Source organism: Cupressus sempervirens, chromosome 3, assembly GCF_028749045.1.
Source record: "Cupressus sempervirens isolate cs-2001-9-10 chromosome 3, ASM2874904v1, whole genome shotgun sequence".
NCBI lineage: Eukaryota > Viridiplantae > Streptophyta > Pinopsida > Cupressales > Cupressaceae > Cupressus > Cupressus sempervirens.
The window spans coordinates 298,871,608-298,943,696 of NC_143120.1; the positions used below are offsets into that span (position 1 = coordinate 298,871,608).

A 72,089-nucleotide genomic window follows, 5' to 3' on the forward strand; every position below is an offset into this window, starting at 1 on the left:
GATGTGCATGTATTTAACTGGAAATTCCCAATATAATGAGCTATAGTTGCCTATACACCATCTAGATCTTCCATTCCTACACTTTCATCTGGACTGCAAAACGATTATCTAAAAATGTAAAGAAAGTGGAACTTGCAAAGTTAAATTTGATGTCTTTGGGTATCATTTTTCTTACAATAACAGATTGCCATCCACTAATAGAAGCATTTCCAGTAAAAATCTCCCTTAATTGTCTTCAGAATTGCATCCTTATGATGAGTGGCGAATTATGGAATAATTCTGTAATGCTCTAATAAGATAATCAATGATTGTTTTGCTGTGTTTGTACTTGAGGTTTAATTTCTCATACAAACTTAGAATCATACTCTTGGTCACAGATATGCTCCTCCAACCCTGCTATGGTAACAAACCACCATGTCATCCTTCTTAGTTGCCTTTGTTGCTGATTTCTTAGCCTTCGCAAGCTCAAACCTTAGCAGTTCTTTCTACACTTTCACTCTTAAGTCTTTCTTACCTCATCAGTGTGAAGAAATTCTGTAAATTACAAAAAATTCATTCTCACAATCCAGACAAACCAATGTTCAATATTGTTAACTCACAAAAAAATCTGTTTAGTCATTTTCTCCAAAAGATGCAATATTCCCATTCATTAAAACCTAGACGACTAGACAATATTACTAACAATTATGGGCAAACAGCAATTAATCATAGATGCATTTCCATCTTTATGTTCAAATTTAAAACACAAAATTGAGCTAACCAAAACTTTATAAAGTCCCCATAACTCACTTCTTTTGCTCTGGGTGATCATTCACATGCTTCAATTTGCAGTATGAATTGGTGCTTCGCATAGAGAGCTTTAATTGCAGTATGCTCTTTTCAATTCATGTGGATGTTTTTACCTAGTAATGCTCACTAAATTGAGCTAGAGTTGTGCTTACACCATTGGGATCATCTATGCTTGCTGTTCCGTCCAAGTCTCTACAAAAAAATTATATTAAAACAAACAATAAATATATATAAAAAGAAATTTGAAGCTTGCAAATTTAAATTTGATGTCTTTGGCCATGATTTATCTCAAGCTGACCAAATAGTATCCAATCATATCAAAATCTCTTTCAAAAAGCTCCCTGGGTAGATAAATTATAAATAGTATGTTTCATATCATATCAATGTTTTTTGAGCTACATTGACATGTCCAATGTATTGATTATTGCAAAGTTTTTGTAGTGCACAAGTAAGATGATCTGAAACTACTTTTTCATGCTTGTACTTGCTCCAAAAACTAGGAATAACAATCTGAGTCATAAGTACTGGCCAACCTGCCCTGCTGCTAAATCACTGTGTAAATTGCCTTCACTCCTTCCTATGTTTCTTGGTATCTAAACCTTACCAGCCGAAACTGTGGACATATGCATCATAGTAGATACACTTTCACTTTTACATCCTCATCACTCAGAATCCCTAAGCTTAATGCCACATTGATATTTACAACTATAATTTAAGACTTGAGAAGTGAAAAATGTGAAGGTATTGCTTGTCTGAGAACCACCTTTATCTTCTACATCCTTTTATAGCTATGAATATCTGATAATCCTTTTGTTCTCATTTTCTTGTCAACAAATGTGCATGTGTTTAATGCTCAATAAAATGAACTATTGTTGCCCAAATGCCATATAGACCTTCTGACCTTACTATTCCATTTGAGTCTTTGCAAAAATAATAATCTTAAATATGTACACACACACACACACACACACACACACACACACACACACACACACATATATATATAGAGAGAGTGCATTTGAGTCTTTGCAAAATAATAATCTTAAATATGTACACACACACAGAGATAGAGATAGAGAGAGAGTGCATTTGAGTCTTTGCAAAATAATAATCTTAAATATGCACATAAACACACACACATGCACACATTAAATTCAATGTCATCCAGTAATAGCAACGGATCTAATAAAACTCTCACCTGCTAGATAAGTCATAAAAAATATATTCAAGGTCAGTTTGTCTTGGGAACTACATGATCACATTGAGTGAGTGCATTAAATCAAAAAAAAAAATTAATGCTACACTTAGATGGACATTTACCGCTTTTAGCACATGTATCTGAGCTGCAGCTGCTCTATTGTGATCCTGCATAAGATTGTCTTTGTTGTTACTCTAGACCCAAACCTTATTATTATAAATCTCAAAGTGACCAAATAGTATCAAATAATAGCAAAATTCTCTTTAATTTTTTTTTCCTTGATAGATAAATTATAATGAGATGTTTTCCTGATCACATCAAGTGTGTGAATTATTGCACATATTTTGTATGCTCTGATAAGATGGGCATTGCCTATTTTTTTGTGCATGTAGCTGAATTGCAGCTGCTCTCACAAACTAGGAATAACAAACCCTTGGTTATAAATATTGACATGTCAATCAGCTCTGTTACTAAACCACCATGTGATTGTATACAGATTCCCCTTGCAACTAGTTTCAGTGTTTATGCACATGTAGATCTTCACAGTCCAAGAAGGTATGCATCCTCCTAGCAACACTCTCACTCTCAAGCCCTCCTTATCGCAAAAGAATCCCTAAGGTTAAAGCTGCATTACATTCACAATTGTATTTCCAGACTTGACAAGTGTAACAAGCAAAGGTAACTCTCCATACCATTGAAAATACAAGCTTTCTTTGCATGCAAGTTCTTTCCATCGATCCCTATTTTTTGTAACTAATCCAAAGCTTTATGGAAGCTTATTTCTAGTAACCATCATTTCTTTATATGAAAAGTGCATTTATCCTATTTCACAGAATTCTGATATAATTGAGAATTAGTCCGTGCGGGTTTGGATATTGTAGTGTTATGAACAATCTGATCCGGTATGATGAAGAGATTTCCAATATATTTTGGATGAATTCTAATTCCACTAGATCTTCCATCTATATTAGTGTAACCGTATCTGATATGTCTTCTTCCTGCTTATGCCATCTTCCATCTATATTATTATTCCTTAACTAAACAGCTTGCTGCTTGTAGCTAATGTTTGTTATATGCAACTGCTCTTTGATGAATGATTGATCTTAATAGGATCGCTGCTTTATTATCAGATTGTTGTTTTAATTCTGAGCACTGCTGATTTTATACAGATCGTGTTACTCTAATCATTGATTTCTGCTTATTCTTCATGTGCTGCAATTAACTGATTAACTCATGAGTTTTCTGCCTCTTTTCTTAGACATATTAGTCTGTTGAATATTGCATATTGTAGTGGCCTCTGACGACGTAGCAATGCTGAGTTTATACGGATAGTGTTACTCTAATCATTGATTTCGGCTTATTCTCATGTGCTGCAATTAATCGATTATCTCATGAGTTTGCTGCCTCATTTCTTAGTCATATTAGTCTATGGAATATTGCATATTATAGTGGCCTCTCTGATGATGTGCTTTTTCTATGAGATTTCTTCTGTTATAGCAAATTAGTTTCCAGCAACTCATGAAGTCGTACAAGACAGTTTTTTGATGAATGATAGTTATGTAGAAATCCCTCATGTAAGGGACTTGGCATAAACTGGCCAGGTAGTAATCCAATTATAGCAATATTTCCAATACATTTTTCTGAAGTAGATATATTATAAATAACATGTTCCATATCATATCAGGGTGTCTGCAACTGCATCATTATGGAAAATGTATGGATAATTGCGCAAATCTTATAATCGTCAAGTAAGATAATCATTGACTACTTTTTCATGCTTGTGCTTCCTTACACAAACTAGAACAACACCCTCTGTCATACATATCTCTTCAACCCAACCCACTCTACTCCCAAACTATCTTGTGGTCCTGCACAAATTGCCTTTGTTGCTTGTTTTTAAGCTTCTCAAGATTTGAACCTTACCAGTCGGAGAAACTAAGGTATGCATAACTGCAGCAACACTTTCACTCCTGAGTCCTAAGCACACAAAATCCCCAAGCTTAAAAACTGCATAGACCTATCCAACTACAGTTTCAGGCTTCAGAAGTGTAATAAGTAAAGGAATTGCATGTAAGTTAGAATCAATTGCACAAATTGTTTAATGGTCATGTAAGATTATCATTGACTACTTTTTCATGCTCGTACTTCCTCACACAAACTAGGAATAACACCCTCGGTGATACATATATCTTCAACCCAACCTGCTCTGCTCCCAACATATATATAATCATCTCTGTTTTGAGTTGAAATAAAACTACCATACTGATCAAAACAGAATGTTCAACCTCTTTTTCAAACTAATCAAACTTCTTCAACTGTAATTAAAACATCATTTGTCTAACAAGAAATCTCTTAATCTTAGAACCACAATCACCTTCAAAACAAGAGAAGCTGACAACATAGATGCAAGTAAAAAAAACATAATGATTTTGAGTTACAAACTTGACAATAATTTGAAACCCTAACCATGGTTTGCTAAACCCTTTCCTTTATCTTTCTTGACAGGTATATACAAGGAGTTCAACTTACATTACAAAAAATGAACATGCTTTGAAGTACACTCAGGTAACGAAAAGCTCGACAATAGAACAAAGATGTGTTTTTGTTTCACTACAAGATATGTACAAAATGCACTATAACTTGAGACAATAGCTTAACAAAAAGCTTACCCTTAACCAAAAAGACCATGTATTATGCAGAGAAAATCAAACAACAGTCAAATGAAATGAGAGACCCTAACTAGGGTTATACTCTTTTACTATTTACAAACCAAGAAATGAGACCCATAGTAGGGTTAAGAGAGAACAAAAGTTTTTGACTTGAATAAACACACCACTTACAGATTTTAGGAAACACTTATCAAAAAACTAAACAGTGAAAATTACAAAGTTTATACAGATCAATGTTACTCTTATCATTGATTTCTGATTATTGTTCATATATGCTGTAATAAAATGATAATCTCCAGAGTTTTTTGCCTCTTTTCTTAGTCATATGCTTCTATCAAATAATGCATAGTGTGCTCGCCTATCCGATGATGTGATGTTTTTGTCAGATTTCTTCAGCATAGTGTGCTGGCTTCTCTTATGACATGATTTTGCTGTGAGATTTCTTCTGCTATAGCACTTTAGTTTCCAAAAGATCATTAGGTCTTACAAGACACTTTTCTGATGATTGATAGTTATCTAGAAATGACTCATGTCAGGGACATGACACGAACTGGCCAGGTGGTATCCAATTATTTGCAATATTTTCAATAAAAAGTTTCTCAAGTAGACAGAATAAATGATATGTTTCATATCATACAAACGTCTTTGGAGCGGCATCATCATGGCAATTGTATGGTTTTTTGCACAAATTCTTTACTGTCAAGTAAGACAATCATTGTCTTATTTTTCATGCTTGTCCTTGCTTACACAAACTAGGAATAACACCCTCGGCCATACATATATCTTCAAACCAACCCTGCTTTGCTCCTAGACCATCATGTTATCCTGTATAAATTGCCTTTGCTGCTTATTTCTAAGCTTCACAAGATCTAAAATTTACCACTCTGAGAAATCGAAGTTTGCATCACTATAGCAATGCTTTCAATCTTGAGTCCTAGTCACACAAAATCCCCATGGTTAAAGCTACAGTGACGTGTCCAACTGTAATATCAGACTTGAGAAGTGTAATAAGTAAACGCATTGCGTGTGCTTAGAATCAGTTCAGTATGTTTCATTCTTTCTAAGCCTAACAAAATCTTATAATCTTTTTCTTCCCAGTTTTTTTTACAATTGATATGCATGTGTGTACTTGGAAATGCTTGACAAATTGAGCTATAGTTGCTCATATACCATATAGAACTTCCAATCCTACCATTCCATTTGAGTCTCTGCAAAATAATTATCTTAAATATGTAGAGAGAGAGAGAGAGAGAGAGAGAGAGAGAGAGAATCCGCAATGTTAAATTGGATGTCTTTGGATATCAATCATCTCAAAATGACCAAATACCATCCATTACCATCCATTATATTAATGGTTATAATAAAAATCTGCCTTGGTAGGTAAATTTAAAATTCAATCCATTGTCACATCATCATAGAACTGTAGAATCAGCACACATGAGTGCATTACTAGACAAATTTTGCAATGCTGCACTAAGATGGGCATTTACTACTTTTAGCACGTGTACCTGAATTGCAGCTTCCCTATTGTGATCCTGCATAAGATTGTCTGTGTTGTAGGTTTATGAGCTTCTCTAGACCTAGAGCTAGTATCATATATCTCAAATTGACCAAATAGTATCAAATAATGGCAATTTTTTTTTTAAAAAAATTCACTGATAGTCCAAGGGATTTAGCTTGATTGAAGCAATGAGTCCTCATTGTGGAGACCCTGGTTTGAATCCCAAGAGGGACATCTTTGTGGAATTATAAGTTGTGACTCTTGGTCTTCCATTAGTTGTTTTTGTCTCATTGTTAAAAAGTGGATTCTAAGTTGTGACTCTTGGTCTTCCAATTGTTGTTTCTAGTGTGGTTGCTCATAAGCAGCTTGAATAAGATTGTAAGTCTCATGTTGTTGCTTGAATAAGCACAAGATCTGTAAATGATTTCAATACTAAAAAAAAACTCACTAATAGATAAATCTTAATGAAATATGTTCCTTATCACATCAACTTGTTTAGAATTGCATTATTATGGGAAGTGTGAATTATTGCACAAATTTTGTAATGCTCTTATAAGATAGGCATTTGCTACATTTTTGTGCATGTAGCTGAACTACAGCTGCTCCCGCACATGAGGAATAATACAACCTTAATCATAAAATGTTCATCTCGACCAGCTCTACTACTTGTAGGAGAGGGAAAAAAAAATTTATTTGCATGCTAGAGGATCCACAAACCCTAAATGCATACAAATAAAGATCCTACTTAACATTAAAGCTATTTTGCAAAGTGCATAAATATGAAACAAATCAACAAACACTCCCTCGAGATGCTCCAATCAATTTTTTTCCTTCATTTAGATATGTTGCTCCCATATGACAATAAGCACCTATTCATGAAAGCAAAATGATAGCATGATCACAACAATGCTCAAAAAATGTGGTTAGAATTTGATGAGAAAAATGATCACAATTTATAGGAATTCGAATCCAAATATCCAATTTAGAAAATGAATGCACAATTGGGAAGATGTCATAATTGAATAGTTTAAATTGTAAAAATCCCATTGTTTATGACAAGATTTTGAAGTTCACTTTAAAAATAAGTCAACATGAGCTTTGAAACTTGGAAAATGGATTAGTAGTAACCAAGTACTTGAAAAGGGATATTGTAAGAGTCGAAAAGGGAAGGTGGAACAGTTAAAAGTGGAGAGAAAATAGTATGAAAAAGATATAAATAGAGTTAGAAATGAGTGGGATTTAATAATTAAAATTATTAATTCTATCATAATTGAAAAATTAGACAATTAAATAAATACATCTATTTAATTGTGGGAAAAAGGGGAAAAGGATGGTAAATCAATATAATTTATTTATCAAGACATGAGACCTTAGGATAAGGGGGTATATAAATAAATATTTGTCCTAAGACCAAAAATTAAATAATTCATGAAATTGTTTAATCAAAGACAAAATGATAGGACATGATGAAATCAAAGGAGGAAAATTAGGTATGAATTAAATATTTTGTCATTATTTAATTAATAGAAGAATGACACAATATTTGTGAATGATAAATATCAAATGCGCAATATAGAAGATATGTTTAAAAGGGGGCCATAGGCATGAACGAATTTTGATTGTCTATATTTTGACCTCATTTGAGACGAGGTGATTATGAATGTTGGTTTAAAGAAAAGTAAAATTTACTTTACAATTGTTAGTATAAAGCTGAAAATTAGACCAGTTGAGTTAGTTATGATGAGACTTGCTTTCATAAGTGCACTTTTGTCATGGGAGCTTTATTTAATATGGCAAACTGGATGCGTTGCACCATGACACAAAGTCAGGGTGATAATGCAATCCCTTTGCTTTGAAACAAACACAATGCAAATAAGGAATGTTTCCATCCATCCTGAAGCATATGACAAATGTACCCCAAAACTTTGTAAAAAAGACCGCACAAATAGAAGACAAAACAAAAATAAAGGACCACCATCTCAACCACTGTAATCGCTCAGGTAATATCCTTGAGTAGCATAGGAACATGACTAATGATAAATTAGTAAAACATAAGGCTTACTAAACTAAGTAATTCAACAACCATTTTGATCTTCTTGTCAAAATCGATAATTTGTTTGATTGATGTTGATGATGCAATGTCTAGTTTCAGGAATGGAGTACAAAATCTAAAACTAATAGCGTCTAGATTTGAGTATATGACACCTTGACAAATGATAATTGATAAAGGATTGATTGATATTGATGTTTATTGATACAATAGGTGTGATGTGATTGACGTGATTCAATAATTTGTCTGTTGATGCATGATTTCATAAAGCGCAATGTTTGAAAAGTCCTTAGATTGTGTTTGCTCAAACACTTGTCTTGTCACAAAGGACAATTTATTGATGACACAACATATATAATCAAAAATTGATTCATCACAATGAACTGAAAATTATCAAGACACCAAGTAAGACACAACAATCATAACTTGAGCCACCACAAACATCAAGAAGACCCAATGCCATGTCATTACAAAACCAATATGAGGAGGGAATATCAAGAAACTCTTGTTACTACAGGGAGAAGAATAACCGATGACATATAGATGAAAATACATGAATGAATAAAACAACTTGATGTCTAGAACCATAGCATCATGAAGTCGTGCAGAAACAGTAGCAGCAAGAAGTCAGATTACCTTAAGATAAATACAAAGTTTCTGACGAATAAGAAATAGCAACAGAGCAATCATTTCAGGGAGATGATCTCTCTTGCGGCTACTCACAAACATTAACGACTCTAACTATGGTTATACTCTTTTATAAACCAAGCAATGATGAGACCTGTATCAGGGTTAAGAGAGAACAAAAGTTTTTGATTTCAATAAACACACCATATATAGATTTTAGGAAACACAAAGAAATCCTAGATTATCAACAAGCTAAACACTGAAAAGCAAAGACTAACAGAGATTAACAAAACAAGCTACAATGGTAATTGAAAGTTAACACAAGATTTAAAAAAATACCTAAATATTTCCATGATTCCTATTAATTCATTTGAAATCTGTCATACAAAATAACCAAACACCAAGCTACATTCCCTGACCAAAAACTGGCTTAGATTTTCTCAATTTTCTAAACTGAGCAACATTGCTTCCTTGGAGAGAATCAAAACTGTCAATCATGCTCTGGCTCAACTTGAGCATGAAATTTTCAAACTACATCATGAACCAAATTAATACCCTAGCTCAAGGGCTTCCAAGATAATTGAGCATTAAATTAATAAGTTACGAATGCATTCATGGGTGGCAATAATGCAACAAGCACCATTACCAACTGATAAGTGTAAGTATTAACATATATGATGTTTTCTTCTTCGAGATTATGCATTGTTGCTCCTCAAATGATATAATGATAGGCTCTTTGTTCCATGAATGTGTACTGGAGAAAATGTGAACTCTTATAAATAAGGCTTTTTTGAGCAATGGCATCTTCTTATAAAAAACATGCTTGTGTTTGGATGATAGAATTAACTGTTCTCTTGCCTTTCTTATGATTTGATATCCCCACTCTCATTCGATGTCTTTGGTATACACTAATCTTGGAAATGGAAAGACATGTTTCCTTCTACTGTTATGTCTCTTTGCAGAGTGGTGCTTGTTATTTGTGTTATTATTTCCTAACTAAACAGGTTGCTGATTGTAACTAATGTTTGTTACATGTAACTGCTCCTTGACGAATGATTGCTCTTAATAGGATAGCTACATCATTATTAGATCATTCTTTTAATTATGAGCATTTACCATTTTATACAGATCATTGTTACTCTTATCATCAACTTCTGATTATTATTCATAGGTGCTGCAATAACTCTATCTCCAGAGTTCCGCCCTTTTTCTTAGTAATACCAGTCTATCAAATATTGCATAGTGTACTGGGCTCTCTGATGACATGCTTTTGCTGTGAGATTTCTTCTACTATGGTGCATTAATTTCCAGAAAATTGTGAAGTTTTACAATAGTTTTTTGATGAATCATTGTTATCTAGTAATCCCTCATGTCAGGGACATGACACGAACTGGCTAGGTAGTATCCATTTATAGCAATATTTCCAATTATTTTGTTCTCTAGCAGATATCTAAGAATTAATATGTCCAATATCAGATCAATGTCTTTGGAACTGCATCATTATGGCAATTGTATGGGGTCTGGACCATTGCAAAAAAATGTTTAAAGTTCACGTAACACGATCACTAACTAATTTTCAATCTCATACTTCCTTACACAAACTAGGAATAACATCCTTGGTCATGCATTTATCTTCAACCCAACCTGTGCTCTGCTCCAAACCATTATGTGGTTCTGCATAATTTACATTTGCCTTTGCTTTTTTTTTCAAGCTTCTTGAGATCTGAACTTTAACTGTCCGAGCAATCAAGGTATGCATAACCATAGCAACAATTCCACTCTTCAGTTCTAATCACAGAGAATCCCCAAGCTTTAAACAAAACTGACTTGTCCAACTGTAGTTTCAGATTGAGAAGTGTAATAAGGTATTGCTTTTGAGTTAGAACCAATTACATCCTGTTCTGTTCTTTCTTAACCTAACAAAATCCAATAATCTATTTCTTCCCAATTTTTTACTATTGATGTGCATGTATTTACCTGGAAATTCTCAATATAATGAGCTATAGTTGCCTATACACCATCTCGATCTTCCATTCATACACTTTCATCCGGATTGCAAAACAATTATCTAAAAATGTAAAGAAAGTGAAACCTGCAAAGTTAAATTTGATGTCTTTGGGTATCATTTTTCTTACAATAACAGATTTCCATCCACTAATAGAAGTATTTCTAGTAAGAATCTCCCTTAACTGTCTTCAGAATTACATCATTATGATGAGCGGTGAATTATGGAATAGTTCTGTAATGCTCTAATAAGATGATCAGTGATAGCTTTGCTGTGTTTGTACTTGAGGTGTAATTGCTGATACAAACTTAGAATAATACTCTTGGTCACAGATATGTTCCTCCAACCCTGCTATGGTAACAAGCCACCATGTCATCCTGCTTAGTTGCCTTTGTTGCTGAATTTTAAGTCCTTACAAGCTCAAGCCTTAGCAGTCCTCTGTACACTTTCACTCTTAAGTCTTTCTTATCTCATCAGGCATATTGAAGGCCAAAAGACAATTCTATTTCAGTGTGAAGAAATTCTGTAAATTACAAAATATTCATTCTCACAAACTAGACAAACCAATGTTCAATATTGTTAACTCACAAAAATATCTCTTTAGTCATTTTCTCCAGAGGATGTGATATTCCCATTCATAAAAACCTAGACGACTAGACAATAATACTAAAAATTATGGGCAAATAGAAATTAATCATAAATGCATTCCCATCCTAATGTTCAGATTTGAAACACAAATTTAGTTAATCAAAATTTTATAGAGTCACCACAACTCACCTCTTTTTCTTTGGGTGATCATTGCCATGCATTTGCAGTATGAATTGGTGCTTCACATAGAGAGCTTTAATTGCATATGCTCTTTTCAATTCATGTGGATATGTTTACCTGGTAATGCTCACTATAATTGAGCTAGAGTTGTGCTTACACCATTGGGAATCGGGATCATCTATGCTTTTTGTTCGATCCAAGTCCCAACGAAAAAATTATATTAGAGCAAAACAATAAATATATATAAAAATAAATTTGAAGCTTGCAAATTTAAATTTGATGTCTTTGGTCATTATTTATCTCGAGCTGAACAAATAGTATCCAATCATATCAATATTTCCTTCAAAAAACTCCCTGGGTAGATGAATTATAAATAGTATGTTTCGTATCATATCTAATTTTTTTGAATTACATCAGCATGTCCAATGTATTGATTATTGCAAAGTTTTTGTAGTGCACAAGTAAGATGATCTGTGACTACTTTTTCATGCTTGTACATGCTTGAAAAACTAGGAATAACAGTCTCACTCATAAGTACAGGCCAACCTACCCTGCTGCTAAACAACCATGTAAATTGCCTTTACTTCTTTCTAAGTTTCTTGGTATCTAAACCTTACCAGTCAAAACTGTGGACTTGTGCATCATAGTAGATATGCTTTCACTTTTACATCCTCATCACTCAAAATCCCTAAGCTTAATGCCGCATTGACATTTACAACTAAAATTTAAGACTTGAGAAGTGTAAAATGTAAAGGTATTGCTTGTCTGAGAACCACCTGCATCTTCTACATCCTTTTATAGCTATGAATATTTGATAATCCTTTTGCTCTCATTTCCTTTTCAACTAATGTGCACATGTTTAATGCTCAATAAAATGAAATGTAGTTACCCAAAAACCATATAGAACTTCTGACCTTACTATTCCATTTGATTCTTTGCAAATTGATTATCTTAAATATGTATAATTATCTTTGGATGTCATTTATGTAAAACTCACCAAATGCCATCTAGTAATAGCAATGGATCTAATAAAAATCTCCCTTTCTAGATAAGTTATAAAAAACATATCTAATGACAATTTGTCTTGTAAGCTTTTGTACTGCATGATCAGATTGAATGAGTGCATTATTTCACAAATTTTGTAACATTGCAATGGTCATTTACCAATTTTAGCATGTGTACCTGAGTTGCAGCTGCTCTATTGTTATCCCGCATAAGATTGTCTTTGATGTTAGTTTATGAGCTTCTCTAGACCCAGACCTTATTATCATAAATCTCAAACTGACCAAACAGTATCAAATAATAGCAAGCAATATTCTCTATCAAAATTTTCCCTTTTAGATAAATTATAATGAAATATGTTCTTGATCACATCAACTTGTTTAAACTCCAATGTAATGACATGTTTTGAATTATTGCACATATTTTGTAATGGTCTGATAAGATTCAGACTGACTACTTTTTCATACATGTAGTTGAACTGCAGCTACTTCCACAAAGCTAGGAATAAAACATACTCAGTCATATATATTTTCATCTCAAGGAGCTCTGCCACTAAACCACCATGTGATTGTACATAGGTTCCCCTTGCAATTAGTTTCAGGGTTTATGCACACGCAGACCTTCAGTCTAAGAAAAGGAGGTGTGCATCCTCCGAGCAGCAATCTCACTCTCAAGTTCTCCTTATCACAAAAGAATCCTTAGGGTTACAACTGCATTGACCTTTGCAATTGTATTTTCAGACATGACAAGTGTAATGAGCAAAGGTAACTCTCTATACCATTGAAAATACAAGCTTGCTTTGTATGTAACTCTTTCCATTGATCCCTATTTTCTATAACTAATTCAAAGCCTTACAATTTTTCTGTAACCAAGACTCTTTAGAAAATTTACCTTTTTTTTAATTCCATAACAATATGATCCTATGCTTATTTTGTGTGGGAAGTTTTTCCTGCAAACCACCTATTGTTCCTTTTTCTTTGCAAGCAATCCATTTAAAATTAGCTAACATTACTTGCCTTGTATTAAAAGGTAATTGCATGTTCAAATTTCTTTCATACAAAAGAGACTTCAAAATTGTCTAGTTTAGTTCCACACGCCATTGCGTTTCCCTGTTGATATTGAATTTCAACACAGGAGATTTATATTAATCACTGCATGCATTGTACTAATCTTTGAATATTTTGTCTATTATTAGCAACTAAGATCACACCATCTGCATAGAACAAAAGCATAAGAAAAATGCATCAAATAAAAGTTCAAAACATAGAGTCCATTATCAAAATTTAATATGCTGAATTAAATAAATTTTTAACATCTGGCTAACAAGTCTGATATAATCAAAGATCTGAAAATGCATAGAATTCTAATATAATTGAGAATCAGTCCTTTGAGGTTTTATACGTGGAAGTGATATGGATAATCCAATCCGGTATGATAGAGAGATTTCCAATATATTTGGCATGAAATGCAATTTCAGTCCATATTCTGTGTATATTTTTGTTGCTGTATCTGATATGTCTTCTTCCTGCTTAGATGATGTCTTGGAATGATGCCGTTTTGATTATATTCTTATGTAATCTTGTTACTTGCCAATGGTAGATCACTGGTACCTTTCTATTCTGCTATAACGCTTTAAGAGTGCTTGGTTTGCAATGTATATAAATATATCTCGATCCCTGCCTTTGAATGATTGAAAGACTTCTCTTTAATATGTATTGAGTTGATAAATTAAACCGACATGTCTCTTGCCATTTGCACCTTATCCATACACTAAGTGTTTGGTTCTTCTCCTTCGGTTGAGATTATGCAAGGAGTGCCATTACCAACACCTAACTGTAAGTATTAATATATCTGTTGTATATGCCTATCTTAGAATTATGAATTACTACCTTCTTCAAGAGTGTGCATTGATGCTTTTCAAGTGATGTAGTGATAGGTTTTCTGGTCCATGAATGTGCTCTGCAGAAAACTGGTAGCCTTGTAAATAAGACATTTTCTGAGAAATGACATATCCTCCTTAAACTGTGCTTGTGTTTGGATAATTGAACTGTACATTCTCTTGCCTTTCTTATGATTTGATGCATTAGTTGTTCTTATAAACCTCATCTTGTAAATGAAAAAACATGCATCCTTCTACAGTCATGTCTCTTTTGGCTGTGGTACATGTTCATTCTATCATTATTTCCTAACTAAACAGGTTGCTGCTTGTAACTAATGTTTGCAAATATGTAACTGCTCCTTGAAAAGCAATTTCTCTCAATAGGATCGCTACATTATTATCAGATTGTTGCTTTAATTGTGAGCATTGCAAATTTATACAAATTGCTGTTACTCTTATCATTGATTTTTGATTATTATTAAAATGTGCTGTAATAAAGTGATTATCTCCAGACTTTTCCGGTTCTTTTCCTAGTCAAACCAGTCTATCAAATATTGCATATTATACTAGCCTCTTTGATGACGCACTTTTTCTGTGAGATTCCTTCTGCTATAGGATATTAGTTTCCAGAAAACTGTAGTCTTAAAGATAGTTTTTTGATGAATGATAGTTATCTGGAAATTCCTCATGTCAGGGACATGACACAAACGGGTTAGGTGGTATCCAATTATAGCAATATTTCCATTAATAAAAAACTTCTCAAGTAGTAAAATGATAAAAAATATGTTCCATATCATATCAATATCTTTGGAACTGCATCATTATGGCAATTGTATGGATTAATGCACAAATTGTTTAATGGTCAAGTTAGACAATCATGGAATACTTTTTCATGCTCGTACTTACTCGCACAAACTAGGAATAACACACTCAGTTATTCATATATCTTTAACCCAACCTTCCCTGCTCCTAAACTATCATGTGATGCTGCATAAATTGCCTTCGTTGTTTTGTTTTGAAGCTTCTCGAGATCTAAACCTTACCAGTCTGAGAAATCAAGGTATGTATCACCATAGAAACACTTTTTCCTCCTCTGTCCTAATCACAGAGAATCCCCAAGGTGAAAGTTGCATCGACCTGTCCAATTGCAGTTTAAGACTTGAGAAGTGAAATAAGTAGAGTTATTGATTGCCACTTAGAGCCAATAGCATATGTTTCATTCTTTCTAAAACCAACAAAATCTAAATATCATTTTGTTACAAATTTTTTACAATCAGTGTGCATGTATTTACCTGAAAATGATCAATAAAATGAGCTATAGTCGTCCATCCACAATCTAGATCTTCCACCCCTACAGTTTCAATCCTTACACTGCAAAACAATTATTTTGAAAGTGAATATATAGAAAACACTATTGAGACCTGCAAATTTGAATTTGATGTCTTTGGGTTTCATTCTCCTAAAGTAACAAATTGCTATCCACTAACAGAATTATTTCCAATAAAAGTCTTATGCAATTCTCATCAGAACCACATCATTGTGACCAGTGGTGAATTATTCTGCAAATTCTGTAATGCTTTAATGAGATGATCATTGACTACTTTTCAGTGCTTGTACACGAGGGGTAATTGCTCAGAAAAAACTTAGAATAATACTCTTGGTCACAAATATGTTCATCCAGAACTGATATATAACAAACCACCATGTCATCCTGTTTAATTGCTTTTGTTGCTGATTTGTAAGAAAATAGCGGTATCAAATTATGGGCAAATAGCATGCAATCGTATATGCATTCCCATCTTAATATTCTGATTTAGAGCACAAAATTTAGTTAATCAAAACTTTATAAAAGATAATCTCCTTTGCTTATTTGAATTTGATGTCTTTGGGTTTCATTCTCCTAAAGTAACAGATTGCTATCCACTAACAGAAGTATTTCCAATAAAAGTCTTATGCAATTCTCATCATAACCACATTATTGTGACCAGTGGTGAATTATTCTGCAAATTCTGTAATGCTTTAATGAGATGATCATTGACTACTTTTCAGTGCTTGTACACGAGGGGTAATTGCTTGGAAAAAACTTAGACTAATACTCTTGGTCACAAATATGTTCATCCAGAACTGATATATAACAAACCACCATGTCATCCTGTTTAATTGCTTTTGTTGCTGATTTGTAAGAAAATAGCGGTATCAAATTATGGGCAAATAGCATGCAATCGTATATGCATTCCCATCTTAATATTCTAATTTAGTGCACAAAATTTAGTTAATCAAAACTTTATAAAAGATAATCTCTTTTTCTTATTTTGTAGGGACAATCGTTCCTCCAAACCACCCATTGTTCCTTTTTCTATGTGAGCAATCCATTTATAATTAGCTAAAATTTATTTCTTGGATATTAAAAGGTAATTGTATCTTCAATTTTCATTCCTACAAAAGAGACTTCAAAATTGTCTTGTGTTCCACTGACCATTACGTTGCCCTAGTAATATTCAATTGTAGCACAGAAGATGTACATAAATCACTTCATCCATTGCACTAATCTTTGATCATTTTGTCTGTTATTAGCAACTAAGATCACACCATCTACATACACCAAAAGCATAATAAATATGCATCAGATAGAACATACGGAATCAATCATCAAGATTCAATGTACCAAGTTTAATTTAAAAAATTAACAACTGGCTAATATGTCTGATATAAAGACGATCTGAACATGCCCAAAATTTTGATATAATTTAGTCCTTGAGGGTTTGGATATGGAAATGTTATTAAATCCAATCTGGTATGATATAGAGAATTTCAATATATTTTGGATGAATTACAATTCTAGTCGATCTACCATGTATATTATTGTTGCTATATCTGATATGCCTTCTTGCTGCTTAGGATATCTTGGAATGATGCCACTTTTACTAAGTGCTCATGTGATCTTATTACTTGCCAATGGTAGATTACTTTGCAATGAATATAAAAATGATCTCTATTCTAGCCCTTGAATTATTGGAATACTTTTCTTTAATATATAATGAGAGGTTGTATCGAACCAACATGTCTCTTGCCATTTGCACCTCATCCATGTAACTCATCATTTGGTTAACTAACTATTCTTCTCCTTGGGTAGCAATTATGAAAGGAGTGCCATAACGAACATTTAATAAGTATTCTATTGTATGTATGTGTTTTAGAATGATGAATTGCTGCCTTCTTCAAGTGTCGATACTCTTCCATTAATTTAATGATAGGTTTGCTGCTCGTAAATTTGTTCTGTGGAAAACATGAAGCCTTATAAATAAGATGTTGAAGCAACAACATCTCTTTGTTTGTGTTTGGATGATAGAATTGCATATTCTCCTACCTTTCTTACAATTTCATTCCCCCTCTTCCTCTTGATCTTGATGCCTTAGGTATACTATAACCCTCGTCTTGGAAATGGAAAGATGTGTCCATCTACAGTTGTCTCTTTCGGGCAAAGTGCATGTTCAGTGTATTGCCATTTCATACGTAAATAGATCGCTTCTCAAGTAACGTTTGTTATATGTAACTGCTCTCTGACGAGTGATACCTCCTATTAGGATCGCTCCAATATTGATAGATTGTTGTTTTATATCTGGGCATTGCTGAGTTTTTACAGAATCCTGATCATTATTTTTCAAGTATATGGATCAATGCTCTTCAATTGATGTAATGATGGGTTTTCTGTCACATGAATGTGTTCTGCAAAACATGAAGCCTTATAAATAAGATGTTTTATAAGCATTGACATCTCCTTGCTAGTGTTGGGTCGATAGAACTGCTTGTTCTGTTGCCTTTCTTACGATTCAATTCCCCCTCACTCATTTTCTGTCTTAGGTATACCTATAAACCTCATCTTGTAAATGGAAAGAAATGTCTCCTTCTACGGTTATGTCTATTTGCAGAGTTGTGCCTGTTCATTGTATTAGTATTTCCTAACTAAACAGGTTGCTGCTTGTAACTAATGTTTGTTATATGTGCTGCTCCTTGATGCACGATTTCTCTCTATAGGATCACTACATTATTATCAGATCTTTGGTTTTGACTCTGACCACTGCTGAGCTTATACAGATTTTTGTTACTCGTATCATCGATTTCTAATTATTATTCATGTTCTGGAATAAATTGATTATCTCTAGAGTTTGCCACCTTGTTTCTTAGTCATATCAGTCTATCGAATATTGCATATTATACTGGCCTCTCTGATGATGTGCTTTTTCTCTGACGATTTCTGATGAACAATAGTTATTTAGACATGACACAAACTAGCCAGGCAGTATCCAATTATGGCAATATTATAAATATATATGTTCCATATCATATCAATGTCTTTGGAACTGCATCATTATGAAATTGTATGGATTATTGTGTGCAAATTGTTTAACCGTCAAGTAAGATGATCATTGACTACTTTTCCATGCTTGTACTTGCTTACACAAACTAGGAATAACACCCTTGGTCATACATATATCTTCAACCTAGCATGCTCTGCTCCGAAACCATCATGTGGTCCTACATAAATTGCCTTTGCTGCTTGTTTCTAATCTTCTCAATATCTGAACCTTACCAATCTGAGCAATCAAAGTATGCATAGCCATAGAAATGCTTTTAGTCTTGAGTCCTAATCACACAGAATCCCCAAGTTTAAAGTGACATTGACCTGTCCTACTATAGTTTCAGACATGAGAAGTGTAATAAGTAAAGGTATTGCATGTGAGTTAGAAACAATTGCATCTGTTTCATTGTTTCTAAACCTAACGATATCCAATGTGTTTCTTCCCAATTTCTTACAATTGATGTGCATGTATTAACCTAGAAATTCTCAATATAATGAGGCTAATGAGCTATAGTTGCTTATACACAATGTCAATCTTCCATCCCTACAGTTTCATAGAGACTCTGCAAAACAATTAGCTTAAAAAGTATATATCTGTCTATATCTATATCTATATCTATATCTACCTATCTATCTATCTATCTAGAGAGAGAGAGAGAGAGAGAGAGAGAGATAAATTTGATGTCTTTGGGTATCATTTCACTTACAATAATAGAATTCCATCCACTAACAAAAGTATTTCCAGTAAAAATCTCCCTCAATTGTCTTCAGAACTGCATAACTATGACCAGTTGAACTATGGAATAATTCTGTAATGCTCTAATAAAATAATCATTTACTTTTTCATGCTTGTACCTAAGGTGTAATTGATGATACTATATCAAATCATATCATTATTTCCTTCAAAAAAATCCCTGGGTAGATAAAATACAAATAGTATGCTCCATATCATATCAATCTCTTTCAAACTGAATCAGCATGGTCAATGCGATGATTATTGCACAAAATTTGTACTGCATAAGTAAGATGATCTGTGACTACTTTTTCATGCTTCTACCTTCTCCCAAAAACTAGGAATAACAACCTCAGTCATAAGTTCAACCCAACCTGCACTGCTACCAAACCACCATGTGATCCTGCATAAATTGTGTTTACTTGTTTCTAAGCATCTTGGCACGTAGACATTACCAGTCTAAATTGTGGGCATATGCATCATAGTAGCTACACTTTCACTATTACATCCTCATCACAAAGAATCCCTAAGCTTAAAGCTGCAACAATAATTTCATACTCAAGAATTGTAAAATGTAAAGGTATTTCTTGTCTGAGAACCACCTGCATCTTTGACATATTTTTATAGCTATTAAGATTTGAGAATACTTTTGTTCCAATTTCCTTTTCAATTGATGTGCATGTGTTTACCTAGAAATGCTCAATAAAATAAGCTACAGTTGCCCATATACCATGTAGACCTTCTAACCCAACTATTCCATTCGAGTGAATACTTTTTCATGCTTGTACATGCTCCAAAAAACTAGGAATAACAATCTCTGTCATAAGTACAAGCCAACCTGCTCTGCTACTAAACCACCATGTAAATTGACTTTACTCCCTAAATTTCTTGGTATCTGTACCTTACCAGTCAAAATTGTGGACCTATGCATTGTAGTAGCTATGCTTTCACTTTTACATCTCATCACTCAGAATCCCTGAGCTTAATGCCGCATTGACATTTACAACTATTATTTTAAGACTTGAGAAGTGTAAAATGTAAAGGTATTGCTTGTCTGAGAACCACCTGCATCTTCTACATCCTTTTAAAGCTATGAAGATATAATAATGCTTTTGTTCCCATTTCCTTTTCAACTAATGTGCATGCTCAATAAAATGAGCTATAGTTGTCCAAATATCATATAGTCCTTCTGACCTTACTATTCCATTTGATTCTTTGCGAAATAGTTATCTTAAATATGTATACACACACACACACACACACACACACACACACACACAGAATGAGAGAGTGAGAGTGTGTGTGTGTGTGTGTGTGAGAGAGAGAGAGAGAGAGCGAGCTACAATGTTAAAGTTGATGTCTTTGGATGTCAATTATGTCAAACTGACCAAATAATAACAATGGATCTAATAAAAATCTCCCCAGCTAGATAAGTTCTAAAAACACACTTAGTCATATATATTTCAGCTCAATGAGCTCTGCTACTAAACCACCACGTGATTGTAAATAGGTTCCCCTTGCAATTACTTTCAGGGTTTATGCACATGCAGACCTTCAGTGCAAGAAAAGGAGGTGTGCATCCTCCGAGCAACACTCACTCTCAAGTCCTCCTTATAACAAAAGAATCCCTAGGGTTTAAAGCTGCATTGATCTTTTTAACTGTATGTTCAGAAATGACAAGTGTAATGAGCAAAGGTAACTCTGTTCATTGAAAATACTAGTTTTCTTTGTATGTAGCTCTTTCATCGATCACTATTTTCTGTAAGTAATTCAAAGCCTTTAGAAATTCTGTAACCAAGACTCTTCAAAAAATTTACCTTTGTTTTTAATAATTAATTCCATAAGAATATGATCCTGTGCTTATTTTGTATGGAAAGTATTTCCTGCAAACAACCTATTGTTCCTTTTGCTTTGCAAGCAATCCATTTGTAATTAACTAACATTACTTGCCTCGTATTAGAAGGTAATTGCATGTTCAAATTTTTTTCATACAAAAGAGACTTCAAAATTTTCTGGTTTAGTTCCCTCACCATTACGTTTCCCTGTTGACATTGAATTGCAACACAGGAGATTTACAAGAATCATTCCATGCATTGTACTATCCTTTGAATATTTTTTCTATTATTAGCAACTAAGATCATACCATCTGCATACACCAAAAGCATGAGAAAAATGCATCAAATATAAGTTTAAAACATGTAGAGTCCATGATCAAGATTCAATGTGCTGAATTTATAAAATTTTAACAATTGGCTAACAAGTCCAATATAATTGAAGATCTGAAAATGCACTAAATTCTGATATAATTGAGAATCAGTCCTTGAGGGTTTGGATGCAGAAGTGATATGAAATCATGTATAATTCAATCTGGTATGATAGAGAGATTTCCCATATATTTTGGATGAAATGCAATTCCAGTCTATTTTCCATGTATATATTTTGTCGTTGTATCTGATATGCTTTCTTCCTGCTTAGGTGATATCTTGGAATGATGTTGTTTTGATTATATGCTTAAGTAATCTTGTTACTAGCCAATGGTGGATCACTGGTACGTTTCTATTCTGCTATAACGCTTTAAGAGTGTTTAGTTTACAATTTATATAAATCAATCTCTATCCCTGCCTTTGAATGATTGAAAGACTTCTCTTTAATATGTATTGAGTGGATAAATTAAACAGACAAGTCTCTTTCCATTTGCACCTTATCCATGAACTAAACATTTGGTTCTCTCCTTCAGTTGAGATTGCAAGGAGTGCCATTACCAATGCCTAACTGTAAGTATTAATATATTTGTTCTATGTGCCTATCTTAGAATTATGAATTACTGCCTTCTTTAAGAGTGTGCATTGATGCTTTTCAAGTGATGTAGTGATAAGTTGCTGGTCAGTGAACATGGTCTGCAGAAAACCAGAAGCCTTATAAGACATTTTCTGAGCAATGACATGTCCTCCTTAAACTGTGCTTGTGTTTGGATAATTGAACTGCCCATTCTCCTGCCTTTCTTCTGATTTTATGGACTAGGTGTTCTTATAACCCTCGTCTTGGAAATGGAAATACATGTCTCATGCATTCATGTCTCTTTTGGCTGTGGTGCATGTTAATTCTATCATTATTTCCTAACTACATAGATTGCTTCTTGTAACTAATGTTTTCTATATGTAACTGCTCCTTGACAAATGATTGCAGTTAATAGGATTGCTGCACTATCATCACTTCCAACTTTTTGCTAAAAAAAGAGAGAATTTGAATCTTAAGAAGGGATATAATTATCTTCACAAAATTTCCATTTTCCTCTTGTATTAGGGATGGATCATAAAAATAGAACCACAAAAAGTTGAGTGAATCGTAACAAACCAGCTACATTCTATGAACATATGGATTCCAAGCAACCATGAATAAGTATAATGGCAAATTTGTAACAGGATCAATATAAATGGACAAGGTCAGTTTAAAATTGTTAAGCAGATGAACCTTTTACTTCTCAATTTTACAAATACCTTTAATGGACTACTACATTGTGAACCATGTAAGTTTTTATTGAATGTCTACTTAAAGCCCCTTGCAAAAATAGAAGAATAGAGGGGCTACAATACACATCACCTTATATGCTCTTTTCAATTTATGTGGATGTGTTTACCTGGTAATGCTCAATAAAGTGAGCTAGAGTTGCACTACACCATCATTAGGATCTTCCATCCCTGCCGATCCATCCAAGTCTCTACAAAAAAATCATATTAAAGCAAACAATAAATATAAACAAAAAGAAATTTGAAGCCTGCAAATTTAAATGTGATGTCTTTGGTTATCATTTATCTTAGACTGACCAAATAGTATCCAATCATATTAATATTTCTTCCAAAAAAATCCAAGTAGATAAATTATAAATAATATGTTCCATATCATATCAATGTTTTTTAAATGGCATCAACATGGCCAATGACCTGATTGTGTACAAATGAAGTGCTCAAGTAACATGATCAGGGACTACTTTTTCATGTTTGTACTTGCTCCCAAAATCTAGGAATAACCATCTGAACAATAACTTCAGCCTTACCTGCTTTGATACCAATCTGCCATGTGAATCTACATAAATTTCCTTTACTCCTTTCTGAGCCTCTCGGTACCTAGACCTTACCAGTCCAAACCATGAACGTATAAATCATAGTAACTATGCTTTCTCTTTACATCCTCATCACACATAATCCCTAAGCTTAACACTGCATTGACATTTACAACTATAATATCAGACTTAAGGAGTGTAAAATGTAAAGGCATTGCTTGCTGAGAACCACCTGCATCTTCCAAATTCTTTTATTCCTACAAAGATCTGATAATCCTTTTGTTCCCATTTCCTTCTTAGGCGATGTCTTGGAATGATGCTGTTTTTATTCTATGCTCTTTTGATCATATTACTTGCCAATGGTACATTACTAGTGCCTTTCTATTCTGCTATAAGCCTTTGAGAGCACTTAGTGTGCAAAGTATATAAAAATGATCTCTATTCCTTCCTTTAAATGATTGAAAGACTTCTCTTTAATATGTAATTAGGGGTTGTACGGAACCAACATGTCTATTTCCATTTGCATGTATCCATATAACTAATTATTTCCTTGGGTGGTGATTATGCAAGGAGCACCATTACCAATGCTTAAAGTGTGGGTATTAACATATCTGTTGTATGTTTGTTTTTTAGAATGATGAATTCCTTTCTTCTTCCAGTTTATGTACCGATGTCCTTCAAGTGATGTATTGATAGTTTGGCCACTCTGTGAATGTGTTCTGCAGAAAACGTGAAACCTTATAAATAAGATTTTTTTCTGAGCAATGGCATCTCCTTGTTTTTGGTTGGATAATAGAACTGCCTGTTCTGCTGCCTTTCTTATGATTTGATTCCTCCTCTCTCATTTGATGCTTTAGGTCTACCTATAACCCTCATCCTGGAGACATGTCTCCTTCTACAGTTATGTCTCTTTGCAGAGTGGTGAATGTTCATCATATTAGTATTTCATAATTAGACAGGTTGTTGCTTGTAACCGATGTTTGTTATATGTAACTTCACCTTGACGAATGATTGATCTTAATAGGATCGCTGCATTATTATCATATCATTGTTTTAATTCTGAGCACTGCTGACTTTGTATAGGTCACTGTTACTCTTATCATCAATTTCTACTTATTATTCACGTGCTGTAATAAATCGATTAACTAAAGAGTTTAACACCCTTTTTCTTAGTCCTACCAGTCTATTGAATATTGTATATTATACCAGCCTCTCTGATGACATGCTTTTGCTGTGAGATTTCTTCTGTTATAGCATATTAGGTTCAAAAATGTCTTAAGTCTTTCAAGACAGATTTCTGATGAATAATAGTTGTCTAGAAATCCTTCATGTCAGGGACATGACACAGACTAGCCAGGTGGTATCCAACAATATCAATATTTCCAGTAAGTTTTTCCCCAAGTAGGTATATTATAAGTAATATGTTCCATATCATATCGATTTCTTTGAAACTGAATTATTATAGTGATTGTATTGGTTATTGCACAAATTGTTGAATGGTCATGTAAGACTATCATTGACTACTTTTTCATGCTTATACTTCCTTACCCAAACTAGGAATAACACCCTTGGTTATACGTACATCTTCAACCCAAGATCTGAACTGTTGCTTCTTGTTTCTAAGCTTCTCAAGATCTAAACCATACTACTCTGAGCATTCAAGGCATGCTTAACCTTAGTTATGCTTTCACTCAAGTCCTAATTGCATAGAATCCCCCAGCAGCATTGACCTGTCCAACTGTATTTTCAGGCTTGAGAAGTACAATAAGTAAAGGTATTGCTTGTGAGACCCAATTGCATCTGTTTCATTCATTTTAAACCTAACAAAAAATCAATAATTAGCTTCTTCCTATTTTCAGAATTGATGTGCATCTTTTTACGTGGAAATGCTCAATAAAATGAGCTACAGTTTTTCCATGCAGCATCTAGATATTCCATCCCTACAGTTTCAATCCAGACTCTGAAAAACAATTATATTGAAAATTATATAAATAGAAAAAGAAAATTGAAACCTGTAAACTTAAATTTGATGTCTTTGGGAATCATTTCTCTTACAATAACAGATTGAGATACACTAACATAAGTATATCCTGTAAAAATCTCCCTTAACTGTCTTCAGACCTGCATCATTATGACCAGTGGTGAATTATTGCGCAAATTCCGTAATGCTTTAATAAGATGATTTTTGACTACTTTTCCGTGCTTGTACTTGAAATGTGATTGCTAATACAAACTTAGGATAATGCTATCCATCACAGAATTGTTCGTCCAACCCTGCTATGATAACAAACCACCGGTGTCATCCTGCTTAATTGCCTTTGTTGCTGATTTCTATGCCTTTCCAAACCGAAACCTTAGAAGTCAAAACAAAGGACCTCATACATCCTCGAACCAAGTTACCAACATGTTAACTCTGAAGTCTTTCTTCTTTCGTGAAGAAAATCAAAGGCCAAATGAAAATTCTATTTTTAATGTGAAAAAATTTTGTAAATTACGAAAAGTCCATTCTCACCAACCAAACAAAACAATGTTCAATATTGTAAAGTTAAACTCACAAAAATATCTCTTTAGTCATCTTTCCAAAGGATGTGATATTTCACATTCATCAAACCTAGACAACTAGACAATATCACTAACAGTTATGCATTCCCATCTTAATGCTTAGATTTCAATCAAAGAATATAGTTAATCAAAGCTTTATAAAGTCACCGCAACTCACTTCTCTTGCTCCGGATGGTCATTACCAAATGTAAATTTGCAGGATGAATTGGTGCTCCATATAGAGAGACTTAATTTATACCATAAATTTTATCGTAATTGTCAATCTTCCAGACTACAGTTCTAACCAGCTGTCAGTTGGACCAAATTAATAGTTGTAATGCATAAAAAGCTAAGGCTGAAACCAAGACTGTATCTTCATCCCATCCTGCTCTATTGCGATACTGCAAAAGATTGTCTATGTTGTTGGTTATGAGCTTCTACAGACCCATAGCTTCGTATCATTTATCTCAAAATGACCAAGTAGTATCAATTAGTAGCAATATTTCCTTAATCCCCCTGATAGGTAAATTATAAAATGTTGCATTCCTGATCACATCAATGTGTTTAAAACAGCATCATTATGGCAAAGGCAATGCTTGTGTCTGAGAAGCAATTGCATCTTTTTCATCCTTTCCAGACCTGGCAAGATCTTTTAATCCTTTTGTTCCCATTCCTTTTTTGAATTGATGTGCATGTGCTTACCTGGAAATGCTCAATAAAATGAACTATAGATGCTCATATACGATCTACACCTTCCATCTCTGCTATTCCATTTAAGTCTCTGCAAACTAATTCACACACACACACACACACACAGAGACAGATATAGAGAGAGAGTTAAAACTTGCAAAGTTAGATTTAATGACTTTGGGTATCAATTATCTCAAACTAACCAAATAATAGCAACACTTTTGATAAAAATCTTCCCTGCTTGATAAATTATAAAAATATATACCCGAAGTCTCATAAACTAGGGATTCATCATCATAGGGAGTGAAGTACATTACTACGCAAATTTTGTAAAGCTGCAGTAAGATGGTTATTTACTACTTTTCACATGTGTACTGAGTTGCAGCTGCTCTCTTAAACTAGATATAACACCCTCAGTCATAAATATTTTCATCCCATCCTACTCGACTGTGATACTGCATAAGATTGTCTGTGTTGTTGGTTATGAGCTTCTCTAGAGCCGGACCTTAGTATCATTTATCGATTAGTAGCAATATTTCATTATTTCCCTGATAGGTACTTATGAAAAATTATGTTCCTGACCACGTCAATGTGTTTGAACCTGCAGTATTATGGAGAATATGTAAATTTATTAATTTAACCAGGGGTCTGTAGGAAAATTTCCTTTTTTAATTCCATAAGGATATGCTCCTGTGCTTATTTTGCTTATTATTCTTTTTACTATGCAACAGTCAATTTATAATTAGCTAAAATTCCTTGCCTTGGATATTATAAGGTAATTGCGTTTTCAAAATTCTTTCCTGCAAATGGGACTTTACAATCGTCTTGTTTAGTTCCACTCACCATTGCCTTGCCCTGTCAATATTGAATTGTAGCAAAAAACATTTACAGGATTCACTCCATGCATTGTACAAATCTTTGAACATTAGCAACTAAGATCAGACCATCTGCGTACACCAAAAGCATAAGAAATATGCATCAGATAAAACATACAGAATTTGTAATCAAGATTCAATGTACTGAATTTTGTAAAATTTTAACAAGTGGTTAACTCTTTTAAATGTTGAATTGAATTGTCATATCTTATATTTGAGAATTGATGAATAGGATTGAGAAAAAATAAGTATAACCCATAAAGTTTTCTTTGCCAGTTTTGTTATTCATACAAGAGGAGGCTGCCATTGACAGAGAAAATTATCTTGGCTATTGATTTTTTGGAATGGTGATGATAGTTTTGGAAAATATGCATAGGTTGCATTTGTGACTTTTAAGGAACTTTATTTAAAAGCTTACATTCTGTTGGGTGTAAGATTGTTGTTCTAAATTAGTGGTGTCACCCTTACTAATGAATATCTTCATCGCAACCTGCTTTGATACCAAACCAACATGTGGTCCTGCATAGACTGTTGATTGTTTCTAAGCTTCTACAGACCAAGACCCTAGCAGTTCAAGCTTCATTCAGGTCTTCTCTGCAGATATAGGAGTATTACCTACAACAATTTTCCCTGATAGATAATTACTAAGAACAAGTTCCAGATCACATCAAGGTCTTTTCAATTGCATCATTATAGCTAGTAGGTAAATAGTTGCACATAATTTATTATAATCCAGCAAGATGTTCATTGACTTCTTTTTCATGCTTGTAGCTGAGATACACCTGCTTCCACAAACTACGAAAAACCTCCTTCATAGATTGTTGTTGGCCTAGCAGTCCAAGCTCCAGATTTGAGAAGTGTGAATGAGCAAAGGTATTGCTTGTGAATAAGAACCTAATGCATTTTCACATCCTTAGACATAGGAAGATCCAACAGTCTTGCCGCAGCCAAGCTCTTTTTCATTTGTTGTGGATGTGTTTGACTTACCTGGAAATTCTCAATAAATTGAGCTAGTGTTGCTCATATATCATCTAGATCTTCCAACCTTGCTATTCCAATCAAGTCTCTGCAAAACATTATCGTAGAGAAAATATACAAAAATAAAAAATTCATACCTGTAAGGTTGTAAAGTTATATTTGATGTTTCCAGATATCATTTATCTCAAACTGACCAAATGGTATCCAGTATTAGCTCTATTTGCTATAAAATTCTCCCAGGATAGATCATTTAACAAAAATATGTTCCATATCACATCAAGGTCTTTTTAACTACATCATTATGGCTACTGTATGAACTATTGCACAAACTTCGTTATTATCCAGTAAAATTGCCATTGAGTACTTTTTCATGCCTGTACCTGAATTGCACCTGCTCCCAAAAACCAGGAATAACACCATCAGTCACAAATATTTTCATCTGAACCTGCTCTGGTACGGAACAACCATCTGATCCTACATAGAGTGCCTTTGGTGATGGTTTCTAGGCTTCTAAAGACCCAGACTCTAGCAGTTCAAGCTCTAGTCTAGAGAAGTTTACATGATCAAGGTATTGCTTGTGAATGCGAATCTGTTGCATTTTTACATCCTATCTAGACTTAGCAAACCCTTCTGTTGCCACACCTTTTCATTTGTTGTAGATGTGTTTACCTGCAAATGCTCAATAAATTAAGCTATAGTTGCTCATATACCATCCAGATCTTCCATCCCTGCCATTCCATTAGTCTCTGTAAAACATTATCTTAAAACAAAATATACAAAAAAAATAATTTGAAATCAGTAAAGTACAATTTGATGTCTCTGGTTATCACTTATCTCAAACTGATCAAATGGTGTCCTGTAATATCTACTATAGAACTCTTCCCTGATAGATGAATTATTGAAAAAGATGTTTCAAATCGTGTCAAGGTATTTGAAAATGGTATCCAAATGGTATCTAGGATTAGCTCTATTTGCTATAAAATTCTCCCAGGATAGATCATTTAACAAAAATAAGTTCCATATCACATCAAGGTCTTTTTAACTACATCATTATGGCTACTGTATGAACTATTGCACAAACTTCGTTATTATCCAGTAAAATTGCCATTGAGTACTTTTTCATGCTTGTACCTGAATTGTACCTGCTCCCAAAAACAAGGAATAACACCATCAGTCACAAATATTTTCATCTGAACCTGCTCTGGTACAGAACAACCATCTGATCCTACCTAGAGTGCCTTTGGTGATGGTTTCTAGGCTTCTAAAGACCCAGACTCTATCAGTTCAAGCTCCAGTCTAGAGAAGTTTAAATGATCAAGGTATTGCTTGTGAATGCGAATCTGATGCATTTTTACATCCTATCTAGACTTAGGAAACCCTTCTGTTGCCACACCTTTTCATTTGTTGTAGATGTGTTTACCTGCAAATGCTCAATAAATTAAGCTATAGCTGCTCATATACCATCCAGATCTTCCATCTCTGCCATTCCATTAGTCTCTGTAAAACATTATCTTAAGACAAAATATACAAAAAAAAAAAAATTGAAATCAGTAAAGTACAATTTGATGTCTCTGGGTATCACTTATCTCAAACTGATCAAATGGTGTCCTATAATATCTGCTATAGAACTCTTCCCTGATAGATGAATTATTGAAAAAGATGTTTCAAATCGTGTCAAGGTATTTGAAAATGGTATCCAAATGGTATCCAGCATTAGCTCTATTTGCTATAAAATTCTCCCAGGATAGATCATTTAACAAAAATAAGTTCCATATCACATCAAGGTCTTTTTAACTACATCATTATGGCTACTATATGAACTATTGCACAAACTTCATTATTATCCAGTAAAATTGCCATTGAGTACTTTTTCATGCTTGTACCTGAATTGCACCTGCTCCCAAAAACAAGGAATAACACCATCAGTCACAAATATTTTCATCTGAACCTGCTCTGGTACGGAACAACCATCTGATCCTGCATAGAGTGCCTTTGGTGATGGTTTCTAGGCTTCTAAAGACCCAGACTCTAGCAGTTCAAGCTCCAGTCTAGAGAAGTTTAAATGATCAAGGTGTTGCTTGTGAATGCGAATCTGTTGCATTTTTACATCCTATCTAGACTTAGCAAACCCTTCTGTTGCCACACCTTTTCATTTGTTGTAGATGTGTTTACCTGCAAATGCTCAATAAATTAAGCTATAGTTGCTCATATACCATCCAGATCTTCCATCCCTACCATTCCATTAGTCTCTGTAAAACATTATCTTAAAAGAAAATATACAAAAAAAAAAAAATTGAAATCAATGAAGTACAATTTGATGTCTCTGGGTATCACTTATCTCAAACTTATCAAATGGTGTCCTGTAATCTCTGCTATAGAACTCTTCCCTGATAGATGAATTATTGAAAAAGATGTTTCAAATCGTGTCAAGGTATTTGAAAATGGTATCCAAATGGTATCCAGCATTAGCTCTATTTGCTCTAAATTCTCCCAGGATAGATCATTTAACAAAACTAAGTTCCATATCACATCAAGGTCTTTTTAACTACATCATTATGGCTACTGTATGAACTATTGCACAAACTTCGTTATTATCCAGTAAAATTGCCATTGAGTACTTTTTCATGCTTGTACCTGAATTGCACCTACTCCCAAAAACCACGAATAACACCATCAGTCACAAATATTTTCATCTGAACCTGCTCTGGTACGGAACAACCATTTGATCCTGCATAGAGTGCCTTTGGTGATGGTTTCTAGGCTTCTAAAGACCCAAACTCTAGCAGTTCAAGCTCCAGTCTAGAGAAGTTTAAATGATCAAGGTATTGCTTGTGAATGCGAATCTGTTGCATTTTTACATCCTATGTAGACTTAGGAAACCCTTCTGTTGCCACACCTTTTCATTTGTTGTAGATGTGTTTACCTGCAAATGCTCAATAAATTAAACTATAGTTGCTCATATACCATCCAGATCTTCCATCCCTGTCATTCCATTAGTCTCTGTAAAACATTATCTTAAAACAAAATATGCAAAACTAAAAAAATTGAAATCAGTAAAGTACAATTTGATGTCTCTGGGTATCACTTATCTCAAACTAATCAAATGGTGTCCTGTAATATCTGCTATAGAACTCTTCCCTGATAGATGAATTATTGAAAAAGATGTTTCAAATCGTGTCAAGGTCTTTGAAAATGGTATCCAGCATTAACTCTATTTGCTATAAAATTCTCCCAGGATAGATCATTTAACAAAAATAAGTTCCATATCACATCAAGGTCTTTTTAACTACATCATTATGGCTACTGTATAAACTATTGCACAAACTTTGTTATTATCCAGTAAAATTGCCATTGAGTACTTTTTCATGCTTGTACCTGAATTGCACCTGCTCCCAAAAACAAGGAATAACACCATCAGTCACAAATATTTTCATCTGAACCTGCTCTGGTACGGAACAACCATCTGATCCTGCAGAGAGTGCCTTTGGTGATGGTTTCTAGGCTTCTAAAGACCCAAGCTCTAGCAGTTCAAGCTCCAGTCTAGAGAAGTTTAAATGATCAAGGTATTGCTTGTGAATATGAATCTGTTGCATTTTTACATCCTATCTAGACTTAGCAAACCCTTCTGTTGCGACACCTTTTCATTTGTTGTAGATGTGTTTAACTGTAAATGCTCAATAAATTAAGCTATAGTTGCTCATATACCATCCAGATCTTCCATCCCTGCCATTCCATTAGTCTCTGTAAAACATTATCTTAAAAGAAAATATACAAAAAAAAAAAAATTGAAATTAGTAAAGTACAATTTGATGTCTCTGGGTATCACTTATCTCAAACTGATCAAATGGTGTCCTGTAATATATGCTATAGAACTCTTCCCTGATAGATGAATTATTGAAAAAGATGTTTCAAATCGTGTCAAGGTATTTGAAAATGGTATCCAGCATTAGCTCTATTTGCTATAAAATTCTCCCAGGATAGATCATTTAACAAAAATAAGTTCCATATCACATCAAGGTTTTTTTAACTACATCATTATGGCTACTGTATGAACTATTGCACAAACTTCATTATTATCCAGCAAAATTGCCATTGAGTACTTTTTCATGCTTGTACCTGAATTGCACCTGCTCCCAAAAACCAGGAATAACACCATCAGTCACAAATATTTTCATTTGAACCTACTCTGGTATGGAACAACCATCTGATCCTACATAGAGTGCCTTTGGTGATGGTTTCTAGGCTTCTAAAAACCCAGACTCTAGCAGTTCAAGCTCCAGTCTAGAGAAGTTTAAATGATCAAGGTATTGCTTGTGAATGCAAATCTGTTGCATTTTTACATCCTATCTAGACTTAGCAAACCCTTCTGTTGCCACACCTTTTCATTTGTTGTAGATGTGTTTACCTGCAAATGCTCAATAAATTAAGCTATAGTTGCTCATATACCATCCAGATCTTCCATCCCTTCCATTCCATTAGTCTTTGTAAAACATTATCTTAAAACAAAATATACAAAAATTGAAATCAGTAAAGTACAATTTGATGTCTCTGGGTATCACTTATCTCAAACTGATCAAATGGTGTCCTGTAATATCTGTTATAGAACTCTTCCTTGATAGATGAATTATTGAAAAAGATGTTTCAAATCGTATCAAGGTATTTGAAAATGCATCATTAATTAGATCCAAAAATCATTTTATTGCCAGATCTTTTCAAAAGATGTAGATGCATTGACTTTGAAATGTTCAATAAATTGAGCTACAGTTGCCCATATACCATCAAGATCTTCATTCTCTGCTATTTCATTCAAGTTTTCCCTGCAAAACAATTGTCATAAAATACACATGCAAAAAAGAATACTGAGACAGGCATAGTTAAATTTGATGTCTTTGGGTATTATTCACTATAAATTAACCAAATGGTATCCACTAACAGGAGTATTCTAATAAAAGTTTCCCTTGATAGATTATACTGAAAATATGTTCCAGATCACATTCGTCTTTCGAATTGCATCAGTGTGTGATTTGTTGCACAGTTTTTGTTATTCATCAGTAAAATGGTTGTTGACTACTTTTTCACGTGTGTATTTGAGTTGCACCTGTTCTCACAAACTATGAAAAACACCCTCTGTAATAAATATTTTTATCCAACCTGTTCTGCTTCCAAACCACCCTGTGATCCAACAAAGATTGCCTTTGCTGCTGGTTTTTGAGCTTGTACAAACCAGTACCCTAGCAAACCAAGCTGGGGACGCATGCATCCCACTACCAAAATGTTCATAGACATTCTCATCACACCAAATCCCTAGGTTAAAGCTCCATTGACCTTGCAACTGTAGCTCCAGAATTGGGAAGTGTAAATATAATGTTTGTGAATGAGAAACTGTTGCATTTTGTATCCAACCTGTTCTGCTTCCAAACCACTGTGTGATCCTACATAGATTGCCCTTGCTGCTGGTTTTTGAGCTTGTACAAACCCGTACCTTAGCAAACCAAGCTGGGGAGGTATGCATTCCACCAGCAAAATGTTCATAGACATTCTCTCACACAAAATCCCTAGGTTAAAGCTGCATTGACCTTGCAACTGCAGCGAGAAGTGTAAATAAGAAAAGGTAATGCTTGTGAATGAGAAACTATATTTTTAACATCCTATCTAGGCTTAGCAAGATCCAACAGTCCTGTTGTTGCTAGTTCTGTTTCATTTGCTGTCAATGTGTCTACCTGGATATGTTCAATAAATTGAGCTCTAGTTGTCCATGTACCATCTAGATCTTTGATCCTTGCTATTCCATTCAAGTCTCTGCAAAACAATTATCTTAAAACAAATACAGAGAAATCAAAATTGAAACCTACAAAGTTAAGTTTGATGTGTTTGGATATCATTTATCTCAAACTGACCACATGGTATCCAGTAATAGCAGATTTTGCTATAAAATCCCTTCCTAATAGATGAATTATTTAAAATCTCTTCCAAATTGCATCGAAGTCTTTGGAACTACATCATTATGGCCAATGTGGGAACATTTTCCCATCAGAAGCACAAAACCAATTACATCAGTTAGACTTGTACAAAGTTGCATAGCTACTAGGTAGCTGGTTCCAAAGAGTTAATGCCAGATTCTGACTATGAATACAAAAGGTAAATGTTTGTTAAAACAGACTTAATAGGATAAGTAATTTGAAGCTATTCATTCTCCAATGAACATGATTCTCAGTATAATTTAATATAATCCATGAATGAGGTTTCTAACTTATGCATAAATCTTAAGTCCCTGGATTGAAGGTAGTTGAATAAGCAACATAATACCTAAGATGAATGAATTCTATATTAATATACTTTTGAACGGTATGTCTCATTTGGCTGTAGACCTAAAGTTTGTTTAGCACTTCTTTATAGGGGATCAGCTAAAAACATTAAAGGAACCCTAAATATGATTTGGATAACGAAAGGTCATCAAGAAAGAAATGTTAGCAATATACCTTATGAATAACATGAAATGTAAGCACAAGGGTATAGAAAACACATTGTATATAGCAGAAGCATATCAAATACAACTACAATTCACATTTTCACTAAAGTCATGGTTCAATGAAAAACAAATGCCCTAAAATCATACTTATCAGCACTTTAATTGGCATGAGCTCAATAATAATGAGATGTAGACTATTAAGAATGTAACTCAAGTTTCCTAAGATCTTATAACAAGGAATTTTTGAGAAATGGATATCTCAAAAACAAATTAATTCTAGAACATTTACAGCACTGAAGTCATCATTGAGAAACATGGACTCCAAAAATAACAGTCATAGTATCAACATTTCCCACAGTTCATCTTTCCCTTTATAAAACTTAGCTTCTTATTATATTTTATCAAAAAATTTAAAGGAAAGAAAGCAAAATGTTGTACTACATCCCACAAATGATTGGGACTAGGAGATGGTCAATTTGACTGCAAAATGCATTTAGTATGCTAGAGTGTGAAAACATTAAATTATGAACATGAAATAATCGATCACATTAGGTTGGATACTATGTAAATGGTCCCGTGGAAGGCACTTGGGGCTCTCTTTTACACTTTGCAGGCAGTCCTTTGGTATTTAAAAAATGCAACTACATGATTAAAATGAATCAGGTCCTTGAAGATTTTAGGTAGACATTTATAGCTGCATATTTTTAGAGCGCAGCAGGAAGGGGGCCTGAAAGATTCCTCCAGTATTATCTAGTTGCTAACTTTTTCTCATTAAAGCTTCTTCTTTTTCATTTAAATTTTAATAATAGGGATAATTGAAAAACATGAGGTCTCTTGCTTTAAACTAGGCTGCTAATTTTTCTTACTAGCTCCTGTTTACAAATTCTAGAAACCCCCTCAATGTGACCATAGCCTAAACTTCAAGTTCTTAAGGCCCCACTATAGACAGATATTGAAAGTTTAAGCATTGCTAGTGTAATTTGTGTTCCATTAGAAATTTTAAATCTGTTATTTTTTATTTCATGCTTTTATTATTTAGGTGTCCGCAATCACAGCCCTCTCCAGGCTTCCCTAACCATCTTGTTGTTATGAATATATGAGTCCAGCAATGGGTAAACTATATGCAGAAACAACAACTCATTTTATAGTTATATATTTAAAAATAAGCAACCTTTATTAACATAGTAAAAAACAACAGGAAACTGTTTCTTATAAACAATGTCTCCAAAAATGTTAACTGAAAGGCAAGTTTCATTGAAACCTTAGTGTTAGAAGAGCAAACAGTTTTAATGCTCGCAAACAATTGCACCTGGCTAGACATGCTAGTTGTTCTGATATGGACATAGTGGACCAACTAAGCAAGCATGGTGCATTTAAATATAAATCTAATCTGTATCCATTGAGGCTACTTACCCTATTTTGCATCTAATGAGTTAATATGATAGACTTTTTCTAACTGCAAGGTCAAGTCAACAGTTCCTTATGAGATTCTTTTGGCAGAGGCAGGCATGTTCCCAATTGAGACTTCGGCTATTATATGATTGCTAAGCTATGTTAAAAAAGTGAGAAATATGGATAAACATTGCTGGCCTACATTGGTGGCTGATGAGGAGCTAAAATGGAGGAAAAAAACATGGAAGAAACAAAATAGCAAGTGGTTGAACAAATGGAACATTAACCCTCAGGAGTGACCAAACACCAATATAGAAATAAAGAAATGGGTGTTAGAGAAATTCACTGCCTTGTGGACAAATCTGATAGGTAGTTGAAAATAATATTATATCAAAGAATTTAATCACAGAGGAACATGGGGATAAAGAATATACTAGGATCGGCAACTAAAGGAAAGACCAAGATTTTAATTGCTCAATTAAGGACCGGCTCTCATCATTTACGATGCAAAACTGGTAGATGGAAGGTCCAAAAGAAAAGATGGGAAGAGAGAATATGTACTGTCTGTAGCAAAAGATTGGTGGTAACAGAATGATACTTTGTAAAAGAGTGTGTGGCATATGAAGATATTCATAGCGAGTAAGGATAGACTATAGGTGAGCAGTGTGAAGGAACTTTTCAAAGAGGCCAAACTACACAAGATGGCTAGCTTCCTAATATGAATCCACAACAAAACAAACAACCTGGAGAAATTACAGCAGGCTGCTTAACTGGTCTTTCGGTCTGGTGGTCTCTTGAATGTCATTAAAACCCTTTCATTTCATTTTGATACATATACATATTTTGTTTCCTATTGTTCACTGTTTATATGCCTGGACAAGGATATTTCCCAAATAGGGTGTAAACTAAACTTTACATGCATAAGGAAAAACAAAAGCATTTCCCGTGCTTCCCTATTCTTTTGTTTCTTTCTCATCATCGCTCACTAAAACGTTTATTATGTGTTTTTAATCGTGGTCATATTCTTTAAATACCCATATTGGAACAATCATCTAACCTGCCCTTTTATAAAATCTTGTAAAAGAAAATCTCCAAGAATAAAAAGATGAATGTCTTCGAATTTGTCTGCAGATATAATACACCAGTCATGGAACAAAACATAAGAAGAAAAATAGCAGGAGCAACTCTTAATTATGAATGTCTATCATCCCTTATTAGAAAACTGGCTTCCCATTGTTGTGCCCTTAGGTCCAATTAAAAATAAACTGAAGCTCAAGGCAAACCTAAATTGCACGACAAATTTTGCATTAAAATCTTGCAACAGTACGTAGTAAAAAATACAAAAATTCTCCAAATCATTTTGTAACAGAATTTCCTAATCAATGGAAGAGGAAAAGGAAGCATAACTTTGAATTTTGCTACACATATGAAGAGAAGAATAGAAACAGCAGCTCAGAACTACGGTTATAAAACAGCATAGTTGCATGTAAACGACTAAAATTGTCTGCCTAACTCCGTCACACGTGTAAACTGCGCGGCAGAAGTTCAAGATTTTATGCTTTGTACCGTTGGGAATCCAAGCTTGATTTACTTTATTGAAGGGACGCGGTTCTTTTTTTCAAATTGTAGACACGTGTTAAAAATTATGAAAAAAAGGCAATATTGAAATTAGGAAAGTTTTAAAGTAATTTTTTAAAAATCAAGATTTTTAATAAAAAATAGGATAAGTGGTTTTTTTTAGTGATAGAAAAGAATAGAAAATTAAGGATAAATGGATTAAAAAATAATACGAGGAAATAATATATAAGTAATAATTAGAATAAGTTAAAAGGAAGATAAATTAGCTAAAATTGAAAGAAGATAAAATATAAACTATTCATCTTAGTTTAAATGGGTGTTATTTCTGATGCAATAAAATTTAATCTAATTGAGTAAGCCTTAGAAGAGCTATATAGCACTACAATCTCCATACCTAATAGAAATTTTATGATTTTAAAAAAATAAAAATAAAAATAAAAAATATAGAGGGAAATCAATGGGGTTAAAACACAGTTCATCATAATTGATCTCTTAAAGTGAGCTGACTTAAATAACAAAAACAAAATGTTGAATGGCCACATCAAATGTTGCAAAATGTTGAATGATGACATCAAACTATTAATTCTATAACTTGTAATCCTATTGATCTGATAACATATAGGTTTGATCCATTCTTACATGACATAGATTGATCCAAAATCTTTACAATATCCTCTTAGGGATATCGACGTCTATCCTTAGAATTAGTTTGGATTTAACTAATACTCTTTTGTGTTAAGTTAAAATTAAACTTATTGTTTCTTGGAAAAGTCGTCGACTTCTAGGATGAGTTAAAGAATGTTTTGGAAGGGACATGTCCCTAGGTCTCTCTATTTATAATGGGTATGGCTGAAGTCTAAGAGCACACAAGAACACAAAAAATAGTCTGCTCCTTTGTCAATACTGCCCATATACAACTTGCAGAACAAAAGATAGTTTTTAGAATTATATTTCCAATTTAATTCAAGACAATACTTTGAAGTTATTCACAACAAGCTACAAGGAGAGGAAGAAGGTCGAATCGAATCTTTGATTCTGTTACAGAACATGGTATCAAAGCTCTTGTAGTCGAACCTAGGCTTTGCAAAATTTGATAATCAGACTTTATATATATCTAGCATCTATCTCCTATCTTCAATGGCATACACAATTAGACTCGAGGATAGATTTGATGGGAAAGAACACTTTGATGCCTGAAAATTCAGAATCATGACGATTCTTGAAGAAAATAATGTAAAACAATTTGTTGATAGAGTATCCAAACAACCTAATATTGAACCTCATAAAACTATATGGAGTAAAGGAAATAGAAAAGCCATTCATATCATATTAGATGGAGTAAAAAATGATATTGTACCTATGCTGACAAAACATTAGACAACATTGGATATGATGAATGCATTACTAAAATATGAGGTCAACAATGCAAGTAGAGTTCTCGCACTGAAAAGGCAACGAAATCACATACAAATAAAGAAGGGAGAATCAATGAATTCTTACTTCCCAAGGGTTGTCGACATGAGAGATGAACTATCAAGTAGGAACCATTGTTAGTGACACAAAACTAACATTGATGGCTATAGATGGATTACCATATCCATGGGAAACTTTTGCACAAGGAATAAGTGTCAGAGATAAACTTCCTGACTTCAACAGACTTAAGGGGGTTGTCTTCAAGAAGAATCCAAAAAATTAAAGAAAGGAGGGAAACTAAAAATAGAAGATGAAGAACTTCATGTTCTTAACACAAACTCCTATAAGGGCAAGAAGGAGCATTTCAAGAAGAAAAAGGAAAATCAAAAGAATGACAAACCCAAGAAAGATCTATCCAAAATAAAGTGTTTCAAATGTGAAAAGTTTGGACACTACAGATCTAATTGTCCTAAGAATTCTAAACAACAAGTGAATGGTACAAATGTTACTAGGAAAGAAGATAACTATGATCCTGAAAATCATGTATTATATTCATCACTATCAAATGAAATCTCAAGTAAAGAATGGGTAATTGATAGTGGATATTCTAGACATATAGCAGGATACAAAGAAGCACTAGACTCTATATTAGAAAAGGTTAATGGTGAAGTTATCATTAGTGATAATTCAACACATTTTGCCAAAGGAATTGGAAACTGCACCTTGAAACTAAAATTAGGAAATTCTCTTCTCCTCAAAGGAGTACTCTACATACCAAGAATGAAAAGAAATCTAATCTCGGTTACAACACTTGAAGATGATGGGCATAATGTTGCATTCATGGATAGTAAAATAATAACTTGGGCAAAGAACTCCTCAATTAAGAAAGCAAAGTTGATTGGTCAGAGAAACAGATATTTGTATGAATTAAATTCAAAATCTAGTTGACCTATTCAAGCCTTAATTCATGAAGTTGTAGACATAAATGAAATATCACACAAAAGATTAGGGCATCTAAATTTCAAAACCTTATCAACTATGGAGAAGATGGTTATTGGTTTACTTAAACTAAATAAAGACCACTCAAGCATATGTAAAGGGTGCGCTCTAAGTAAGAATAAAAGTCCATTTCATGATAGCCCTAGAAAAACAAATAATGTTTTGGAATTAATTCATTCAAATTTATGTGGACCTATGTATGTTCCTTCTCTTGGAGGATTTTGGTACTATATTTTGTTCATAGATGACTTCTCTAGGAAAACATGAATTTACTTCTTAAAATGCAAAGAATTAGAAGAAAGCCTAAAAAGATTTAAAGAATTCAAAACCTTAACTAAAAACTTATTAGGACATAAAATTAAAACTCTTAGAACTAATAATGGAGGGGAATACACCTCATATTTGTTTAAAAGGTTTTGTAAAGAAACCTGAATTAAGAGGGAGTACATCATTTCTTATAATCTAGAACAAAACGGGGTAGCAGAAAGAAAGAATAGAACAACTATAGAAGTTGCTAGAGCTATGATATTTGATCAAAATCTAAAATATTATCTTTGGGTAGAAGCCTCTTATACTACTATCTATATTCAAAGCAGAAGCCCTCACTCTAACCTTAGAGATAAAACTCCTAAAGAAGTATTTACTAAGGTTAAACCCAATATAAGTCATCTTAGGATTTTTGGGTGCACCTTATATATCTATGTTCCAAAAGAAAAGAGGACTAAGTTAGAACCCTCTGGGAGGAAAGGTATTTTTGTAGGGTATAGTGAAACATCTAAAGCATATACGATTTTCATACTTAGATAGAAAAGTATTGAACTTAGTAGGGATGCAATTTTTGAAGAAGATCTAGCATTCAAAAGAGACCCAAGTTCTGAAGAACCTTCTCCTTTACCTAGTTCTGAAAGAAATACTGAGTTTGAGTCTTAGAGGGAGAACATAGAAGAAATTGAAGATGAAATTCAAAATCTAAATCTTGGAGAAACTCAAAATTCAAAGAAAAGACCACTTTGGGCCATTAAAATAGTCGAAGAAGCACAAGACTTTGTTGCACCTTTTGGAACAATTAGAGAAAGTAAAAGACCTAAAATATTTTCTAGTTATACAACAAAGATGAATGATTTGTCCAAATAGAACCAACCAATCCTTCAGATGCTATTAAACATACAACTTGGAAAAAAACTATGACACAAAAATACTAATCTATTATGAAGAATGATGTTTGGGAAATTGTTCCAAGACCTAAAGGAAAATATGTTGTTTCTTTCAAGTGGATATTTAAAATAAAGCATGATACTAATGGTAGCATTGAGAAATATAAAGCTAGATTTTTAGCTAGAGGATTCTCTCATAAAGAAGGGATTGATTATGAAGAAATGTTTTCTCCTATTGCTAAATATACCTCTGTAAGAGCAGTCCTAACAATTGCAGCATTGAAGAGATGGAAAGTACATTAGATGGATGTAAAAACAACATTCCTAAATAGAAATATTATAGAAGAAGTATATTTGGGGCAACCTGAAGGATTTGATACTCATGATCCTAACATTTTTGTTTGCAGGCTCAAGAAGTCTCTTTATGGGCTTAAGTAGGCTCCAAGGGCTTGGTATGAAAGAATTGATAAGTATCTCACTGGCTTAGGATTCTTCAAAAATGAAGTCGATCCAAATTTATATTATAAAAGAGATAAAGATGATATGGTAATTTTGATATTGTATGTTGATGATTTACTAATAATAGGTGATTATCATCTCATATATCAATGCAAGAAAGATCTAATTAGAGAATTCGAGATGAAAGACTTGGGAGTCTTTCATTACGTCCAAGGACTGGAAGTATGATAGAATTCTAACAGTATCATACTTAATCAAGGGAAGTATACATCAGACATTTTGAAGAGATTTGGAATGTGAAATTACAAGTCTATGTCTTCTCCAATGGAGACTAATCTACATAAACTTAAAGAAGCAACAACAAAATCACTTTCCATAGATTCTACTCTCTACAAACAGATGATTGGGTCCCTTATGTACTTAGTAAATATAAGACTTGATATTTTGACACAGTGCAAGGCAGGAGAGAATCCCCAAAGGAGATGTCTTAGCCCCTCACAAATAACCATGCAATGAAAACACAATAAGAAGAAGCAACAATTCAAGATCTGATATCAAATTACAATAATTTATTCATAAAATAACTATTACATGCAATATGTCAGGCTGTAAGGCCTTCTCGATTACGACCGAATATAAAGAAATTACAATAACAGTTCTGCAAGATCCCTCAAGATCCAATCCAAACCCTAGCTAGTCCAGATCCACACTCTGGTAGAAACCTCCAAGGAAGATCTCAACTTGTACTCGCAAGCCCACCAAGCAATCTCCTTGTTTTCTAGTCCTAGCCCTAGCTTTGCTCCAACTTTATCCAAGATCCAAGTGTAAACTGCCTCATATTCGACACTCTGTCCACACACTCACAACTCCACCACAATCATATTATAAACTGCCTCACATTCAGCGCTCTATCCATAGACTCAAGAAAACTCACTCTTCAGCTACTCTCTACACTGACTCCTCCTCCTCTAAATGAATCACTAAAAGACTCCACAAGACCCCCTACTTATACCCAACTAAGTCACAAGTCAGCCTAGCAATTACAAATTAAATAAACCCTTTGCATTAAATGCATATTTAAGCCACAAGTTGGCTCACAAAAAACATTAAATACAAAATGTGTTAACCCTCATGTTAACCTGCAGTTAACACGTGATAATTGAACAAAACACTTAGGACAAAACCCAAGTTTACAACCAAGATTAAATGCACATAGAGGAGATAAAAAAGACCACAAATAGGTCCACACAAACTCCCTGATCGATCTAAATCATGATCACATGCTACATACATTAAATACACCAAGAACTCCAGTTAGTACCAATCGATTTTGAGGGATAACACGACGGCTAGGATGCTCCTACATCAGACTCCCCAGGTAAATAGAAAAGTGTGTCCCACACTTTGATGCCCAAAGAAAGAGCAACAACCATCTTCATCTTCATCAAAGGCTTCCACTCCAATAGGGACAAGAAAACCAATCTGCATCACTCTGTCAAATACTAGAATCTCAACCATCCAATCAGCATGCTCACTCCCAAGAACAAACTAAACATAAAGCTTCAACAAAAAATCCTCATCCACATCAAAAATTAGTGAATCCACACCAGTAGCAAAAAACTTTGCATCAGTAGCAATAAACTCCACATCAATAGCAATATGTAGATCTCCATCAACACATGCCAAACTCACAACACTAGCAATCTCATTGCTCACAAAAAGATGCTTTGCAACATACAACTCATCACCAACAACAACCAAATTATCCACGACCAAGTGCTCTACAATCTCCATGTCTAATCCAACCGACTGATCATGAAAACCAATGTCCATCCCAGCATCAACAACATTAGGAATATCCTTAGCAACAACCTCTAGTTGCTCTGTAGGTTCTATATCAAGCTCCACAAACTTATCAACAAAAGAAACCTCTTCCACCTCGACCTTACTATGCCATCTTCTCTCACAAACAAGTCTCTTAACTGGCCAAACAACTCTCTTCCAGATTGGTAGACTCCAACTCCACAAACATCTACGGAATGCCTTCCTCATCTTGTCCTTATCTCGATCATCTGAACTAGTTTCAAACTAAGCAACCACCTCCTTATCTTTATTAGCCAAACTAGCTTCAACCCGAGTAGACATCTCAAAAAACTTCCTTTCTAGCACATCACAGAGATTTGGAATCATCTTAGGGTCCAATCCTCTCAGAGCCATCTCCTAAGATCTTCACAAACCCTCTACAACAAATCCTTCATATGCTCCTTGTGACAACCTTGAATTATTTGCAAGTCAGATCGCAACCTACCACCTCGCATGAATAATCATGAACCACATCACAAGTCTGGGACCATAGATCTGCAATCCACAAACTATCTATGATTATGGCTCAACAAGATCAGTCTTCCATCTTCACATCCATCTATCCATCTACAAGCCCTTTTCAGTTGCAAGTCAGAACCATGATCTGCAACCTCACAACCAAGAGATCCAGGACTCTAGAAAGAAAATCCACCACTAGATTAAGATCAACTTAGATCTAATTCTCCAACTGAAGTCCTGGTGCAAACTACCACAACTTTGGTGATCTGTCTACATGCTTAGGAACAACCCTTTCTCTGATAAAATTCACCCAACCGAGGTCCTGGTAAAAATTGCCTCACACTTCAGTGATTTTCTTGTACACTCAGGAACAACTGAGCTCTAATACCACCTAACATAGTGCAAGGCAGGAGAATCCCCAAAGGAGACGTCCTGGCCCCTAGCAAATAACCACGCAGTGGAAAAACAACAACAAGAAGAAACAACTCAAGATCTGACACCAAATTACAATAATTTATTCATAAATAACTATTACATGCAATGTGTCGAGCTGTAAGGCCTTCCCAATTATGACCAAATATAAAGCAATTACAATAATAGTTTAGCAAGATCCCTCAAGATCCAATCCAAACCCTAGTTAGTCCAGATCCACACTATAGTAGAAACCTCCAAGGAAGATCTCAACTTATGCTCACAAGCCCACCAAGAAATCTCCTTATTTTTTAGCCGTAGCCCTAGCTCTACTCCAACTTTATCCAAGATCCAAGTGTAAATTGCCTCACATTCGATGCTTTGTCCGCATACTCACAACTCCACCACAATCCTATTGTAAACTGCCTCACATTCGGTGCTCTGTCCATAGACTTAGGAAAACTCACTCTTTAGCTACTCTCCACACTCACTCCTCCTTTGAATGAATCACTCCATGAATGAATCATTAAAAGACTCCACAAGACCCCCTACTTATACCAAACTAAGCCACAAGTTGGCCTAGCAATTACAAATTATATAAACCCCTTGCATTAAATGCATATTTAAGCCACAAGTAAGCTCACAACAAACATTAACTACAAAACATGTTAACCCTTGCATTAACCTGCAATTAACACGCGATAATCGCACAAAACACTTAGGACAAGCCCCAAGTTTACAACCAAGATTAAATGCACATAGAGGAGATAACCAAGACCATAAATAGGTCCACACAAACTCCCTGATCGATCCAAATCACCATCACATGCTACATACAATTAATGCACCAAGAAGTCTAGTGGGCACCAATAGATTCAGAGGGATAATGTGATGGCCAAGATGCTTCTACATCATATTTGCTATGTTGTTAATGCCTTAAGCTAGTTTATGTGTGAGCCAAAAGAGATTCACCTAGTTGTAGTTAAACACATTATGGGATACTTAAAAGGCACTCTTAATCTTGGGCTCAAATATCAAAAAGTTGGCTTAGATTTACATGGATTCACTAACTTAGATTGGGGTGGACGTGTTAAAGACTAGAAATACTTCAAGATGCTATTTCAGTTTAGGATTAGCAATGATATCTTGGATATGTAGAAAACAATCTTTAGTACCTCAAAGCTCCATAGAAGTCAAATACATTGCAGCAGCAATGGGCTCTCGAGAAGCAGTTTGGCTAAGGAAGTTACTTGTGGGATTATATGGGCAAGCCATGAATCCTATGATTACTCATTGTGATAATCAGAGTTCCATTAAAATTTTAGTGAATCTAGTTTTTCATGACAGGTCCAAGCATATTGAAATTCCTTACCATTATGTAAGAGATATGGTAGACAAGAATACTGAAAATTTAGAATACATTTGCACTATAGATTAGACAACATACATACTCACTAAACCTCTACCTAGAGTGAAGATAGAATACTTTACGAGAAGACTTGGTATGGTTGAATTGTAATCCATTTGTATTCTTTAAATTATTTATAAAATAATTTTAATGTCAAGCTATTGACTGTTATGTGCTCCACCATTTGTATTTATTATTTAAGAGGTGACAATCTCTGAGATAATGAACACTTGCATAAAAAGACATTATGAGAGATGATGATCTCTTAGATAATGTGCTAATTAGTAGAGTTTTACTATAGGATCTAGATGAGTTCAAGATCACATTGTGATGTAAACATTGCTATGTCTATATATCACAATTTGGATAAAGGAAGAAATTTATTTTCTTTCAGAGTTTATCCTGTGTTCTGGTAGATTTTAACTCAGGATCATGTTGTGATACAGGAATACTAGTATATATGAGTTACAACTTGGATAAATAAAGAACTTAAATTATTTTTTAGATTTATCCTACTATTATCACTAGTAGCAGTTATTTGTCATATCACAGGTTTAGTCATATTACATTGTATCATGTGTTCTATGATACCACATGCTAAGAAGGTTCAAATAGATATAGAGTATCGATTCTTGCTTGTTCATCTTTATCGATGTTGCTAGATATAATATCTCTTAGTATGATTATCAATTTAAGAGGGAGTGTTAATTCTGTAACTTGTAATCCTACTGATCTGATAATAGATTGGTCTGATTTGTTCTTACATGACATAGATTGATCCAAAATCTTTACATTATCCTCTTAGGGATATCAAGATCTATCCTTAGAATTAGTTTGGATTTAACTAATACTCTTTTATGTTAAGTTAAAATTAAACTTATTATTTCTTGCAAAATTCGTCAACTTCTAAGATGAGTTAAAGAATGTTTTGGAAGGGACATGTCCAATGTAAGGACATGTCCCTAGGTCTCTCTATTTATAATGGGTATGATTTAAGTCTAAGAGCACACAAGAACACAAAAAATAGTCTACTCCTTAGTCAATACTGCCCATATACAACTTGTAGAACAAAAGATAGTTTTCAAAATTATATTTTCAATTTAATTCAAGACAATACTTTGAAGTTATTCACAGCAAGGTACAAGGAGAGGAAGAAGGTCGAATCTAATCTTTGATTTCGTCATAGAATTTGCAGAAACTTTACACAAACATAAATATTTTCACCAACTACAATTTCCTCATGTTAGGACATTTTCACCAACTACAATTTCCTCATGTCAGGACATTATAAATATCATTTTAAATTTTTTCATTATAAATGTTGAATTAAATGCTAAACACTAAAAGGTGGAAAATTATTAATGCTAAATAGTAAAAGGTGGGAAATTAGGTGCCTAAATAGTAAAAGGTGGAAAATAGAGAGAGAGGGGGAGGGAGGGAGAGAGAGAGAGAGAGAGAGAGAGAGAGAGAGAGAGAGAGAGAGAGAGAGAGAGAGGGAGAGGGAGAGGGAGAGAGAGAGAGAGAGAGAGAGAGAGAGAGAGAGAGAGAGGGAGAGAGAGAGAGAGAGAGAGAGAGAGAGAGAGAGAGAGAGAGAGAGAGAGAGAGAGAGAGAGAGAGAGAGAGAGAGCCTTTTAAATTTCACAAAAAAAATTATTGTTCAAATTTTTGCTCTATTTTTCAAGGAGGGTGCTCTATAGGTAATTTTTTTCTATTAATTAATTCGACACATTATATCACCATTAATGAAAGTTTTCAGTAATTTCACAAATAAATTTATTGTTCAAACTTTTGCTCTATTTTGGAAGGAGGGTGCTTTGTTTTGTAAATTGCATATAAAATTTTTCTATTAATTAATTGAACACATTATATCACCATTGATGAAATTTTATTGGATACCAAAAAAATACATATTGATATGTGGCCCAATCAAATCTATATATTCAACCCATATAAGGAGTCAATTTTGTCAAAATTATAAAATATTGCAAAAAATAGAATAGGTTGTTATATTAACTCATCAATCTTCAACCAAACAATCCAAGGGAGTGGACCATCTACCCACTTCATCCTAAGTTCCTCCTGCTGGATGATATTGTATGGGTTAGAAAACCATGCTTCCCAAGGTAGTGCTAGTGGAGGAGGCGGTGCACCCATAATTATGCATGGAGCAGGAGTGCTAGTGTTGGTATCAATTTGGATTTGGATCTAGTATGTTATTGGTAGATGCATCATGTACCACCTTCTTCATCTTAATTTGATCTAGGAATTGCTTTAAGGTATAGTCAAAATCAAATTCAACCTTGTCTTTGGTTGTAAATTCAAAGGGGACGCCTTATTTCCTAAAGTTAGAGGTGCATTCCTTGAAAACTTTAGTCAATGGATGATCTATAACTTGTAGAGTCATAATCACATGCACATATATGCTAATGAACAAGTCTTCAAAAAGACTCGATAAGAATTCTACGACTACCCTTAAAAATATCATCATTCCTAATCGTGCAGAGGTGCCAAAGCATAAGGGAGAGAAAAAATAGAGTATAAAAGATTACATTTTATTATTATCAATATTAGGAGCAAAACTAGATATCACTTGAAAAATAGAAATTGCATTGCCCACATAGATGCTAAAGGAATTCCAAACCCCCTTGGGAAAGGGGCAATAAAAGAAAATATGGAGAATAAATTCAAGGAGTTGATAGACTGAGAAGGTGGAGGATTTGCCATCAAATTTAAAGAAGGGAAGCCTATGTAAGAGCATCTGCCACATTATGCATTGAATTTTGGGCTTGATGGGTAAGTGCCAGAGGTTACCAAGGATTCTTAATCCAATTTTGATGGTCAAGATAATAAGCCCATTTGGAATTAAGGTGTTAAAGAATGATAGAGGAATTTGAGAGAAGGTTATATACATTTTTGGCCTTGGTGGAGCAAAAGGGAGACCCATATGGCTATCTAAGTAGGGAAAGTCTATCATCAACAACATTGTAGGATCTCACGAGATTGAGAATATCATGTGCCTCTTTTAGAATGGAAAAGATCCTTTTGTGTGAGAGAGATACTTTATACATAGAAATCACCTCCTACCAACTGATAAGATTACCTTTAGATATAATATCATTAAACTTATTAATATTATTTATGGACCATCTCTTTGTAGAACAATCTTGAAGAAGGACAAGGGATGAATCATTCCTTTTAAGATTCCACCAAATAGATTTTTCCCCACATATTTTTTGATGGTAATAAACTGACTCATTCCCAAATATTAGATGTCTTACTTGCTCCCACCTCTTCCAAATAGCTTGAAAAATTAGGGAACCTTCAACTTTGAGCTTCCATTTAGCTAAGAGATCACCTATGTGTAAACCATTCCAAGATTTAGCATCAACAAAAGCACCCCTTGATATTTTATTCCTGATTATAATTCTGCATGGTTCTTTTCCATAGGTGGCCTTAGCAACCCATTTGATGGCAAGGGAAATGTCGTGCCATCTAAGATCCTTTTGTTTAAGACACCCCAACTCTTTTCTTCTAACGCACCAGTCTCATCTAACACCATACCTCTTCTTCTTGCATTTGCCATCATACCACAAAAAAATCCTTATAGTTTTTTCAACATAGTTAATATGGGCTTGGTTGAATAGCCAAGCAAAAGAATAGTATATAGTATAGGTTGATAAGACTTTTTGGCATACCTATAATCTCCCTACTAAACATAAGTACCCATTGTTCCATTAATATTGTTTCTTATCAATCTTTGTTTGACCTATTACTACATTGAGTTGAGATTAGAATGAATCAAGAATGAGATACCAAGGTATCTTACCTGGTGCTTAGGGCCTTCCCAAGAAATACTAAATTTATTCTACTAGATTGGGGGACTACCCTCCTAAACTAGCATGATAGACTTGGTTAATGAGACTTTACCACCATAAGTAGAACAAAAGGTATCTATCTTGGCAACAATATTTTCAATTTCTTTTCTTTTTTTGATAGCCATAATAGAAAGGTTTTATCATCTGCAAATTTGATATTAGTTAGATCCTCTTGGTTGGGAAGAAAAATATGTTTGACCCTATGTAATAAAGAATCATCTCTCAATATATAGAATAGGTAATTTGTTACTTTAACAAACAATGAAGGGCCTAATGGGCATTGTCTAATAAACCTAGAGAGGCCAAAGGAGTTAGATCTAGCACCATTTATCTCCACTGAGGTTGTAGCATTGATCATGAGAAATGTAACCATTTTGTTCAAAAATCAAGAAAATCAAGCCTTGCTAACATCATCATGATGTATTTCCATTCAATTTGGTCATATTCTTTTTTATAATCTATTTAAAATATACACACCTATCGTCCCAAACATCTAGCCCATTCCATGGCCTCCCAACAAGTAATCAAATTCTCTAGAATGTATCTCCCTTTAATAAAGCTAGTTTGTGTGGAGTTGATTGCCCTGGGAAGGATGTTTTCCAATCTTAGAGCAAGAGTTTTTGAAAGAATTTAATAACACATTAAGAAGAATAACATGCCTCCAATTCTTGATTAAGGCTTTATTACCATATTTGGAATTAGTTTGATAAGTTCTAAGTTAATCACAAAGCCTAGGGATCCATTATCTATGACTTCCTCATAAAGCATCAGTAGATCTTGCCAAATCCACTCAATATTAGTATTTTAATATTCAATTAGAAACCCATCAAGCCCTAGTACCTTCTCACCACTCATCTTCATGATTGTATTAATAATTTCCTCTTTTAATATCGGTTGTTCGAGCATATATTTGACTTCTTCATTAATTTTCTTAGGGATAAGACTTTTGATTCAGCCCCACTTGCTAGTCATATAATCATCCACCTCTTGTAAGGTGAAAATGTTAGAGTAATAGTTGGAAAAAGCTTTAAGAATATCTCCTTGATCATAGATATCCTTGCCATCCTCACAAATGTGGTCTATCTTGTCTGTAGCTTCTTTGAAATTCAACAAGTGGAAAAATTATATTGTCCCCTTATCATCATGTTCCAATAAATTAATTCTAGCCCTCCTTTTAGCTCCCTGGATCTTAGAATGTGTTATCTTTCTTAATTAATCTATGACAATGGTCAAAGTGTCTAAAGCATCCTAGTTATGTGGGTTTGCCTAACCTAAATACTTTTTTTAGCTTCAATTAGAGATTTGTGAATGGTACATTCTCTAAATCTAGAGTCTTTAGCTTTCTTATTCCCCACAATTTAGAAGAGCCTTTTCTAGCTTTCAGTCATAGTCTCCCATCTGTGGATAAAACTTGAGTGTTTGACAATATTATGGTTATACCATCTGATTACCATGACAACAATCCTAGTATCTTTATCTTTGTGAGGGGTGACTTGGTTCTAACTAAATAAAAAGATTGATGCTACTATGTGATGGTGATCATAAAGAGTGTAAGGGAAGACTTATACACAATCACCTTCTACATTCTGTCTGAAGCTTAAAGTATTCCTACATACATAGAATCTATCTAATCTGTAATATATCCTCCTCCCACCCTTCTATAATTTAGAGCATGTGTGCCAAATGCCTTTATGTTCATTCTTGTTATTGGACAAAGGATCAAATAGATTGTACTTACCACCCATCTTAGTCCAACAGAACTTTTCTTCTCCTTTCCAATCAAATTTGGAACCTTCCGACTTGTCTTGTTATCTTTATACCATATTAGAGTCCCCAAAAAACTCCCAACAACTACCTTTTAGTTGGCAAATCCAATTCCAAAGGGTGCTTCTATCATTGTGGTTCTTGGGAGCATAGAAAAAAGATAACTCTTTTGTCTTTACCATCTAGGTTCAAGATAACCCACACAATAATGTTGCAAGGAGAGGAGCTCTAATCATAGATGCATTTGTGCCACTTGGGACCAATCAGAATGGTAGCCCCTCCCTTGCCTTTTTAATGGTTTGTGAAAAAGGCTTTGCATCCTCCAAAATACTTTTGAGAGATATATCAAGTTGAAAATCAATTGCTTTGATTTGTTGTAGGAAGAAAATATCAACACCATTATGGTTTCTCAAAAACCCCTTGATAACACACTTTCAGCCAGGGGACTCAAGTCCTTTGACATTCCATGATATGAATTTGGCATTCATTTGAAAACCTATAATTTTCAATATCCATAAGAGCTTGGAAGATTGTGGAGCATTTAGGGAGTTTCTTCCTTGGGATCTTAGTTGGCTTGATGTTACTTATTGAATTGGAAGGAGGGGGGCGCTGCCTCTCTTTCTATTGGGAGAAGGTTTTGCATCCTCACAAAAGATTTCATATTCCGCTACCTCTTTTAGTTCCACCTCTTATTTGGTTTTGGGCTTTCTTAATTTTTATTAAAGGGTTCTCCTTCACTCTCCTTATTGGTGGGGGTAGTTTCTACAACCTCACATAGTTTCTCAACATCATTGAAAGCTCCAAGGTCCTTGTACACTCTGGAACCATATCGCTCATAAGAAGACTTATCCACTTGAAGAGGCTCAAGGTTAGGAGGAGGGAAGGGGATCAAGAATAACAATGAGCTCATAATTACACATGTCTTCTAGTTCATAAGAGTTTTTTAATGGTATGTAGACCAACATTAGATGCTGGGTCAACTTTGAGAACCTTGATTAAATTATCACATGTAGGGGTATCACTAGTCCACCCATTAGTGGGAGTACTGACCATAGAGGAATTATCCTGATTAAAATTAGGAGGTTGAATAAGAGAGAGAAGCAAGAACATCAGGGGAGGCACCATTAGAGGAATCATAGATCAATTCTTGAACTCATGGCTTGATATTTTCTTAATTTTCTCCAGAATGATTTTTTGGGTGTTTTGGGTTATGTGTTCAAGCTTAGGCATATGTGGATGAATCCTAAATTAGCCTCATTAGGACCAAGTAGGGAATTGAGTTGGGAGAGGTCCATCTTTGGAGGAGGAGGGGCCTCTATATGTTTATTGAATGTAGCTTACAATTCATCAAGAGAAGCACAAATCACTTTTGAATTGACACGAGGAATACCAATATCAAAAGGTTGAGGGGTACGAGGAAGGTCAATCACATGGTTCTTTTCTTGAGATGTCTTGATGAGTTTATGGGGTCAATTAAAATTGTTACTAGGTAGGCTAGGATTCTTCGTTTGCACCAAGGGGTAATCTTGTCTAAAGTGGTATTTCCATCTTCATAAGAAATGTGTATTAAGCTTGCCAAGGAAAGAAGTAGAGAAAAAATAGGAACAACCATGGAGTTGGAAAACAAGTTCTTTGAGTAAATTTTTGTTTAGGTCAATAGCAATAAGTATCCTACCATTAGTATGTGGCAATAAGTTCTTAGTTTTAGCCACCATCAAGAATTTTTCAAGGGGTTTAAGAGCCTATGGTATAAGGTTCCATAGAAATGGGAGAAGCTTGCCAACATCAATCCAATGAGGGGAAGACATGGCCATAATCTATGCATTAATGACATGTAAAGACCAAGACATGGCTCTAAAACTAACTGAACCAATCCTTTGAAATTGTGTTTCAATGACTTCTTTTTGTGATGTAGAGTTTGTAAAGAAAATAAGGAACAAACCCTTTTGAATCACTCTAAGATGAAAAATGGAACTCTAATTTCTTAAACCAATGATTATGTAACCAATCATTCAAATAATCCCTAGATGGAAGCTTATTAACATTTTGAGCCACAAGAAAAGTAGTCAAATCCCTAAGTCTACTAATCTCTCCATCTATGGCCTTGACCATCTAGGCATTAGGTTTACGAATACATACATGGTAGTTGGATTCTTATCTCCACCTCATTCTCCTTTGACACCTTCTCCATTTCATCTCGTTTGACCTTAAAATCTAGCCCTTGTAGATAGTTGGGGGCTTGTTGTTGAGTGCCTACTTGAATGATTTGGGGTTTTCAACATGAGACGATGATTATTTTTGTAGAGGGTTTGGGTCTTTCAAAAGGTGGGTGCATAGTGATTTTTTTTTCATATTAAACCAATTCTAGAAAATACCTTCAAAAATAATGTGACCCTTTGTTAGGGGCCTAGTATGGCTAAGGAGGATGACATTCTGCCAACGAAGAAGTTCTCCTCTACTAGAGTCTTAAAATTTGGGTATAAGTTGTAGAGCACTATTATGTAAGTTGCAGATCTAAAATTTGATTAGAGCATAGAATGGATTACAAAAGCATTCTTATATTAAAAAACCCCATCTACAATATCGTAAAAAAGAAAGCTCTCAACTCAAATAAAGACATGCAGTATCATAAATTGGGAAATATAGTTTTAAGAAAAAAGGGAAGTTGTTATTTTGCATTGTCAAAAAAAAAAAAGTTATATAGGAAGTGGCCTTACAACTATTCAACCAAAAAAAAAACTTTCAAGGAGAAAACTCCCAAAAACAACTATCAACTAAAAAAACTTAGAAACAACTGCTGATTTTTTTAAGGAAGCCCCTATCATGGGACCACACCCTTACTAGAGGGGGCCACCTACATGACAAAAACACTTCCTACATGATGAAATCACTTAGATTAGATAGTTCTATGTCATTTATCAATTACATAAAAATTAGAAAATATGAATATTGTAATTTTCTACTTGAATAGTAAATTGAAAAATATGATCTTGTTAGATAAGTTTTGTCAGTTGTATAGCTATTTTGTTACTAGAGTAGCCACCCCTTAAAAATTAAATTTTCCCATTATACTTGAGTAACCACATTCAAAAATTGAAACTAAGGGCATATTCTAGTGCAATTTCTTTAAGTTGAGGTACCATTAGAGGGAACAAATATTTAGGATTTTATGCTTTGTACTGTTGGAATTTGAAGAATTTAAATTCAAATTTTATTAATATATTGTTAAGTGTGATTTACTTTATTGAAGGGATGTCAATTTTTTCTGAAATTGCAAACACAATGCCAGTTTCTATTTTTTGATGGAATTGCCCACAACGCCCTCGAATTACCAACTTGACTTCATCAATTATATATTTATTGCTAAGAACTATTTGTTTTCTTTTTTTTTTGTAACTTTGTCAATTTCAAACATGCATGATTTTAATACGCATAATCAATTATTTTTCTCAACATAAAAAATATGTTTAGTTTTATGTAAAAATTCCAGACACTAATCAAAGTATTTATTTGGTTATCAAAGTATTTATTTGGTTATCAAAGTATTTATTTGGTTATCTAAGTCTAATTTTTGTTTAAATTTAAGAAAATAGAGTAATTCTATGAATTTTTTTAACTCTCTAAAAACATGAAATATGTTTCTATTTACTCAAACATCCACCTTTCAAAAAGTAAACATTGAGCTCATAATTACACAACCCGTCTTCTAGTGCATAAGAGTTTTTAATAACACCTAGACCAACATTAGATGGTGGGTCAACTTTGAGAACCTTGGTTGAATTCTCGCCAGTAGGGGTATCACTAGTTCACCCACCTGTGGGATTACTAACCACACATTGGTTATCCTCATTAAAATTAGGAGGTTGACTAACAAAGAGAGAATAAAGAACATTAGGGGGAGGTAACATCGAGGGAATCAGAGATTGATTCCTAAACTTGTGGCTTGAGATTTTCTTAATTTTCTCCACAACAATTTGTTGGGTTTTTTGGGTTCTATGTTTGGGCTTAGGTATATGTTGGATGGATCCTAAATTAGCCTCATTAGGACCAATTAGGGAGAGGTCCCTCAAAGACTTCTTTTTGCGATGCAAAGTTTCTAAAGAAAATAAGGAACAAACCCTTCTCAATCATTCTAAGAAGAAAAATAGAACTCTAATTTATTACTCTAGTATTTATGTAACCAATCATTCAAATAAGCTCTAGATGGAAGTTTATTAACATCTCAAGCCATAAGAAAAATAGTTGATTCCCTAAGTCTATTAATCTCCCCATCTATGGCCTTGACCATTTGGGGATTAGGTTTAAGAATACATACAAGGGTTGCTAGATTCTTACCTCTACCTCATTCTTCTTTGATTCCTTATCCATCGCAACTTGTTTGACCTTCAAATCTAGCCCACATAGGTAGTTGGGGTCTTGTTGTTGAGCACTTGCTTGAATGATCTAGGTTGTTCAACATGATATTACAATTATTTTTGCAAAGGGTTTGGTTCTTTTAAAAGGTGGGTGATTGGTGATTTTTGGTCCATATTAAACCAGTTATAGAAAATACCTTCATAAATAATGTTGGCCTTTGTTAAGTGTTTTGGTATTGCCAAGAAGGATGACATTCTGCTAGCAAGGAAGGTCTCCTCTGCTATAGTCTCAAAATTTGGGCCTAAGTTGTAGAACACGATAATGTATGTTGCATATCTAAATATTTATTAGAGTATAAAATGAATTACAAAAGCATATATTTTTCAAAAACCCCTTCTACAATATCATAAAAATGAAAGCTCTCAACTCAAATAAATGCATGCAATATCATAAATTAGGAAATATAATTTTAAGAAAAAAAGGTAATATCATAAAAATGAAAGCTCTCAACTCAAATAAATACATGCAATATTATAAATCAGGAAATATAATTTTAAGAAAAAAAGGTAAGTTGCTATTTTGCATTGTCAGAAAAGAAAAGTTATCTTGGAAGAAATCTTACATCTATTTGACGAAAAAATAAACTTTCAACGAGCAAACTCCCAAAAATAGCCTAACAACTAAAAAGTTTCAGCAACACTCGCTGAAATATTTTTAGGAATCCCCTATCATGTGACCACACCCTTACGGGAGGGCGCCACCTACACAATGAAAACACTCAGATTAGATAGTTTTGTATCATTTATTAATTACATAAAAAATTAGAAAATATCAATATTGTGATTTTCTACTTGAATAGTAAATTGAAAAAATGATATTGTTATGTAAATTTTTTTAGTTGTATAACTATTTTATTGTCGAAGTAGGCACCCGTTAAAAATTGAAAATTTCCTTTATTTTTGACTAGTTGTATTTAAAAAATGAAAATAAGGGCATATTCTAGTGTAATTGCTTAAGTTGGGGTACCATTAGAGTAGGCAAATATTTAGGACTTTATGATCTGTACTATTGGAATTTGAAGAACTTAATTTTAAATTTATTAATAATTTTTTAGCTTGATTTACTTTATTCAAGGGATGCCAATTTTATTTTCTTTCTGAAATTGTAGAAATGATGTGAATTTCTATTTTTTGATGGAATAGCCCATTACACTGCTGAAATACCAACCTGAATTCATCGGTTGTATATTTATTGCTAAGAATTATTTGTTTTCTTATTTTTGTAACTTTGTCGATTTTTGTTTAAATTTAAGCAAATAGAGTGCTTCTATGAATTTTTAATTTATCGATAAAAAATCGAAGCCTAGATTAGTTATTGTTATGTATTGTAATTATTTATTTTTATGTGTTAAGCGAACTCAAACCCAAGACCACCCACATGAGAGGCTCACAAGTTACTATTATGTTGTAGACTCTTACCTGCTTCTATCAATTTTTTGAATTCTCTAAACAAAAATGATTTTTTTTTCTATTTACTCAAACATCCACCTTTCAAAAATTAAACTTTTTCGTAGTTATTGGAGTAATCATTCCTTAAAAATTGAATCTTTTCTTATTACTGTGTGGTCCCATGAGGGGATTTTAGAAAGCAAGAGGCCCCATCAAATTAAAACATAAGATTGCTACAAAATTAATTGGAATCTTTTCCACAAAAGTAACATCTCCTACTTTGTAAAGTTGTAGATTTGAGCAGGTTTAAAAGGTAGGGGGCTAAAATTTTCCTCACCTTCTTATGACTTTTTCACTAGTCAATCATATTGTCACACCCTCCCGATTTTTGATACCTGAGATGATACTTTGTGGTTTTCTTAAAACAATGTAATTGGGAACTAACTTGATGCCCTATTATACATGCTTGTTTAAATTAAATAATTGTTTATGAATTTTGATACCCTAGATATAAACTAGTTTTTCATGAAACAATGGTTTTAATTATCTGATGTCATAGATGTTAAGTGCATTTTTTATGAAACATCGGTTTATTAATTTTATGCCCTAGATGGTATTTGCTTTTTTGGAACAATGGTGTCAAATAATGTTATGCTTAATGTGTTCATGTTTCTTGAAAATTGATTCAAAATGTATTGATAGGTATGTGCATAGTTTTCTTTAAATTATGTATTATCGTTATGCAATATAATCTTTTTGATAATAACAAACTTACTACATTTCTTGTTCAAGTGGGTGTAGAAAAGATTCTTCCTCTAAGAAAGGAGGGAAAAAATATCACTAAGGTTGGCCATTGACCTTATCTGGAATATAGGAGATAACCTTAGACCTTATTGATAGCACCATGTGTCTAGGTATTGATGATGGTCACCTTGCACCTTTCTTGTGAGATAATCCTAACCTCTTCTATGTTATTTAAATGTGCTTTATTTAATCTCACTTCATTTGTGTGTGCAATATATATATATATATATATATATACATATATATACATATATATATACATACATATACATATATATATACATACATATACATATATATATACATACATATACATATATATATACATACATATACATATATATATACATACATATACATATATATATACATACATATACATACATATATATACATACATATACATACATGTATATATATGTATATATATATATACATATATATACATATATGTATATATATGTACATATATACATATATATGTATATATATGTACATATATACATATATATGTATATATGTATATATGTATATACATATATATGTATATATGTATATACATATATATGTATATATACATATATATGTACATACATATATATGTATATACATATATATACATATATTTATATATGTATGTATATATACATATATTTATATATGTATGTATATACACATATATATATACATACATGTATATACATACATATACATATATACATATATATGTATATATGTATATATGTATATATATGTATGTATGTATATATATATGTATGTATGTATGTATGTATATATATATATGTATGTATATATGTATGTATATATATGTATGTATATATGTATATATACATATATATATATGTATGTATATATTTATGTATATATATCTATGTATATATATGTATGTATATATGTATATATATATGTATGTATATATATATGTATATACACACACGCATATACATATACATATATATATATATATATGTACATGTATGTATGTATGTATGTATATGTATATGTGTGTGTATGTATATATGTGTGTGTACATATATATGTACATATACATATACATATATAAACACACACACACACACACACACATGTACATATGTGTGTGTGTATATGTATGTACATACATACATACATACATACATACATATATATATATATATCTATATATATATATATATATATATATATATATATATATATATATATATATATATATCTATATGTATATGTACATATATGTAATGTACATGTATATATATGTGTATGTACATGTCTATATATATGTATCTATATATATGTGTATGTATATATATATGTGTGTGTGTGTGTATATATATATGTATATATATGTATATATATGTATATACACATATATCTATACATATAATTGGGGGTCATCGAAAGATGCAACACAACTATATATAAGAATAATAAATGTGGACATATAAGTGTTACTAATATATTATGAGTTTATTTATATTTATATATAAATGTGCATACATATACAAAAACCTAGTCAAGTGCAACAAGACAAACAATATGCCTTGTATGTGTTCATCGATATATCCCAATGTTTCCATCTCATTATTTCTTTGTATTTCTCCACTCCAATATAACCCACCCTCTCATGCATACATATATTCATCTTACTCAATGCCCTCTTTTCCCCCTTTTTACCTCTCTCTCCTTATCCCTCCATCTCCCTATCTCTATTGGAAGTCTATGGTCAAGTTTTTCCACCAATTTGCTAAATTAGGATAACAAGTTAAAGCAAAGAAAAGACAAGACATTATAGAGATTTCAATTTATTTTCCTATTCAAAATACCAATTCAAACTACAAGTATAAAATAAAATCATATAAATTTGTTACATAGATTAAGAAGGCTTTACGTAAATTAAACTTAAATATTTAATCTATTAGATATATATAATAAATATAAGATAATTTTCAATTCCAAATAAAAGTGGATGTAAAATGATTTTTTTTCAAAATGATTTATTAGTATATAAAACAAAACATTATATAATTAATAAAATTAGTGCACAATTTTGGCAAATTATAATTAATAAGCTTGTATTATAGAGTTGGTGCACATTTAATAGAAATGATGAAACTATTATCTAAAATTTTTTAAAAAATTAAATTGAAAAAACAATATATAGTATTTTCAATTAAGAATACCAAAAATTAGGTAAATTATTTTTTCGTACAACAACAATCATTTACTTTACCATACAATGTGTAAGTATATAAATGAACACATTTAAAATAACTTTACACATTATATAAATTATTATAAAGAGAAATATAAATGCTTTTGAATGTCTATAAAATAGAAAAACAATTAAAATAGTTTTAACTCTCAATAGTTTTGTAGCTCAATCTTTCTTCCAGAGGAAGATGCATCGTGCATTGTCTGTTGTAAAGTGACATTACTATACAACATTCTACACTAAGTATATTCTCTCACACTTATTTGTGATGGAATGCATGCAACTTATCTTGCAAGATTTTAATACACATTTTTGAGAAAGCTTCTTTTATTTTGGGTGGACATTTGCAAGAGATATTTTTCTACTAATTTTCTCATTTTCTTCATTAATGACTTCACTTGTACATTGATATTCAATGTGGCCTTGTTGCGAGGACTCATCATTGTATATATATTTATGTTATCATCTCCCTAAGTTGTACTTGACAATACATTGTAGTCTAATATTACTATCATAAGATATGAGTTAATTCCAAGTATAATACGCACATGTTATTCATGTTCACCTAGAGCGAGGATAACATAATCAGTCACACAATTCATAGGATTAGGAAACATGGATAAGTAATAAATTATTTTTATATTCTTTTCCTTTGTATTAAATGAAGAGAATAGTGAAACAATTATTTATAACCTATTTTCAATTCTTGAAAAGTTAATTAATATGTATGGTGAATGCTTTAATTGAGTTAATGTTAGTGAACAATTTTTGCCTTTAGAAAAAAAGTACATAAAGTGAATCAAGATTCCCAAGAGGAAGAAAAAATGGTACTAATAATTTCATAAGTCACCATTGAAACAATAATTTTACTTTGAATTTTGGAGATACAACTACCTATTAATAAAACATGCATTGAATAAAATACAAGATTTTTTTCTTTCAATGAGAATGTAGAAAATGAAAAATTAATATATACTTGTGAAAACATGACTCCTTTCTTTTGGTGATTATGAAAATTACAGTTCCAAAATAAATTTATACAATCAATCTATTGTAACAAGATGGATATTATCAAATAACTATAGAGGTTCAAAGTCCAATTGTAATCAAAACAAAATATTGAGAACACACATATTAGGAATATCTTCATTTCATTAATACATGAATGTAAGTTCAAAGACTATAAATCCTATAGGAAAAGACTATTAAAAAGGAACACCCCACATATAGACCAAAAAATGCCTACATATCTAAATTGTACCCCACGATAATTGTTTATGATTTTACAAGACTACTAAAAAATGGGGTAGATAGAATGGACATTTCAAATTGTCACCAAGATTCACCAAAAAGATTATATCTATATACTTAAAATTTAAAATATCAGGGCTTTGTCCACCCAAGTCATAGCAACAAATTCTTGGATGGCATCAAAGAGCTCATCTAGTATGTCTTCATCTTCATGTCCTTTGATCATATCATGAATTTCTTCTATGTGTATCTCTCTCTCCTTCCAACCCAAAAATGTCACTTTGGTAAGCAACATAGCTTCTCTTGAATTCCCATATGACCATGAAAAAGTTTGAAATGATGTCAAACTATTCAATTTTTTCCTATGTTAAGTCTGGATGAAAATTTGGTAAGGATTTTCATTCCATAAATTTTTGTTTGCAAGAGGTCCCATTTTTTAGAGAAAACTAGAAGTTAGTGATGATATATATGGAAAATCCTTTAGCAAAAATGTGATGAAATTAATTTGGAATTCTTTGATTATGGACTAAATTTTCTTATGGATAAGTATGTAACGCCCTATCAAATAAACTACAAAATAATGGGAATTAAATTACCTGCACCAACTTTACTTCAAGAATATAAAATTTGTATGCCAAACTCAGACCAATTTTTAAGCTAAAGTCACATCAAAGGTGAAGGACTTGAGCAATACAAATATAAAGATCTTGTAGAACACCTACATGCAAGAACTTGTTATAGAGAAGGAAACACAAGAGAAGGCAAGAGTTTGACTCTAAAATGTGCAAGATTGTATTATCGGGATAGAAGAATAAATCAAAAATAGAAGAGATCAGTCCTTATAGAAGGAAATTGTATAACCTAAAAGGAAACCTTCAGAGGTAAATGGCATTTATTAATTAATAATTAATTATGAATTATTAAATGACTAATACAAGTGCATGAAAGGGAAATATTAAGAGAGTAATGATAATTTAATCAACATAATTAAATTATTTATTTAATCTAACACCCCCTTTAAGATAAGAAATAATGAAGCTACAAACAATTCATGAAAAGTAAGGAAATGACAATGTTGAAAGCATAAATGGGTCCTAGCAACATGACCTGATGAGGTACCCAACACAACCAAATCTCTGTAAAATAGAAAAATAGAGAAAACCACATGAGAAAAACCCTACTCCAAAAAGAGATTGAAGAATTCTAAAACCAATAAAGAAGGAAAGGACTCATCATTGAGACCCCCCAAGGACAACTTCCTTCATTCTAAGCATAGAATGCATTTGAAGATACTACGAGAATGCAAAAGGTTTAGTAAAGATCTTTGTTTGCAAGAAGTCCCATTTTTTAGAGCAAAGTAGAAGTTAGTGATGATATACATGGAAAATCCTTTAGCAAAAAGGTAATAAAATTAATTTGGAATTATTTGATTATGGACTAAATTTTCTCACGAATAAGTATGTAACAACTTATCAAATAAACTAAAAAATACTAGGAATTAAATTACCCATAGAACCTTTACTTCAAGATAATGAAATTCTTATGCCAAACTCTGACCAATTTTTTAGCTAAAAGTCCCATCAAATGTGAAGGATTTCAACAATACAAATCATAAGATCATGTAGAACACTAGCATGCAAGAACTTGTTACAAAGAAGAAAAGACAAGAGAAGGAAAGAGTTTGGCTCTAACAATATGCAAGATTATATTACTAGACTAAAAGAATAAATTGAAAATATAAGAGATCAGTCCTTACAGAAGGAGATTGTAAAACCTAAAAGAGAAACCCTAAGAGGTAAATGACATTTAATAATTAATATTTAATTATTAAATGACTAATGCAAGTTCATGAAAAGGAAATCTTAAGAAGGGATTAATGTTAATTTAATAAATTTAATTCAATTAATTTTTTACTCTAACATCCCCCTTAAGATGAGAAGTAATGAAGCTACAAACAATGCACAAAAAGAAAGGAAACAACAATGCTAAAAAGATAAATGGGCCTTAGAAACATGGCCTAATTAGGTACCTAGGACAACCAAATCTATGTAAAATAGAAAAATAGAGAAAACCATGTGGGAAAATCCCTACTCCAAAAAGAGATAGAAGAATTCTAAAAACAATAAAGAAGGAAGGAATGACTCATCAACAAGGCCCCCCAAAGACAACTTGACACCAAGCATAAAATGTAGCTGAAGATACCATAAGGATGAAAAAGGTTTAATAAAGATGTTAGCAACCTACTTTGCAGTGGGAATATACTCCAAGTTTAGAGAGCCATCCTAAATCAAATACCCAATGAAGTGCATATGAAGCTCAATGTACTTGGTCAGTTGATGCTCAACTGGGTTGTAGGAAGTGTGCATAGCACTCTGAATGTCACACCAAAGAAAGGTGAGACTATTAGGAGGAAAACTAAACTTTTTCATCAACTGCCAAAGCCATAAGAGTTCCTGGCTAGCTAGCACAGCTGCCCTATACTTTTCCTCTATATATGATAATGTGTGAGCATGCTTCTTCTTGCAAGACCATGTGATAGGACCAAAACCAAGACAAAAAATAAAGTTAGAAGTAGACCTTCGTTCATCAATATCACCAGCCCAATCTGAGTTTGTATAACCACAAATATGAGGATCCCCTAATGTATAGTGAATTCCAGAACATATAGTACCCTGAATGTACCTCAAGATATAGTTGGTAGCTTTCTAATGACTCTCATGAGGATTGTGAGAAACAAGAGACAAGTCTAACTAAAAGGAAAGATCATGACATGTGTGTTTCAGGTACAACAAACTACCCACAAGCTATCTATATGAAGTGGAATCCACTTTAAGAGTAGAGAAAGTTGTAGATACAACAACACTTGATTGAAAAGGTATGGGAGTAGGCTTGCAATAAAGCATGTTTAATCTTTGAAGTATATCATGACCATACTTTTTCTAAAGTATGTCTATCCATCCAAAGATTGAACAACCTGCAAGCCCAAAAAATAATGTAGAAATCCAAGGTTTGTCATCTAAAAAAGGTCTCTAAAGCTAATCAAACACTCCTAATCATAGAGGATGAGCTACTTGTAATAATGAGATCAACATATAGTACAAGTATCAAAAAATCAACCCCATAACACTAAATCTAAAGTATAGGATTCGTTATGACAATGTATGAATTGTGATGTAAGCAAGAAGGAATCTATCTTTTCATACCAAGCTCAAGGGGCTTGTTTGAGACCATATAAATACCTCTTGATTCAGCGCACCATATAAAATTTGTACAAAAAATCTTGAGGTTTCTCCATATAGGTATCCATGCAAGAAGGAACTCTTCACATCCATTTGAAATATTGTCCATCCTTGAGAAGTTGCAAGAGAGTACTAGGTGAATAGAGTTCATCTTGGAAACAAGAGAAAAGGTATTGGAGTAATCAATACCCTCTACTTATGAACTCCCATTTGCAAGAAGATGTGCCTTGACCTATCAATAGAACCATATGTAAAAAACTTGGTACGGTACACCCACTTGCATTGAACCAACTTTCTTCCTTTGAGAAGAGTACAAAGATCCTAAGTGTGGATCTTCATCAAAGAAGAGTACTCCTCATCCATAGCCCTATACCACTCTGAGTGTTCTGTCGCCTATGAAAATTTTTGTGTATCATCTAAAATGACATGAATTATTATAGTCTAGTACTAGATGTTTAAGCATGAGTGTGATGAGAATTAGAAGGATCTCTTGCCATAGGTCCAGCTGCATTAATTGTATCATGAGCCCACTTGGGTACATCTTGAGTATTTGGTGGAAGTGTGGAAGGTGGATCATTATCAAGATCTTCCTCAGAGGATACATAATCCTATAGAGGAGAATAGGAAGTACTAGGTAGTAAGGGAGAAGCTGGTGATGGAGGCTCTATTCGAGGATAGTGCTCATCAAACTAGACATCTCTTTGAAACAAGACTTCTCTAGAATTAGGATCAAACAACCTATACACTTTTATAGCCTTATAGCACCCAAAAAATATGAGTGATCAAATCTTCCTATCCATGGATTTCCTCTAAGAATATGGAATAATTGCCCAAGCCTCACTACCATTAAACACAAAATGTAGAAGCATTTGGCTTGACATGAGTGCAAGCCTTCATAAGAGTCAAACATTGTAATGCCTTGTGATGCATCCAATTCTAAATATAGTTGGCATAATTTAAAGCCTCAACCCAAAATAAATAGCTCATAACTTGAGATTGTATCATACAATTGGAAATCTTCCATAATGTTATGTTATTTCACTCAACAACCCCATTATGATAAGGGGTATAAGAAACTGCAAACTAATGTTGGAAACCATACTGAGTTCATAAATCTCTAAAAGAATAATTCACATATTCCCTACTCTTGTCAATGCATATACACTTGATAGAAATACTAGACTAATTCTCCACAAATATCATGAAGATTTGAAATGAATCAAAGACAGTAGACGTGTACTTGAAAATGTACACCCATGTGCATCTAGAGAAGTCATCTATGAAGGTAAGAACATATCGAGCGCCTAAAAAAGATGGAGTGGGAATGAACATAAGATCATTGTTTATCAACTCCAATGGTGCCTTAGCACATGAGGATCTACTTGTTAGAAAGGGATCTCTGTGATGTTTTCCAAGTGTACAACCTTGTTAAAAACCAGCAATACAAGAGATATGAGGTAGCCCAGTCACTAACTCTTGTGTACTCATTTTCTATAGATATTTTTAGTTGACATGACCAAAACACTCATACTAAATTTTTCTCATTATGTCTGCATGAGAAACAAGAGAAAGACCTTTAGAATCAAAGCTCTCGAAGCCATCAAACCAATATAAGAGAGATTGTAAATCAACACTCCCAATAGCAACAACCAAAATAGGATCATGGAGGTCTTGAATAACCACATCATGTGGTGAGAAATCAATTGACTTATAATATCTATAATGACACGTCTGATAGATATACGAGAGGTTTATAGAAATGGTTGGAACCAATGTAACATCCTGTAGAGAACCACCCTCTAAAGAAATAGTGCCATAATTTGAAACAAAAAGTTGTATGAATCACCAACTATAATTTGTGTAGTACTTAGAGAAAAGGAGATAACCAAATTAGGTGAGTGTGTCATAAGGTGCGAAGTACCCAAATCAATGATCCATTTAATAGGAGAAGACAAAGCTCATGTAGAAAGAGAACATTCTTTCCTCGAAGGAGGAGGTGATGGCTTTAGTGAAGAAAAACTATGTTGCTGCATGGCCTCCTCTAAAGCCTTAAGACATTTCCAATAGCTAGAAATAAGATGTCCTTCCCTACTACAAAAGTTGCAAGGATCACCTATAAACTTCTTAGCCTTGGAGCAAGACTCATCATACTTAAGAGTTTTACCCTTCGGAGTGGATTTTTTGTTATCTAATTTTGGAGGTGGCTTGGAGGAATGCTCATTGCTGACTAAATTTGTTTTGGGCTTCATTTTCTACTTCTACTTTCTTGTAGATGTCTAAGAAACCAATGCTTGGTTCTTTGATCATGTTAGAGAATCCAATTGTGTAAGCTTGGTCTTCTCTCTAGTTAGCCAATCACAAAAAACCTCAAATGTTGGCATGGTGAATCTAAGACCCAAAGCATCCATAGTAGAGTGAAAAGTAGATGAGAAATTTTTGAAAGTTCCCTGAAATCTTTGATAGAATTAGGTAAATACACTATTGATCATTTTTATTCTTTCCAAAACCTTGTAGTAAAGATCTTTGTTGTTTGCATTTCATCAGAAAGTTCTCAATAGAGGGAAAGGAATCATGAACTAATGAATTCAACTCTACCTCAATTTGAAGTGCTCTAAACTCATTCATGATGCTAATAAGTCCTTCAAACTTTAACCATATAGCTCAAGGTGTGGTACAACCATTGAGATAGAAGAGAAGACTATTTGTAACATGTAAAGATAACAACCCCATAGCTTGATCCATAGTGTTCCCGTACTACATAACCTCAAAAGGGTGTGTAAAATGAGGCTGAACCTCATCCAAATAGGACCATAACCCTCATGACCTAAGAAGTATTTTTATATGATCGAAGGTGATAACTATGTGGGGAAAGTGGCTCAATAGAAGATGAGTCTGCCATAATGTGAATTGAGCCTCAATTGTTATGAGTTTTTATTAGTTTGTTAGCAATATTTTAGAACTAGACATAAGATGCATAAGGTTTTTGTTTTTGTGTGCTTATGGATTATGGTTTTCTGATACAAATGATAGAAAGAAAGAAAGGAACACCCTCCATAATTCAAGAAATCAAAACCCAATACAATATGAAAGATAGAAAAGCTAGTAAGAATAATAAAGGCTTCAAACTTAGATCACATGTACCTAAGAATATTTTTGATCAAAATGGAGCTAAAATGAGCAAGTTATGTCCCCCCTAAATGCAAAAAAGGATCATATGGCTTCAACAATAAAAATAAGTACCATAATAGAAATAAAACTAGAAAAACCTCCACAAATGCATCTATCTCACAATCATCTTTCCAATGGTATCTTGTTTTCCCAAAAATACTTTTGTAACTAAAAATATCACAAAAAAATTGAAATAGTCTCTAGAAGTCAAGACAAAATGCCTAAAACCCTTTTAGGTGCTAAAAGTTTAGCCCCCTAGTTGTGCATGTGACTATAGATGGGTTTTGGAGAGCTTGAAAAGTTCTTGGAGAGTAGGTTGGTGGAGGATGCTAAAGAAAATGGATAAGGAGCAAGCAGCGGGAGGAGGGTAGCCAAGTGGTCCGTCGGTGGCTTGTCGATGGTGGGATTGGCATTTTTAAACACAAGATAAACTTTTTAGTTTTTTTTTTTCTTTTTTGCAAAAATATACATTGAAATGTGTGTCACGATTATACACCCCTGGTAGATAAATTTTTTTTCCTCTCTTGTCAACGATGTCCAAACCAAATGTTTTTTATATCAAAGTAGGGGCTTTTAGGCACTAAGAGCTCAATGGTTTGGTCCATTGTTTCACAAAGTGCCCCAAAAAATAGTGAACCCCTATTTGTCTACAAAATATCCTAAAATACCATATATGCTCCAATAAACCCTTGCTATTATTTTCTTCAATAAATTTAATAAGCTATAGCATATTTGACTCTAATACCATGAAGGATTTGAGCAATACAAATCCACAGATCTAGTACAATACTTGCATCCAAGAACCTGTAATAGAGAAGAAAAGACAAGAGAAGGAAAGGGTTTGCCTCTAACAATATACAAGATTGTGTTATTAGACTAAAAGAATAAATTAAAAATACAAGAGATCAATCCTTATAGAAGGAGATTTGTAAAATCTAAAAGGAAAACCCTAAGGGCTAAATTGTATTTAATAATTTATATTATTGAATGATTAATGCAAGTGCATGAAAGGATAATATTAAGAAGGGAGTAAAGATAATTTAATCAATGTAATTAAATTAATTATTTACTCTAAGAAAATGTTTAGGAAGAAATTTCAAATTTATTTATGTCCTTTTCCCCATTTTCAAGAATCAGCATGCCTTGATAAGCTTGTCATCAGATGATCATTGTTCCTCACAAATTCCAAAATGGAGGGTCAAGAGTTTTGTTGTTTTGAAAATCTATGACATGGTTGTAGGATTAAGCAAACTCAAAAGTTAAGAAGTTATCTTGTTTAATAGAGAAAATTTGATAAAGGTTGATTGTCCAATGTCCTTATATGGTTAGATAGTTTTTTATGTTATTTCACTTCAAGGACATCAGAGGGGTAATTATGGATTTAACCAAATCATACATAGGTTTTCCTTAAAATTTTAAAAATTGACCATGTTCAAATTTTAGGGTATCAGTTAATTACAAGTCTACTTTTTAGCACTAAATTATGGGTTAAAATTTTCTAACATGATCTAGAACAAATTAGCTTTTGTTGGGTGGATATTTTTCAACTGATAGTTTTGGGTAAAATCCAATCGCAAAATAGTTAGACCAGCCACAACGTGTGAGACAAAGTCTCTCCTACCTTAAAGGTGAGGCTCACCCTTCTCACCGTTCCATGAATCAACTCAAGGCAAGCAACAAGTTGAGAGATTCGAAAGGGTATTACCAATATTATTTCCTCTTAAATTTTAGAAAAGGGTCCACTTACCCATGAAGTGATTAATGGTCAAGATGAAACCTCGAACTATACTTGTAGCTAAAGTTGTAAATGTGAAATCAATTAACTAACACTAACTCAAAAGCTAGCTTAAAGAATACCAATTTGGCTCTAAGTCTGGTCTTAATCTATACTATAACAATAACCTTTACTATTGGGGCACAAAGACTTCTAGAAGTAAAGAATTCTAACTATTTTTGTGAATTAAGAAAGAGATACAAGCAATAGTCAAAACTCCTAGTCTATGTATCTCCACAACTGCTCCTAGTCAAAGTTTTGGCTCCAATTGCTTCCTAACTCTTTAAACTCAATTATAAAAAACTAAAATACACATGAATCAAATATAACAAATGAAAATCAAATTCAAAGCTTCCAACTTGCACAAGTAAAAATTGTACTCAATCAATTAATTTCAACTTCAATTGTTTCTTTGTAATCACTTTTCTTTCAAAATAGTACTACACAATCAAAGTTATGCTTGCACAATTTCTATAGAGCTCTCTTGCATACAATAAAAGATGTTCTTTTAAAATGAGGGGGAATTCCTTTATATAGGCAAAGGAGTTGAGAAAAAGGAGGAAAAGTTGGAAGAAACTCAACCAACTTTGACCCATTCTAACCAAGGACAGAAATTATTAGGTTACATGTCATAAGGACATGAAAATTGTATTACATGTAATTACACAATTTCATGCAATACATCCACTCTAACTACATGAATGAAAATAAATAAGAATATTAAAATACAGGGAATAATTTTAAGGATTATTTTGAAGTGCCTTGTATCTAGCAATGTAGTGACGCACTGTAGAAAGATCTGATATCTTAATTGTTTTTTATATGGCCTCAATTTTGACTATATTAATGTATGTTGATCTTAAAATCTTGTAGTTTTCTATAACCAAATCCTGTAGATGCTTTGTCACTATTTTATATGCTACAAATCTATTCATCATTTGTGAGCCAAATTCCTTAGAATCAAGCTCAATTTTGACTCTGTTTGTGTATTCTAAAGTCATTTCTTCTGCTGAAACCAAATTATCATGTTTAGTGAGAACAACACATCCTATTTATTCCAAATTAGATATAATATATGTTTCAAATGTCTAACAATCTTCCAAGGATATTTGCAATTCAATCAATAGGTTTCCCAATGTCTCTTCCTTGTGTCCCATGAGACCTTGACATTAGTAAAAATTTTTTTGAAGATGAATGACTTCACATGTCATCATGCTATCCAAATAAAAATTGGTTATCTCCTCCCAATATACCAAAATTCCTTTTAGAGTGTCAAGTTCTCGATTCATAGAAATAATCAAGCCATGTATATTTTCTTCAATTTCTCTAATGCGATCAAGAACTTTGACCACATCTTGATAGCATGTACTCCTTATGATACAACTTCTCCAAACTAGGTTTTGGCTATTTCAATCATCTTTTTTTGCTTAGGTGTATGAGAAGTAGTATTCATAGGCTATGATGACTATTTTTGGATAACCTCATTTAAGTGAATGACTTCTTCCTTAAGCTGATTATTCTTTTCCCAAAACTCATGGTTACTTCGAGACACATTAGAGAGTGCATCTTGAGCATATTGCAAACATGTCAATTATGTTTTTTTAACCTAGATCAGTCCTAGTGATCTTATAATGTGAACAATTAATTTCCTCAATTGGTTTATCCACTCTAGGCTTTGCAACTTCAACATATTTGGTTTTCTCAAACCCAACCACAATTCTCAAAACAATATTTTCTTTCAAATATTTTGATTTCGTCTTCTTGATATGTAGATTGTCTTGAGGCAACACTACTTTACTCTTTTTCATAGTGATATTTCCCAACCATGTAGGAAAACTAAAATCGTC

At 33.2% G+C, this 72,089-nt stretch overlaps 1 long non-coding RNA gene across 3 annotated transcripts; it reads right to left on the reverse strand.

Annotated features, from left to right (window-relative positions):
* Nucleotides 1-15,260: 15,260 nt before the first annotated feature.
* LOC149566166 (uncharacterized) lies at nucleotides 15,261-35,215 on the reverse strand. Of its 3 annotated transcripts, none has more exons than XR_016362130.1 (4): nucleotides 30,609-35,215; nucleotides 23,219-23,299; nucleotides 15,781-15,859; nucleotides 15,261-15,625 (listed from the first exon to the last, which is right to left on the reverse strand). It is a non-coding gene; the product is annotated as an uncharacterized LOC149566166 (long non-coding RNA). The 3 variants fall into 3 exon arrangements; XR_016362129.1 differs by lacking the exon at nucleotides 30,609-35,215 and adding an exon at nucleotides 27,716-30,586; XR_016362128.1 differs by lacking the exon at nucleotides 30,609-35,215 and having other exon boundaries at nucleotides 23,219-27,706.
* Between the last annotated feature and the right edge of the window lie 36,874 nt (nucleotides 35,216-72,089).